The 69,131-nt window shown below is 38.6% G+C and overlaps 1 protein-coding gene and 1 long non-coding RNA gene across 4 annotated transcripts; one reads left to right on the forward strand and one right to left on the reverse strand.

Moving 5' to 3' along the window:
- The first annotated feature begins 11,336 nt into the window (after nt 1-11,336).
- On the forward strand, nt 11,337-25,885 carry MEPE (matrix extracellular phosphoglycoprotein). Of its 3 annotated transcripts, XM_012437785.3 has the most exons (5): nt 11,337-11,417; nt 13,150-13,215; nt 17,221-17,274; nt 18,271-18,363; nt 24,077-25,885. In XM_012437785.3, the coding sequence occupies exons 2-5, from the start codon at nt 13,162-13,164 to the stop codon at nt 25,544-25,546; spliced, it is 1,671 nt and encodes a 556-aa protein (XP_012293208.2). In that variant the 5' UTR covers nt 11,337-11,417; nt 13,150-13,161; the 3' UTR covers nt 25,547-25,885. The 3 variants fall into 3 exon arrangements, with proteins under 3 accessions (XP_012293208.2, XP_012293209.2, XP_012293210.2); XM_012437786.3 differs by lacking the exon at nt 18,271-18,363; XM_012437787.3 differs by lacking the exons at nt 17,221-17,274; nt 18,271-18,363.
- Nucleotides 22,557-57,587, reverse strand: LOC105707055 (uncharacterized). Its single transcript, XR_010339712.1, has 3 exons — nt 57,509-57,587; nt 26,483-26,632; nt 22,557-22,695 (listed from the first exon to the last, which is right to left on the reverse strand). It is a non-coding gene; the product is annotated as an uncharacterized LOC105707055 (long non-coding RNA).
- Nucleotides 57,588-69,131: the final 11,544 nt, after the last annotated feature.

Genomic DNA, 69,131 nt, shown 5'->3' on the forward strand with positions numbered 1-69,131 from the left:
TCCTGTTTTTCATCATTGTTGCTATTTTGTGGAAATGAAATGAAAATCCTGAATGATACTTGTTATTCATCCTAATGCGCCCACCTTGCCTTGTAATGACAGTACCATCTGGCTCCTAGTGAAAGGGACCCTGAGGCTCCGTAAGCCTGCAAGAGTGCATAAAAAGAGAAGCGGGGGCAACCAGATTTTATAGTCCTGTAAGGATGGCCCAAGAAGAGAAGTAAAAGATCCCTGAGCACCATAATGCTGCAGGGAGCCCTCACTCACAGAGAGATGGCAGCTGGGCACCATAGTCCCAGCATGCACACCTTGTATATGCAGAGCAACACTACTTACTAAAGCAACCACAAATGACCAACTCAGCCCTTACCTGATGCCTAACCAACTAGCCCATACAATGCCTGCCAAACCAACACCCAGCACTCTTTTTCCAATGTGGGACAAAGACTGTGAGTCTTGGATTTATGAAAAATGTCTCACTCCACTTTCCCACCAAGTCTCACCTCCTAAAGTCTATCTTCTGTTGGTTGAAATGTATTTCCTTCTTGGAAGTAGAACTTCCACTCATCACTCAGTGCTTAGTCTCAGAGTCTTTTGGTTGGTGTATTATTTCACATTTTTAAGCTAATGGGAAGCCCAATCACCTGATTCATCATGCTTGCCAGGATAACCCATCTAGTTTTGAGTAACTTGGATAACTGGGGTGGATTTCATGATCTCTGCTTCTACCCAAGTGCAGACTTCGAGAACTTTCCCACTCATAGCCTGTCAAGAAATTAAGTGGTCCCCAAGCAGCAGTGTGGTTGGTAACTGGGCTACGAAGCTCTGGACTGTAGCTTCTAGGTTCACACATCACAATTCCATAGATTCAGCCAGTAGGGAGACAATGAACTCAAATATAGTCAGACAGGTTATTACTTACACAAAAAGCATGAGCACCACCGGCATGGTGTCAGCTCCCTGCATCCATTACTCCATAGAATGACATTGAACAGAGAGTCCAGATGACAGATGGCACAGGTGGCAGGTCGTTCTGCTACTGAGGAGTCAGCTCTAACCCTTAGCCAAATAGATACACTCACGAAGAACTCTGCAGTTGAACCCTAAGGGAGCAAGGTCAAAAGTCCTGCGCTCAACTGGAACTAAAGAGACGAATGAGAAATGGCCTTGTGGTCATCTCCCACAAGACAGGGAGGTAGGCGGCAACTGCCCATGGCATCTCTTCACCAGCTGGCTCATCCTTTCTTGCTCCAGGAGGAATCACAGGGTACTTTGCCAAGACTCAAGTTGTATTGCAGTCAATTCCGGTCCCATATGTAATCTGTAAAGACATGGTCTGTACGGACTCATGCAAGGTTCTCAGGAAGTTGTAGCAGAGCAGCTCCCCTGAATACCTCTTCCAGATCTCAAAGTCTGGGAAGTGTTGAGTATCCTGGACGGTTCAGAGGGAGGCTGGCCTCACAGGAGTATAGATTGGCTAAAAAAAAAAAAAAAAAGGTTTAACGCATCCAAGAGGGTGACTCCTACAAGATGATACGTGACAGACATGCGGCCCTCCCCAGGCAGTGGTGTGCTCAATGGCTGCTCCCCCACTGTCTGGGTGGATGGTCTCTGGGTATCAGTGTGGCCACAGAGTAACTGCTTCTCTAAGATGACTCTGCTCCTTTCCCAGGATCACCCTACATCTTGTCGTCTCATTTCAAGTCCTTCTTGCCTCAATCAATATCCTCTGCAGCTGGTCACAGAGAGAATAGCAGAGGAGACCCATCTTGAACCTCTGGGGATCACTGAATATCCCCCTTTTCAGTTTATTATTGTGACGTAAATTCTATACCCTGCATCCTTCATAGTTGGCCGTGTTGATTTTCTACCATTCTTTCTTTAACCAAAAAGGTAAAACAAACAATACTTTTGCAAAACTAAAGCTTTAGCTTTCAAAATGATTGTTTCTGATGTGAGCTTCAAGTCTATTTCGGCAGTTAAAAAAAAAAGAAAGAAAGAAAAAATGTTGACTTTCTTTGCATTTGGATTCTTTCTGTCAAAAACTCCAATCCTTCTCCACGCAAAGTGAATCTCTTTGAATGATGAGGAGAACAAATAATGGGAGTGTGAGAAAGGCAGAAAAGCATATATATGCTCTTTTGAAAAGGAAAATCTAAAGTAAAGAAACATGAGTGTTGGGTTAAAAAAATAGAATCAACATCAATGGAAAGTAAACCATGAAGCAATCACTTGGACCTTTTGTTTATCCATGTACAGTGCAGCAAATATTTTCTGTCCTAGGTATTTAAAATACTTAGTGGGTTAGAAAGTCATTAACTTGATTCGTTGGTTAAAGAATGGAGATCCCCATGGAAATTACATTCTGTTATGTCCTGGTCTTTCTCAGGAGGCTTCTCCCTTGTATTTCATGGCTCCCAGGTTCCAGGAAGATAAGACCACCATTAATATGTACAGAACTTGTCTTATCTCTTTTTAAAGTACAAATTCCACCATCGATATTTTATTAAGAGGTCAGCAAACTTTCACTAAAAAGCAAAAGTCAGCAAACTTCCTTTAAAAAAGACCAGATAATAAGTATTTTTGGCTTTGCAGGCTATATGGTTTTTGTTACAATTACTCAACTCTGACACTGTAGTGAAAGCAGCCGTAGACAATTTATAAACAAATGAATATGATTGCTTTCCACTAAAACTTTATTTGCCAAAACAGGTGATAGGTCAAACTTGGCCCACAGGCCGTAGTTCACTGATGCCCTTTTAGATTATTGTAAAAACTCTGATCATTTTTAATATGCTGTTGTCATTAATCAATTAGGAGAGAAACTGTCAGTGATCTCACTGCCTTTTTCTCTTTTCTTTTTTCTTTTTTGATTTGAAGTTTTGTCCTTTGCTTCAAACTCTGTTTAAAAACTCAGGAAAATTTCAGCAACCTGTGGATTTTTGCCTTTCTGCAGCTACATATTTATTTATTATTTTTATTATTTGAGACAGGATCTTACTCTGTTGCCCAGACTGGAGTGCAGTAGTGCAATCACAGCTCACTGCAGCCTCTGCCTCCCAGGCTCAGGTGATCCGCCTGCTTCAGTGCCCCCAAGAGCTGGGACTACAGGCTTGCGCCACCACACCAGGCTGATTTTGTATTTTTTAGTAGATGAGGTTTTGTCATGCCATCCCAGCTAGTCTCCATCTCTGACTCAAGCAATCCACCCTCTGCAGCTATTTGATCAAATGTTTCTGATAGTTCCTGGACCTAGGCACTTAGCAAGAAGTATTATCTTTGATAAGTAATATTTAAATGTAACTTTTTCACTATGCTATCTTTCAAAATTTTGTAACAAGAATGATCAGGTATGTCTCACCACTTAGGCCAGCTGAGGGAAAGCTTGATCTTGGTTCTAGCTGTAGGTTAGTTCCTTAAAATTGACAGCACACCCATTACTCCTACTACATAAAATGGACTATGATCAAATCCAGCATATCAAACATTCTGAGAATAACATCAGTGAACGCCCAATACCTGTATTGTACCCAGGACATGTCTTGGGCTCACTGTATTCTCCAAAAATGACTGAAACATTATCTTCCAATCCTTAAGCTATTCTACAGCATGAGGTTGCCACTTCTCCACCAAGGTGTGAGGCCTATTTCTGCACCCGCTTCAATCTGACAGCTTTGACTAACAAGTGGAGAGTAACTGTGCAGCATCCCAGGCTTAGCCCATAAAACTAGCCTATCAATCTCTGCTTTCAGTTTGCATGAGAAGTTTTATTCTTAGACCAACAAATCCAGTTAATGAGTTTTTAACTGACTATTTTTTTTCTTCAGCTTTTAAGTTCAGTGGTACATGTGCAGGATGTGTGGGTTTGTTACATAAGTAAATGTGTGCCCGTGGTTTACTGCACAGATCATCACATCACCTAGGTATCAAGCCAAGAATCCATTAGCTATTCTTCCTGATACTCTCCCTCTTCCATCCCCCACCTCCAACTGTCCCTCATGTATGTTGTTCCCCTCCCTGTGTCCATGTGTTCTCATTATTCAACTCCCACTTATAAATGAGAACATGTGGTATTTAGTTTTCTGTTCCTGCATTGGTTTGCTGAGGATAACGGCTTCCAGCTCTATCTATCTGAAGCTTTGAAAAGTGTATATCAAAGCAATTAATCCCAGAGCACAAAAGACATGATCTTGTTCTTTTTTATGGCTGCATAGTATTCCATGGTGTATATGTGCCACATTTTCTTTATCTAGTCTATCATTGATGGGCATTTAGATTGATTTCATGCCTTTGCTGTTGTCAATAGTGCTGCAATGACCATATGTGTGCATGTTTCTTTATAGTAGAATGATTTATATTCTTTGGGTATATACCCAGTAATGGAATTGCTGGGTCAAGTTGTATTTCTTCCTCTAGGTCTTTAAGGAATTGCATTACTGTGTTCCACAATGGTTAAACTAATTTACACTCCCACCAACAGTGTAAAAGCATTCCTTTTTCTCTGCAGCCTTGCCAACATCTGTTGTTATTTTGACTTTTTAATAATAGCCATTGTGATGTGTGAGATGTATCTCGTTGCGGTTTTGATTTGCATTTCTGTAATGATTAGTGATGTTGAACTGTTTTTCATGTTTATTGGCCACATGTAAGTCTTCTTTTGAGAAGTGTCTAATCTTGTCCTTTGCTCACTTGTTAATGGGGCTGTTTTTTTTCTTTTAAATTTGTTTAAGTTCCTTGTAAGCTCTGAATATTAGACATTTGTCAGATGGATAGATTGCAAAAGTTTTCTCCCATTCTGTAGGTCATCTGTTCACTCTGTTGATAGATTCTTTTGCTGTGTAGAAGCTCTTTAGTTTAATTAGATCTCATTTTCCACTGAGTATTTTAAATCCTGAGCTGCCATCTAGGAAGTTCAGCCTATTCTGCACGAGCCAGAGGTCCTGTGGAGAAGCACTGTGGCACATTGGATGTGCAGCTTAGTCAAGCTTTTGGATGACTCCTGCACCCCATCTCTGACTGCGCCATCTGAGAAATCCCAAGTGAGAATCATGCAGCTGAGCCAAGTCAACACGCAGAACCTTGAGAGAAAACACTGAATTTGTATTTCAAACTACTAAAAGTTAAGGTAGTATGCTAATTGCAACAGATAACTGGAACAGGATTTGACAAACATAGAGAAAATCTAGGTTGGTGAGAATTAAAGAATTCATGAAAAAAGAGCTAAAATAAAATAACATAATGCAGATAAGCATGAAGTTAAAATAAACTGAGAAGACTATATACACCCTAATTTGGTAGGAAAATTAGGGTGTATATAGTCTGTATATACAGGGTATATATAGTATATAGGGTGTATATACATGTTCAATACAATGAATAGCTAGCTGGTAAAAGTCCTCATGTTCTGTCTCCTGAGGAGAAGATTCTTGGTCTTGAGAAACAAAACGGAAACCTCTGAAAAAGACTATTATGAGAGTAAGAGATATTTTCCCCCTGAGGTCACACAACAAAGTTCTGCAGCCACTTCCAGCAATGTCACCATGTCCTGAAGGAAAGAGCTGGCATCATTACAATTATATTTTAACTACATCCTCTGAGTTACATTTTAAGGTGGAATAAGACATCTTTCTAATATAAAAATAAAAGGAAATTATATTGACATGTCTTCTCTTTGCTTGTAATAGAGGAAGGGTAAACACAAAGCCCAGAGGAATGAACACAGCTAGCTCCATGCTCTGCTGTAACCCTCCACGATTCTGCATCTGGCTGAAGTTTTTATGGTTTCTGTTGAAGTTCCCAAATGCTGAGAGAAAAAAAATAATAGCTAAAAATAAAAATAATTTAAGGGTAAGTGAGAAAGTTGGTTGTAAGTGATGCTTTAGAAAAGGTGGCCTTTTTGAGCTTAGGATGATTATTGATACACATGAATGAACATGTTTAAAATGAAAACATTTCTTTTGCTAAAAACAGGGCAAGACTCTTAGCACACTCATTCTAGACTCTATTTTGGAGATCAGTGGGAAGTAAATACTTCTATGAAAGGCCTTTACCCAAAGCCTCCTCCAATCTAACATCTATATGGTAAAGAAGAGATTGCTCAACAGGGACCCCTTTGCTCTATTCACAACACTTTAATGACTTCCCCACTGATGCAGAAGGAGAAATACTGTTTATTTGCAATGTATATAAATTAGAATATAGAGAGTTATTTCAACTAGTTAGAACATATGGAAGAGTATATTGTGTATGTAAAACAGAGAGTTATTTTAGTTAGAACATATGGAAAAGTATGTTGTGTAGGTCTGTCTAAAAGGATGACAGAGAAATGTGTTACCTTAATAGAGTCAAGAATAAATTGGGGACCATGATAGCAGGGAAAAAAGGACTTCTTACAATACTAAGTTTAGGAAAAATGTATATCAAAGAAATTAATCCCACAGCACAAGTACAGAGAAGATGGGTCCTAGAAATAGGTGAGAAAACAAAACAAAACAAAAAGCCTCTTCTTGGATGACAGTCCAGTAGCTGGAATGGATAGTATAGGTTCCTAGTTAGCTAACATTTTATATCATTGTTCACACTCAAGTGAGCAGTAAAAAAAGAAAAATCCACCACAGGAGGAAACATGTTCCGTGGAGTACTTCCATCCAAATTCTCTTTGAGGAGCAACGCTCTGTGCCAGTCTGACCTAGCAAAGTCAGGCTAGGTGCATCACTGGTGGACATGTCAATTTTTGAACCAGGAACCAGAGAAAAGTTCAAGTGTCCATTTCTTTCCCTTCTCAGTTGCTTCCTGGTTTCTTTGCTTGGTTTTCCAGTTAAAAAGAGATGATGTGAAGATACATATACTTCTTTACAGACTCCTGGTTTTAACTTCAGTTACTGGTTCCTAAGAAATGTCATGGCAAAACTCTTTATTATACAATAACCTTTAGGAAACTTATATTGAGTTTTTTAGGTTCAATTTCAACACAAAGGGCAAGTTTTAAGAGGGTAGAAGTAAAATCTCTACTCCACCAAACTTAGACAAAGGATCATTCTTCTAATTTTTTTCCCCAGAATTTCTGCTCTGTAACCTTATAGCCAGAACAGGCTCTTATTTATTTATTTATTTATTTTTTTGCTTTTGTCAATTGTAGGTTCTAAATTTAAAACACAAGTTGACTTTTTTTATTTAGCTTTGAGAGCAGTATATTTAGCTACTGCCAGTTCACCCGTTGGTAGGACTAGTAGCTAAGCCAGTTTTTTTCTCTTAAAATTCTATGAATTTTCTTATTCCAGAACACAGGTTTTTCTAGATCAGAATTAATTTTGTATCACTCAAATGAAAGGGAAATCTTTTGTACACACTGAAATTCTTGTGAAACTAAGAAAAAAGCATTTGAGAAATATCTGAAATTATTTATAAAATTATAGCAATAAAAAAGGAACGTTTTCTAAGGTACATATCAAGCGCTTGCTCTTTTACTCATCATTCAAAATATAAAGTTAATGTTATGAAGCAGTGTAACAGCTTAAAACACTGCATTATGTACACACTGTTATAGAAATTCCTGAATTATTTATTGCTTTAATAGCATATCCAAAGTTGAAAATGAGCATTTTTGTGGATTTCACTTGTTTACCATTTAGAAAGCTCCATATTTCTGCTCAGTCTCCTAGTTGGCTGAACACTCTTTGTTGCCTTCTTTCCTCGACTTTGGAAGTCAATTTCCTTGTTAGCTCCTTTCTGTATCACCTAAATCCTTTGCACTTTGCTGAAATTCTGGTCATGGATATTCATGTCAAGAAAGATAGACCATTGCATAAAACTTCAATTCTATTATTTCTTTCAATGTTTCATTGCTTCTTTTTTTTTTTGAGAAGGAGTCTTGCTCTGTCACCCAGGCTGGAGTGCAGTGGCACGATCTTGGCTCACTGCAACCTCCACCTCCCAGGTTCAAGTGATTCTCCTGTGTCAGCCTCCCAAATAGCTGGGACTACAGGCATGTGCCACCATGCCCGGCTAATTTTTATATATATATTTTTAGTAGAGACAGGATTTCACCATGTTGGCCAGGATGGTCTCAATCTCTTGACCTCGTGATCCACCTACCTTGTCCTCCCAAAGTACGGGGATTACAGGTGTGAGCCACCGTGCCCAGCCCCATTTTAACTTCTTAATCACTTAACATTCAAGTCTAGATCCTGTGGAGTTGTAATTTTTTTAGTGAAAACAAGTATAATAATGCATGACTTTGTAAGAGAACAAGTTAAAGAAATTCTTAAGATGGTGTTGCTTGGGGAAACTAACATTACAGACTGATTCTGGGTAGCTGGCAGGTGAAGGTTCAAAGGTCAAAACCAAGCTTATCATTTCAAATGGCAAAGTTTAAAGGAGCATCCCTCCAACTACTAACAAGCATGCTCAAAGCATTCCAGTTCTGTAAAAGCAGAACTACCATTTGATCCAGCAATCCCATTACTGGGTAGATACCTAGAGGAATATAATACATTCCACCATAAAGGCACATGCACACAGATGTTCATTACAGCACTGTTCACAATGGGAAAGACATGGAATCAACACAAAGCCCATCAATGGCAGACTGGATAAAAAACGTGTGGTACATATACACCATGGAATATTAAGCCGCCATAAAAAAGAACGAGATCATGTCTTTTGTGCGAACGTGGCTGGAGCTGGAGGCTATTATTCTCAGCAAACTAACACAGGAACAGAAAACCAAATACCATGTGTTCTCACTTATAAGTGGGAGCTAAATGATAAGAACTTATGAACACAAAGAAGGAAATAGCAGACAGTGGGGTCTTCTTGAGGGTGAAGGGTGGAAGGAGGGTGGAAGGAAAATTAACTCAGACTTTAATTTTCCTCTATCCCTTCACTGTCAGGAAAATCTGATCATATTCATACTTTGAAACCTCATGTGTGTTGATATTGCTACTAATCAGCATTAAATTATTTCATAAATTACTTACGTTGTCCTGATCTACATAATGCTTAAAAGGATCAACTAGAGTTAGAATTTAGATCCTTCTAATTGCATTAATTTAGATGCAGAAAAGGTGACTATTGGGTACTGAGCTTAATACTGGGGGAATATAGTAATATGTACAACAAACCCCCGTGACATGTGTTTATCTATGCAACAAACCTTCACATGTCCCTCCAAATCTAAATAAAAATTTTTCAAAAAAGAAGACATGAAGTGAGGGACAGGGGAAAAAGCAGCTCTGGACACTCCGAAGAAGATCTGCAGAATTTAGATGTGATAAAAAGAGAGAGTTAGCCTGCCCTAGAAAAGGCACCATTTCCTCAGGTAGAACTGAGGAAAGATTACTTTGTTTGTGTTTTATGTTTTGGTTGTCGTCTATTTGGGGAGTTGGAGAAATTGAGTTTACACTTAAAACTTATTGTATATCATTTGTAGTCTGTTAAAAGTGTATTTCATTGTAGGTAATTCTTATCACAAAGTATAGGTTAAATAACTCTTACATCATTTTTATTGATGAGTTGTAATGTCAATAATCTTTACAGGCATTATGATATTTCTAGACTAAGTGAAATCTCTTAAACTATTACAACAATTATTTTGGCCGCCAGTTTGGGCAAAACAAGAGGGCAAGCAATCGCACTGGAAAGGCTTATTCTAATATAAGTGTGTTACTGGTTTCATTAACAAATTGAGGGTCCTAAATTGTCCATCTTATAAAATTCATGCCTAAATTCAAACTCACAATATTTTCCTCAAACCATTTTCTTCTGTAATTTTTCCTATATCAAGAAAAAATCAAGTTTATTCTTCCAGTTGTTCAGGACAAAAACCTTGGTGTCATCCTGTTTCCTGATTGTTTTCTCATGGCCACATCTGGCACCTCAGCAAATCCTATTGCCTTTTTCCCCCCCCGACATCTTCAGAATATGACCATGTCTCATCATCCCTTCTGCTGCACTCAGGTTCAAGCCTCCATCATCTCTGGCTGGGATTATTGCTTCCTAGCCATTCTCTCTGCTTTTTTCCTACTTCTGTCACTCCTCAATCATGCCTGTGCTCAAAACCTCCAAGGACTTTCCTTCTCACTCAGCAATGTTAAAAGCATTGCAATGACTGACAGGTCCTATACCATCTGCCATCTAGTATCCTTCTGACCTCACTTGCTGCTATTCCCCTTGCTCAGTCCCTCCAGTCAAAGTGGCCTCTTCTCTGTTCCCGGATCAAGTCATAAGGCTTTTATTTCTGGGGCACTACTTTTCCTATTTCTTCTTCCTGGAACAGTCTTCCCATAGACAGTCATGTGGCTGCAGGCTTGTCTTAGTCTATTCTTGCTGCTACTACAGATTACTACAGACTGGATAATTTATAAAAAACAGAAATTTATTTCACACAGTTCTGGAGACTGGGAAATCCAAGATCAAGAGGCCAGCATGTTCATTGCTTGGCGAGGGCTGGCTAACTCTTCTTCCAAGATGGCACCCTGCTCCTGCATCCTCCAGAGGGGACAAAAATACTGTGTCCTCACATTGCAGACAAGCAGAAGGGCAAAAATGGACTAGCTCGTTTCTTCTTGCCCTGTTATGAGGTCACTAATCCCATTCATAAGGGGTCTGCCCTCATCTAAAGAGCCCATCTCTCAATATCATCACCTTGTGATTTAAGTTCTAACATATGAATTTTGGAGGGGACACGTACAATCAAACCATAGCAAGGTCTTTACTCAAAAATTGCCTTCTCAGGGAGGCCTTCCCAGGACTTCCTATGTAAAATTTCAACCCAGTGTCCCCACCCCAATGGTTGTTCCTCTCCCACAATACTTTTTCTCCTTAGACTTAGTCTATGTCACTATCTAATCCATCTAACTCATTTATCTTGTTTATTATGTGTCTCCCTTATTGGACTTTAAGCTCCAGGAAGACAGGGACTTTTTCCTGTCTTGTTTTGTTCACTGCAGTTTTGCCAATACCTATCACATAGTAGGTACCTAAAACATTTTTGTTAAATGTTCCTGAATTTCATTTAGATAAAATTGAGATTATAAACTTTCTACATAAAAGGATAGCAAAAATGTTTTCCATTTCTAAAGCTGTTAGGTATTCAGTCAGTCCTAATTAGCAGTTCTGAAATCAATTTTGATTATCTGACAACATGATGTCCAAACTGAGGTATTTATACTTTCTGTTTATCCCACTTTCTGGAACATTTGATAGCAGCTTTCTACCACAAACACATTTTTAGATTAAAATTACTTTGCCCCCTGTGGTTATCTGTGGGCACTTGTAACAAATTGTTTGCTAGTGCTGAGTGAGTCAGTGCTGATTGGCCATTGAGAACTCTAACAAACTTTAAATTTCAGCAAAATGCCCAGAGACTGCTAATCCTGCAGAAAGAAGCCAGGTATTCGGAAGGTAAAAGATACCAGGTAATTTGGCTTTCATGTTCTTGATAGCAAATAGCTTTATATTCTAGTTGTTCATATTTTTAAGATGTGTGCCACCCAGGTAGGTTTTTATTACCTTTGAAAATCTTTTCTACTGAGCACAACCATGTAACATTTGGTGCTTTGTTTTATAAAATAGGAAATGTGCTACCATGCTTTAGAAATCATCAACTAAAATTGATGATTTGATAGCAACTTTCTCTTTTTTTAGATTATTAGCATTATTAAGATCCACAGTAACTCAGACTTTAATTTTCCTCTATCCCTTCACAATCAGGAAAATCTGATCATATTCATACTTTGAAGCCTCATGTGTGTTGATATTTCTACTAATCAGCATTAAATTATTTCATAAATCACTTACGTTGTCCTGATCTATACAATGCTTGGAAGGGTCAACTAGAGTTAGAATTTAGATCTTTCTAATTGCGTTAATTTAGAAAAGCATAACCTAGGATTTTAGAATATATTTAATAGTTATATTTATTTATCCAAATACCAGCTTTTACCTCGAGATATGTGAAGATCGCATGAATATTTAGATTATTTTTCCCATGAAAATATGTTCTTCACGAAATCTCAGAGTGATGATATAAATTTTAAATTTTCATCTTGGTTGCTGTAGTTTGTGTGGCAGTTAGTAAAATATTATATGATGTCCATCAAAACCAACAGTTTGACAATCCAAAGACATGCTGACTTTTTTCCAATCCGATGGCTACTTAAGGGAGCTCACTAGCTCCTGTTGGTATATTTACCAAAACATAAACAAATACCTTTATCTATAGTTAATGTTAGTGTTTTGAACATGATTTTGTTGAGCCCAATATAAAATATGATTTGCCTTTAAGTCAACTGCACATGGGTTTTTCTGTAATAAGATAAAAGGACAGAAAGTTATTTAAGGTGGCAGAGAGTCTTGATTAAGAATACTGGGTCTACAGCCACATTGCCTGGACACTAATCCTAGTTCTGCTCCTTAATATTTGTGAATTCTAAGGCAAGTTGTTTAATCTTTTTGTGTCTATTTCCTAATCTAAAACAGGCATAGTAATGCCACCTAACTTGTACGGTTGTTGTGAGGCTCAAATAATTGAATACATGCAAAATACTTAGACCCAGTGCTTGGCTCATTTTAGTATTCAATACATGTTAGCTATTAATGTAAGTGTTGCAAAAATTAGTTCAGTCTCCAGCCCATGGATGGCTACTAATTCAGACACATTGCTAATGAGCATGGGACACAGACTAGGGCACCAGCCGGAGGCAGATAAGCATTCCGCACAGTGCAATCTGCTACCCTGACAGACTTAGAGTGTGTTACGAGCTGCTATATCAACTTAATGTCATTTTGAATTACGCAAATAATTAAATGAAACAATCTCTTTCTAAAGATAAGAGGAAGAAGAGCTGATAATAGAACAAATAAATATGTCTATTAAATATATTTCTATCAACTGACTTTACTGTTTTAATGATATTGAGTAATTTTCATTTTCATATTGGAATAACTAGACATATGAAAGCTCTTAGATTAAAATGTCCACACTCGGGTATAAGTAAACTATGCATGGTCTGTACACACATATACACAAAAGGAAATGAACTGCCAAGGGGAAGGATGTTCATATATCCCTCTGTGTTTTATCTCTTCTTATGGCTGCAGTTTATAACTGGTAATGCTTTGCGGTAAGATATTGTTGTCTTTTCACAGAGATTCTCAAAGATGCGAGTTTTCTGTGTGGGACTGCTCCTTTTCAGCGTGACCTGGGCAGCACCAGTAAGCATTTACAAATTCATTTATGTTTCAGATAACCTCTTGCTCTCTTCATGTTTCTTTCAAGCAATGTCTATTTAAATTAATAGCATCTACCTAATTCAGTTATTTATAAAAATACCAAGCAAACAGAAGCATCCAGCACTCAACACACTTAACCAAGGAGCTTCTCAGTAAACGTGTGCTGAATTATGAGATGTCACCACGTTGCCTTTTAAGGAAGACCAAAAATAGATTTTTTGAAAAAACCAAGAGGCAGCCGTGGCATTTCAAATCAGCTGACACTAACGAGTGATACTCAAAGACTCAAATTATGACACGGCAAAATAACCTTTTAATATTTTCCTGAAAACTTAAAGAATTTGACATGGATGTTTTAAAGCTAACCAACTAGATTCAGTAAATAGATGAAAATACAAAGAGACAACAACTTTTCTGTATTTCTTGAAACACCCCAATATTGTGGGATCCTACTCGTGATTGTGTCTTTATCAGATGGGACATAGTACCCCCAAGCTTAAGCCAAATTAAGCCCCTATTTCCTTGGGTGTCATTTCTTCCCTCTGACTCACCCAGCTGAATATTCAGGATGTGACCAAATTATCTTGTGAAAATGCTGAGTGTTAGTTATTTTCTGCAATGCAGACACAGTGCTAATTAGATAATGTCTGAACAGCATCCTAACTTATCAGAATAACCTTTTTGGTTGGAGAACCATGGAAGCAAATAGTCATCCCTTTACCAATCATACTTAAATATAGGTCCCGAGTGAGTGGGTGACTAGTAGGGTAACTAGGTTAACAAGGATGACCCGGGCAGCAGAGGGCCTCATGGAGGGCAGTGGAAGTTGGGCAGTGTATTCCCTTCTCTGCATACACTCTGTGCAACAATAGCGTGTAATGCAATCACGTGGGGGCTGTACTGCTCACAACACACATGTGTGAGGCCACACGCACAGACCTCACTCAATCAAGGCCTAGAGGCTCAGATGCCTCTCTCAGCGCTCGCGGTGGAAGAATGAGTCTTGCTGACCCAGCTCAAGTCAGCCAGCTGAAGATTTTATTTTGAGCAACGTATTCCAAGAAACAGCCAGAATGGTGCTTTCTCATCATTTTCTAGTAAATGTGCTATGTCAACATCGATTCAGTGACCACTGATCAAAAGAGGATGCCAGCTTTTCTCCCCAGAGGCAGACAATGCCATCTCCATTACAGGGCCACATTCAAGCCCAGGACATCTGCCAGGGGGTGTAGCGGGAGAAGGGGGGAATGTGTATTTCAAATGTAAGCAGCTCAGCAAGGACATAGAGACAACATTTGTAATTGTGGATGGTTAAATGCGAAGTTTTCTCCCAGGTATATAGATGCCATTTTAGTAATTACCTAAGTTTCTTTAACTTGTTTTTAAATTATTCTTTAAGTTTGGGATATATGTGTAGAACATGCAGGTTTGTTACATAGGCATACACGTGCCATAGTGGTTTGCTGCACCCATCAACCCATCATCTACATTAGGTATTTCTCCTAAAGCGTCTCTCCCCTAGCCCCCCACTGGCTGATAGGCCCTGGTGTATGATAGTAAATGATAGATTGGTGGCTTAAGAAATTGGTATATACTGAGCCACTTATATATGTCTTGGAATTATAAGCCAAATTCCAAATGATTCTAAAAGGGAAGAAAATAAATGTTTATTAGGCTATGCAATTCAGTTACTATTCATCAAGATACAGTTATATTAGAAAGAATTTGTTATAAGTCACAATAAATTAAAACTGTACTGAGGTACTCTATATTGTCAAGTATGTTTCGAAGACATCTATGTGTGTGTGTTCTGTAAGAAGATGCCTGATCTCCCATACTATCATTTCTTTCTTTTGCTTCATATCTGCCCATCTCATTTTTATGCTGTCTTCTTCCTGTAGTCCAATTTCCAGAACTGTTTGCACTGTTTGTGGTCTAAGTTTATATTCACATGATCCTATAAGAATCAACATAAGAAATGCAATAAAGGATACAACTATAAAATATGCCTTGAAAGTAATTAATATGAACTTTAGGAACATTTCCTTTTATTACTAAATGTTTTTTCAAATTTAGTCATTTTAAAATTTATTATTTTAACCCTGGGACTTTGAGGCAGAAGATTTAAATTGAAATATCTTCTCTACTTCTACTACAGCTACCAGCTGTGTAAATGGAGGCAATTTTGTTTCTTCCACTGCTTATCTTATAAAGGTTACTTTGGGACTCAAATGAGATTATGTGTACAAAAGCAGTTTACGAACTGTAAAGTGTTCTATAAATAGAAAGTGTTATTGACAAGCTATTGTTATTTTCTAGAATGGAATAGAATATTAAGCAGCTATGCCTTGGAGTCCAGCTATGGAGGAGGTGCTTTCTAAACCTCTGAGTTTATATTTTGAAGATGATTTTATCTCTCAGACTCCAGTCTGGAAAACAAAATCCACAACAGGGAGCTCAGTAGAGGGACTTTCTAAGGGAAACTAGAGTAAAGTATAGGGAAGAACAGAAAGGCCAACCAGGGGTGGTGACACCACCCAGAGATCGAAGCTACTACCACCCTTAGGGCTGGAGGGAAAGAAAAAGGTGCTGCTCCTAGGCCCTTGGGTTGGGGAACTAGGACCACAAAGAAGATGCAGACGATTCTAGAGATGCAGCCCCGAACAGAGAGAACAGAGAAGGACATACCCTGGCTTCTCTCTCCTTCTACCCTCCAGTCTCATGCCAGGCTGCCTTCACTCAAACCCAGTCTGAACACAGAGGGCAAATGAACTCAGGAAATGTAGGAATCAGTTCAGACTGAGCTGGAGATATAAATGAGCTGAGAGCAACCAGGGGCATTCCCAGTATCTTAGTGCAAGGAACAACCTGTCTGTATGAAACAAAATATAAAAGCTTTAGGCTATATTCAGGAAGAATACTTTCTAGGTAAATAGGACAGCTGGCCTAGGTAGCCTTCTTTCTGCTTATCTGTTTATTTAATCTTTCCCTTAAGGAGTTCTCTCTTTCACATGATTGATCCACCGTGATGCCTGCTTCTGCTGTAGCACACCCATTCAAATACAGCCCAGTCCCACCCGTTGGTTCCCGGTGCCACATCTGAGATAGGCTAGCAGTTTCTAAAAGAAAGAGGTAAATGAAAAATACCAAGAACGAAAGAATTGTTACACCTGTTCCTTTCGTAAAACACTTGCTCCCAGATTTTAGGGTCCCTGTTCCACATGCTTTCCTGTGGTATATAAACTTCAGCCGAAAGGCCTGGGACAAACGAAGTGCCTGGGTCTGTTCTTCTTCATTTCTGGCCTTTCTGCACTTCAGTAGCTACCCCTCACCCTCAGCTACCCTCAGGAAATTTTGACATTCTATGTCAAACCAAGAGAAAGAACTTGTCCTAATCTGCTAGCCGCCTCTATTTTTCCTTCTCAGAATGAAATGTCTGGCAGCAATGAGGTTTTATCCTTAGGTGTGATCCTACCCCTCACATGAACGGCTATGGTTTGACTCTCTCTGGGCCTTCAGCTGCATCATATCTTAATTCAATATTACAATTACTCAACTTATATAATTAATGCACACATATAATTTAAATCATCGAACTCTGATTTTAGCTCACTTATATTTAACAACTCCCAGTTTGCCAGTGAAAACTTCTTTTTCAGTGGATTCTAATGGCAACCAAGCTCCTTCATCTGGGATGCCATCCCTCCCTCTCCCCCCGACACCCACTTAGTGGTTGTCTGAGCTTGAATCCAGTTCTGCCGTGGAGACGGCATTGTCTCCCTCTGGGGGAGGAAAGCTGGCGCTGTCTTTTGTAATACTGAAGCAAATATTAATGCAATGAGTGTGTCCATCTTCTTTTGGTTAGGATGATTTTCCACATTGAATAATAATACCCAGGGAGAGAAAAACAAATGAAATGTTTGTTTGAAGAAGTTAATGAAATAGAATGTTCTAGTGGGTGAAGTTTTGCTTCTTGTTTCCTTTCAGACATTTCGACCACAGACTGAGAAAACTGAGCAAAGCTGTGTGGAAGAGCAGAGGGTAAACAGAACTAGTCTTCTCAAATAACTATTTTGGCTCTGTAAAGAAAAACTCAGTAAGAGAAAAGTGTAACTGTCAAAACAGTCCTGGGCACTTCGAGTGGAAGTGCAGCATTATACGACATAAGGTTGGCACTTTCTAGTTAGTCAGGTATTGTAATTCACACACCCTGTGTGACAGAAAAGAGAAAAACATTGTGAATAGAGATTTATTTCTCTCCGATGTGATTTCTTCCTTCAAATGAAACAATGCTTTGCCAGGCAACCTTCACGGGGCTAAGTGAGTAAGAATTTGGGAACATTGCTACTAGCAAACAATGTTTTCCCACAATGCACCTGACAAACACTTTGCTCTTGGAATGATAAATAATGGAGCAAAGGGGAAGGTGGTTAACAGGTCTTCGTGGGGAATTCTATCTCCACGGAGTCAACTTTCTGTATGTATCCAGTTAAACGAATCCTCCCAGCTTTGCATGCCACCAAATTGCAGCTTATTTCTGCCTATCACAGAAAATTATGTTCTAAGAACTAACAATCTTCTGTACTTTATCTCAGCTGAAAATTACAAAGGCCAACATTGCCAACTTATGAGGCTGAATGTCCATGCTGTGACTTTTGCCAGTTAGACATCAGACATGAATATTGTAAAACCTGCCTTTCTCCTGGTCCCCTCACACCCTCCCACCTGAAAACACTTCCACATGCTCCATTTCCATAGAAATTTGGTAATAAAATCGATCCACCCTGACAGAAAGCAGTTGACAGGCCCTCCTTAGTGAAAACAGATTCAGAGATCTGTAGAAAAGAGAATGAACAAGTGGCTGTCTCCGGGAGCTGGCTGACACACACCCTCCTGTGGTGACAAGAAGTACTACCATTTGTCAGAGGCAGAATTCAGCTTCACCCAGATTTTAAAGTTTCTCATATGATCTAAAAGAGAGCCCAAAAACTTCGTAAGAGGAAAAACCCGTCTTAACATAATATTGTGTTTTTGTAGATAACATACAAGGGTCACCATGAGAAACATGGGTATTATGTTTTTAAATACGTTTACATGTCACCTGGGAAGAAAAATCAAACTGATGTAAAAGTAAGCTGAATCTCTGAATGACCATTCTTAGCATGAGCCAAACTCTGGACTAGCCCTAGCAGAAAATGTAGGGGAGGCCAAGTTTACTTCTGCCTGCTCTGGGGTTTCTGTCTTATGGCTGGCACGTTTGTCCTTCCGCTCAGTCCCCAGGCTCCTCAAGCCTCTCTACTACAGAACTCTGGTCCCAGAATCTTCCTGATCCCCATCCCATGCCTTGGCCCACATCTCGTTCTGCTTCAGGACCTGCAGCTGCAGGTGTGATACTAGAGGACCCCAGATGCCCATGGACTGCTGTGTTACTGCTTCTGAGTAATGTTTGGGGTTTTAGAAGGAAGTTTTCTCAACATATTCTACCATATGCTCTAATGGTGGGGATCCCAAAAGGGGACGGCTAAGGGGAGAAACCATTTTGGCCTAATGAGTGACACATTTTACTGTCTCTTAAATTCATTCCATGGATAACTCCATCTGTGTTGGGCTGCTCAGAAGAAAAAGAATGAGGCCCTTGTCACTACAGTGACAATAATTCTTTTCACTCAGTCCCTTCTTGCAGATTCATGGGCCAAAGGGCTGGAAAGAGCTTGAAATGCCATCAGCAAAAGGGCTATTTACTTTTTCCAAATCTGGTTTTATTTCCCATGGAAGTAATAGATTCCCTTCAGAATGCTACTTTCTTCTGCCATCAATATCCTTTAGATGACATCTCTAAGACTACATCTAACTGTAAATAAGTTAAAATGCACTCAACTGTATGTTGAGTTCTTACTAGTGTGTAAGACATTATGTGAGATGAAATGACTGAGAAAACAAATTCTTTCTCTCCAGGATCTTAGAGCTAGAAAAGAAATAAAAGGCACTTACAAAAATTACTGTGAAACAAGACAGAATGTGGGAAGTCCTATGTGAATAGTACCCAGAAGAAAACAAAAATATCATGAGTTAGGTGCTTAGAGTAGAAAGAAATTAGTTCCTGGCCTGGTGTGCAGGGAAAGATACATAATGGAAATAATTGCTCTGGACCATGCAGGATGAATAGGATTTGAGCAAACAGAAGTGAGTGGGTGAGGCCATTCTCCTGAAAAGGCTGGTAGGAACCAAGGCATGGAGACAGAAAAGCAGAGCACAGCAAAGCAGCCAGCCAGCTGGTACACAGACCATCAAACAGTCAGAAATTCTTTAACACAAGCAAATGTCAAAAAATTTTCTTCTAGTTTTTGATATTTCCTTCAATGTAAAAATAGCCATCATACACCACATGTTAAAAGTTGTTTCATGTTTTCATTTACAAAAGAATTCTACTTAGTCTTCTAACAAAATGCACACAATTCATTAATATACATTTTACTTTTTTAAAAGCAGAGAAGCACCAAAAATAAAACATAACTTCCCACTTCAGAGTAGGGAGAGAAAAAAAATTAGGAAGAGATTATTATAACCTACTGATTATAATAATCTAGGGTTAGTGTTTAACTCAAAAGGTTATATTAGCAATTAGTAAACAAGCAAGCAATGAACTTGATTGCAAAGAAAAATTTATGCCCAAGTAAACCTTTCCAAGACTCAATGACTTAAGTCAAATATTTAAAATACTTTTTATTTAGTTATACATGACAAAGTTTATTTCTATTTTTTCTCATGGCAAAATCTTGTTTCAGAATATACCCACCAATACTAAAAAGTTAATTAACGATAATGTCATAACTTTTACAAATAAATAATTTCAAATTATATTTTACAGACCGCATATTAGCCAGCTTCTTAAAAGTAGAGGGCACTTCTATAAGCCATTTTTATTTTGAGATTCAAATGTGAGCTGATTCAACAATTTCCCCACTACTTCCAACAGTTAATAAGATACATGTACAAAAGCAGACATTCCTCCAAGCAGAACAGTACCTCTGTTTGAGGGTGAAAAAAGAGAGAGAGTTCAATCAAAATCTATTTCAGATAACATCCCATCAAGGGCTACAAGCTTGCAGAACACACAGCCCTAGGGTAACATCTGGGCAATACAGGAGTGGAGGGGTCCAGAGTTAGTCCATCTTCATCTGCCTCTCCAACCAATGTTGAACAAATCCAGAGACTGGGAGAACAGCTGTGCACCCTGTAATCACACGACTATCATTAATATATCTAGGAAAGAAACTATCGTTCGTTATAAGGCTAGATATAGTTCCATATGCTTTACATGCATTATTTAATAAAAATCATTTAATTCTTTCCAAAATGCTGAAAGGTAGACATCATTTTTAGTTTACAGCTAAAAAAGCTAAGGCTCAGAGAAGTAAAATAATGCTCGCAAGATCACACAGCCCATAAATGGCAGTTAGACAACTGATTCTAATGCACATGCTCTTTCCATAGCACAACTACTTTCGTGAGCACTGGACTGAGGGATTTTAAGAAAGACTGGCAATTCCTGCTTGCTATCTCACTCAACATATTCCCTATGATCCTGGCTTCCCTGGTTTTTCTTCTTTGCTATTTTCCCTATACACTTGACCAAATACTATGAGCTTCTGGCTGAAAGTTCTTTTTCTCTCCATCAGGGAGCTTCATGTATTCTGACATCCTTAATGAACACATCTAAGATGTCCCCATGCTTGACAAGAGGCAACAAATTGAAGTGGTGGTCAAAAAGACTGCAGAAAATTAAGCTGTACTGGTAAAACCAGGGCTGTGGTTAAGGCAAGGAAGCTGATGGATGCCCCGTGCTTGGGGCTGATCAAGCCACATAAGAGTCAAGGTCTGATCTGGAACCCCACAAACAAAAGCGAATTCATAATCAGGTGATGGGTCTGAATGTAGTGACCTAACACAAGAGAACTGTAGTGTCAGCCTGCAGAAGAGAAAGCAACCAGTGAGTCTGGAGGAAAACTAAACTTTTTCAAATGTTGAGAGGATTTCATAGGAAAGAGGATATAACCTTAATAGTAGTTGCATCAAGAAAAATGGATACTAGTTTCAGGTTAAAAATTCTTGAAAAAATTACAGCTATCTGTAAGTGAAACAATAGGATCTGAAAAGTAACAAACAATTAGCCTGTAAGATGTTCAAGGAAAGAAGAATTGACCACAGGCTATGAAAACTGGGAAGGACTTGTACTGGGACACCCCAAGAGCCTGTGGTACCCAGTTCTCTATCTCTAACTGTGTATTGCTTTTTGAGCTCAGGTTTTATATTCCCTTAACATCAATATGTCTAATATTAAAGTCCTTGTCTTTTTCACCCTGTCTTCACCTTTACATGTTAACGTTTCAGTCCATTTTAGTTTTTAAGGCTTTTCTGTTTGGGCACCAGTAAAAAGATATATATATATTTACACACACACAGGAGTGAGGAGGTCCAGAGTTAGTTCATCTTCATCTGCCTCTCCAACCAATGTTAGAGAAGTCCAGAGACTGGGAGAATAACTGTGCATCCTGTAATCACATGACTATCATTAATATATCTAGGAAAGAAACTATACATTTATATATATATATATATATATATGTTTTCATATATTTATATGTGTGTGTGTGTGTGTGTGTGTGTGTGTGTGTATATATATATGATGTTTTTCTTTGGCATAATCATAGTCCAAGTGATTACATCTCATTACTAGATACTGCAAAAGCCTCCTACGTGTTCTTTCTTACCACTATTCCTCCTAAGCCCTTGATTTTTATTTTGTCAATCTCCTACGAACTTTCACTAGCTCTTCATACTCTACAAGATAAAACCAAATTCTTCACCCTGGCATTCCAGGTTCTACAAGTCTCCAGCACTCTGTTTGTCTATGCAGACTCAATTAGATATAAGGTCTCTGCCTCACAGACCTGCTCCCACCCTCCATACCCCTACAGGACCACTGCCTTTGCCAATGAATATCACCAGATATTGCTTAGAACATGTAGCACCCAATCTAATTTCTGACATGTTCCAATCCCTCAATAAATATCTCTTTTATTGATTTCATATTACTCCTCAATTCAAAGGCCTATGTAGAGATGTTGTATATTCCAGCTCATCCTACAATTTGGGGGTGAAAGGAAAGAATGACATTTAGTCGGCAGGGCGCGGTGGCTCACACCTATAATCCCAGCACTTTGGGAGGCCGAGGCGGATGGATCACGAGGTCAAGAGATTGAGACCATCCTGGTCAACATGGTGAAACCCTGTCTCTACTAAAAGTACAAAAAACTAACCGGGCGTGGTGATACGTGCCTGTAATCCCAGCTATTCGGGAGGCTGAGGCAGGAGAATTGCTTGAACCCAGGAGGTGGAGGTTGCGTTGAGCCGAGATCGCGCCATTGCACTTCAGCCTTGGTAACAACAGCGAAACTCCGTCTCAAAAAAAAAAAAAAAAAAAAAGAATGACATTTAGTCGTCTATAATTGTTCTGTTGCTCAAGAGCTCCTCATGGAGGGGCAAGGGAAGGTGCAGAGACTAAATTCAATTCAATCTGTTTAAACTTAAGGTTATCTAATAATTAAAGCAGTTATTAATAAATTGGTCTCTTAGATAAAAATGCTCAGATTCTCACTCCTCCTCCTCCTCCCTCTCAGATGGCATCCAGGTGTGGCTTACACCATCCACTACATACCATGCACCATATGGACAAACATAGCTTACACCATAGTGAAGAGGAAGACTTGGAATCTTCAGACATGCACGGGATAATACTGCCTAACCACTTGCATGCTGCTTGCCCTGCTTCACTCTAAAATGAAAGTTGTCGGCTACCATAGCTTAGGATTCAATCAGTATAGTCTTGACTGAGGCCCAGTGGTGATTCAGCCTCTCTTAGCTCCCAAGGGCAATTTAGACCCCTCTCTGTTTAAATATGACTCACATTTGTCTCTAGTATATATATTCCATCTACACTGCCCCTTTTAGAGCCACTTCACACCCTCTGGAAACCTCCAGACCAGATGCTCAGACACTTCTCTATTTAGCCCTTGCTACAGAGAAATAGTGAGTGGCATAGAGCACAGTCAGTCTCAGCTCTTTCTTCCTGATCACACTGTTCTGCCAAACTCACTGAAAGCTGGCTGCACCCAAGGGCGGCAAAACCTAGGCTATGAAGCAGCATCTTCGCAGATCCTGCCCCTTCCACCCCCTACCCCACAAACAAAAAGAACAAATTGAAATATGGGCAAAAATACTTTATTCTCCTCCTCCACTTTCTCTTTTTCACTCATTATTCTCCTAAGGACTTTTCTTTGAAACGTCAGAAGATTCTTCTATTTGTAGATTTTCTATTTAAAAAGTAGCAAGAAAGAAAGGAAAGAAAAAGACATATTCCTTTAGGCAGATGAATACCTCTAAGATCAGAATGAAGGAAAGAAAAAGAGAGAGAACTAATTTTAATATATGAAATCCATTTTACTTGCAATGACTCACTATTCCCAAGATGTAGGTTTATTCATATTATGTCTCAATTGTGTCCTGTTTCCAAACAATTGAATATGCCACTTATTCTTAAAATATTCTGACAACTTCCCTTCTGCATATTTGAATCTTACCCATTTTCAAGCCTAGCTCATTATTCTTTCTCCGTGAAACCTGATTTGACTATTCTAGAATGACCTCTACCAGTAAACCTCTACTGAATTAATAGATCCTTTTTATTAAATATCTGGTGGTTTGTTTTTATATTGCCTAAGAATTATTGTATTTTTTAAATTTTACATGAAATAATCACTTTGCATTGAAAATTGTACTTTAGCAGGAAGAAAAAAACAAAGACAATATTGGTTTTCACCATTTGGGCAAGAGAAGAAATCAAGAGCTCTCATCGAAAGAAAATATTGTCCAGAAAAGAGAAAAAGATTTGTCCCTTTCTGAAGCCAGGGAGAATAACCAAAGTAGTAAATCCCAAAATCATTTCACAAATAGACAGAGACTGAATGAAGATTATAGTATCCGTAACAAAGACAATATCTACAATGGCCTGAAGATGTCAGTTTATTCTGAGTCAACTGGGAATAAAGGGTTTGAAGATGGAGTTGACGCTATCAGCAAACTACATGACCAAGAAGAATATGGCGCAGCTCTCATCAGAAATAACATGCAACATATAATGAGGCCAGTGACTGTGATTAAACTTCTGAGGGAAGAAAACAAAGAGAACAAACCTAGGAATGTCCTAAACAAAATTCCAGCAAGAATGAACTATGCTAAAGGACCCTTGAAGGATAAAAAGAAGCCTCAAAGAGATTCCCAAGCCCAGAAAGGCCCAGTAAAAAGCAAAAGCACCCACCACATTCAACACAACATTGACTACTTAAAACATCTCTCAAAAGTCAAAAAAATCCCCAGTGATTTTGAAGGCAGTGGTTATACAGATCTTCAAGAGAGAGGGGACAATGATATATCTCCTTTCAGTGGGGACGGCCAACCTTTTAAGGACATTCCTGGTAAAGGAGAAGCTACTGGTCCTGACCTAGAAGGCACAGATATTCAGACAGGGTTTGCAGGCCCAAGTGAAGCTGAGAGTACTAATCTTGACACAAGAGAACCAGGTTATAATGAAATCCCAGAGAGAGAAAAAAATGGCAGAAATACCATTGGAAGCAGGGATGAAACTGTGAAAGAGGCAGATGGTGTTGATGTCAGCCTTGTAGAGGGAAAAAACGATATCATGGGTAGTACCAATTTTAAGAAACTCCCTGGAAGAGAAGGAAACAGAGTGGATGCTGGAAGCCAAAATGCTCACCAAGGGAAAGTGGAATTTCACTACCCTCCTGCGCCCTCAAAAGAGAAGAGAAAAGAAGGCAGTAGTGATGCAACTGAAAGTACCAATTATAATGAAATTCCTAAAAATGGCAAAGGTGGTGCCAGAAAGGGTGTAGATCATTCTAATAGGAACCAAGCAGCCTTAAATGAAAAACAAAGGTTTCCTAGTAAGGGCAAAAGTCAGGACCTGCCCATTCCTTCTCGTGGTCTTGATAATGAAATTAAAACCGAAATGAATTCCCTTAATGGCCCCAGTAATGAGAATATAATAACACACAGCAGAAAATATCATTACGTACCCCATAGGCAAAATAATTCTATGGGGAATAAGGGTACACCACAAGGGAAAGGCTCCTGGGGTAGACAACCCCATTCCAACAGGAGGTTTAGTTCCCCTAGAAGAGACGATAGTAGTGATTCATCTGACAGCGGCAGTTCAAGTGATAGTGATGGTGACTAGTCCACCAGGAGTTCCCAGCAGGGTGACGCTCTGAAGACCTCGCCACCTGTAAGTTGACGTAGAGGAGAGCTACCGGACAGCTGGCCAGATGAAGAGAGGACAGAGTGAAGAACCGAGTGAGCCAAGAATCCTTGTTTCTTTGGGGGAATTTATTTTAATAGTCATGACATAAAATTCTATTAAAGTTATAACGTTTTTAAGAAAAAAATTACAGATTTATGAAATAGGTAACATTTGAGTAGATGTCATTTAAAAATAATTTGTGAATGTCACAAATGCCTTGATGTTGTTTGCTCTGTAGACATGAAAATAAACAATATCTCTCTATGATAATCTGTATTAAGCGATCTACAAGAAACTCTGTTGTCTGTGGTGCTTCATTTCAGAGGCAACCAGCTTAATTCTGCCTCCAGCAAGGGAAGTGCCTATGAAATTGATTTGCTGGAGAAATCTCAGATGTCTTCCTCCACCCTCTCTGCTTGAGCCAGCCATTCCTTTTCCCTCTGACCTCCCTCTATGCTGATAAAGAGATCTCCGTATCTTCTTACACTCTTTCCTCTGTTGCACACATTGCACATATCCTAAGGCAAATATCAGCTCCTGAAACAAATATCCATATTATCATTTTTCTTGGTTCTACCTCCTTCCAGACAAAGAGGACAGTAGGGTAGAGGGAGGGCAAGGGGGAAAATTTGAGGAGAAACACAAATGCAAAGCCAAGACAAAAACTTTGTTGGGAAAATATCATTCATTGTGGAAAATCATTTCCACACTGTTTCTTTCTCTTGTCTTTCAATGTAGATGTTTTTCCAGCTAATAATGGCTTTGTGACACTGTTCTGGAAACTAGACCCAAGTCTCCTCGGTTAGGCAGGAGGGAAGAGCTCTGGAAGGCTTTTGCCCCTTCTGATAAGAAGAACTTATGTAGCTGGTATACCTTTCTCCTTCTTGACCTTTTCTTGGCTTGACATGAACCTGATGACTGGAGGAGCAGCCATGCCATGGCCATGAAGGAAAAGACAAAATAGTCATAGAGGAACCACTGAACCAGCTCCACCATCAGCCTCCTGCCTCCAGAATCTTTGTCCTGTGAGAGAAAAAAAAAAAACGCTCTTTTTAAGCCATTGTTTGGAATTTTTGTTGCTGTTATTACTGGGAGCTGAATTGAATTCTTAATTGATGTACCTTTCCATTCTTAACAGTCCTCCAAAGTAGGAAGGCCAAGAGAAGAAAAGAGAGAGGTAGAGAATAGAGAAAGGAAAGTGCACACAATTCCTCTGTAACATGTAAGTTCCCAAACAACAGATACCATAACTGAGACAGTCTGTACAGCACCTAGATTATTAAGTTGAATAATGTATGTAGCAAAAGTCAAGTCAATATCAATATATTACGGCACCTTCAAAAAATCTAAACTCCCACATTGGGTAGATAGAGGGTGCTTCATTTATTAAATGAAAGTGGTAATATAAGCTATTGAATAAATTAGACTCTCAATATGCACAAATAATAATGGCTAACACAGTTACCATGAGCCATGCTCTGTTAAGTCCTTTAATCTGCACAGCTACTCTATAATATGGGTACCATTATTACCCCCATTTTACAGATGAAGAAACAGACACAGATCTGTAAGTATCTGCTAGTAAGCTAGGATTTATACCCGAGGAGTCTGGTTCCAGAGTCTTTGCCCTTAAACAATCACTAAATTGCCATATATTTCAAAGATAAATATACATAATATACACATACATATATGACTGTGTGTATACATAAACATATATACATACATGTTTACATAGAGTATGTGTATATTCATCCACATATATGAATATGTGTGAGTATATGTGTGTTCATGAGTGCATCCACACACAGAGGGAGAGAAACTTGAAAGAATGCACAATAGAACCTAAAAACAAGGAATATCTTTTTTCCCTCATTTGTTCGCCATCTTCTGGAAATAACAGATCATAATCAGGGGAAGGACTTAACATATCACCTAATGTTACCATCAGAATTCCAGAGTAAACTATTCCTAGTACTTTGCTTTTAAAAAAATAAAAGACAATTTGGGCAAAACAAAACAAAAAAAAAAACTGGAAGCAATTAATGAAGTAAAAAAACAATCTATCAGAATTTGAATTGCAGATTAATAAATTAAAATCAACCTGCTACTTATATTTGAGAATTATATCAGACTTTTACATGTGAAAGTCTGATCACAGCAAAACACTTGGCTTGGTAAAAGAAAAATATGAACTGATGGAGAAAAACAAATGCTTTCTTTGGGTAAATACAGGTGGACCCTTCCAAAAGTCACTTGTCCTAGTCTGCTATCTAGTGGAGAAACTGCATATTTCAATTCTCTGGGCTGATTTTGTTTCCTCTCTCCAAGCTTTAGGGTTCATGGATATTTCTTCAAAACAATGAAAATGTTCATATTTTTTTCATCCAGTTAAGATAAACTAGAAGTGTGTCAGTATCCATGATGCATTGCTATTTGATGCAGACGTGGAGGAATTAGTCCAAACACAAAGGATCAGAGATCCACAAAGACAGCCAGCAGTCAGGAGTGAGACCATGCCTTTTCCAACGCCATGTGTTAGCCTTCAAAGCTGCACTAACCCCAGTTAAAACACGCACGCGCGCGCGCGCACGCACACACACACACACACACACACACAGATTTCTGTTTCCGAAATTGGGCAAAGAATTTCAGCCTCACGTAGCTGCCTTATAAGGGACGATAGACATTGACCTAGCCTGCCACCTTGTGCTCAAATAGTAAAGGTCGCTGTACCAGTCCTGGGAGCAGGCTCCAGTTCCGTCATTTATTTGCCGCCCTGGTACTCCCTCCAACTTCACCTTCCTGGACCTCTCTGCTTGTAAATATTTACCTTGATTTTAGAATACTAATTAATCTGTTCTTGGCAAGTCCAGCAGTCAGGATAATGTGTCTGACTTTGTCTGAAATAACATTTAGCTCAGTAGAAAAATATTTATTGAACGACCATCTTTTACAAAATTCTTCGGAGATCAAAAGAAGAGACGATCTTGGTCCTTATCAAGACTATAAGGAAGTAAAGAGAAAGTCATACAAAAGATACAAGGAAGAATGTGTTAAACAATAGAAATATAAGTAAAGCGTGACAGGAGTTCTGAGGAGATGAACTCTAACTGAAGGGAAGAACCAGAGATGGTAAAATCTATTTTTCTTAACATATTACACATGTAGAGAGGCTGCAGACAGTAAGTCTCACAGGTAAATAAGAGCTTAGCAGTGGGCAACCTTAAGTGATCCCATGTGTAGTTCAGAGCTTAAGATAGATCTCCCCAACCAGAGGATGGGGAAGGAGTTGTGAGCGAGGTCAGGGGAGCTGGAAGGAAGAAGACCAGCCAGGAGGAAGTCACTCAGCAGGCTTCCTCTGTCTGTGGTCTAGAACAAACATCGTGTTGTCTCCTCACTCTGTCTTTAGGGCCTGCCTTGAACTAAGTAGGAGTTCAAGACAGCATAAGTTTCAAAGACAATGACGATTTTACAGAAGTCTACCTTTCAAAAACAACTTCTCTATGAGAAGGTAAACTCTGCTAGTCAAGAGAATGATACTTACAGTCATAGGCATTAAAATATAATATTAGATGACCCAAAGGAAAAGGAGAAGAAATAGATGAGTCTGGGTGAAAAATCAGGAAGAAGGGAATTGGGGTTGAAAGAAAAAGGGGCAGATAAATGGTTAGAAAAAACTTAATGAGGAAATCTGGAAAGAAAGGAGAACAAAACTCCAATACAATCCTACGTCCAGAAATCCAAATGAGCATAATGTCAAAAACGATGAGTGGACGCACACAAAATCTACAAGGAAATCTACCTGAAACTATGGTTTAGACTTTCGAGAATAAGAACCAGAAGAGCTGTTTCATTAAAGGAACAATATTTTATCAATTTATTGGCATGCATTAGTGTAACAGAGACACTCCCTGTTTTAGAGTAACTCTTGCTGGATTTGAATTTTAAGTAGATTTTTACAATTGTAAAAATTGTAGGTGAACGCATTAATAATAGAAGTCAAACAATTTTAAATAATTTTTACTTAAAACAAGAGCCTGAGGAAGATAGAAGTATTAGGTTGGTGCAAAAGTAATTGCCATTACTTTTAATGACAAAAACAGTAATTACTTTTGCACCAACATAATATTATGTGAAGAAAGCAAGTCATCTATTTAGCAAAGAGGTAGTTCTGAGCAGGCCAGCTGGGGCAGATCTTAGAAACACTGCATTAATAAGTAAGTGGACTAATATTTGTGATATAAGCCATGAATGGGGTCCAGGGATTTCCATTTTTAACAGGTCCCTCAAATGATTTTAATGCAAGCCAAAGTTTGAAATCACTAATATGGATGTCTTTCCCAGTGACCTTCAAATCCATCACCTGGGTTTCTCACAAATTTATGGCTAGGCCAGACCTTCCCCTGTATTAACTTGGCATTGCAGGAATGTTTCCGTCTATGATGAAAAATAGCTTGTCCTTGTGGATTATCACATATCAACAAGTAATAAAAATATCATTTAAAGTGAACGTACAAGGCCGGGCGTGGTGGCACACACCTGTAATCCCAGCACTTTAGGAGGCTGAGGTGGTTCAGAAACTCGAGACCAGCCTGGGCAACATGGTAAAACCCCATACCTACTAAAAATACAAAAATTAGCCAGGCCTGGTGGCACAGACTTATAATGCCAGCTACTCAGGGGGCTGAGGCAGGAGAATCACTTGAACCTGGGAGACGAAGGCTGCAGTGAGCCGAGATTGTGCCATTGCACTCCAGACTGGATGACAGAGCAAGACTCTGTTTCAAAAAGATACATAAAATTTAAATTAATTAATTAATTAATTCAATGAATGTACAAGATGGACCTTTACACAGTCTCTTGCAAAACAGAAACTATTCACAGCGTGTATCTGTGACTTCCCCAACTCACTACTCTGTGGAAAATAATCTGGTGATTGTAGAGCCATAATGTGCCATCTGTCATGTACAAATCGGTCATCCTAACAGGATATGATCGCAGCTGTTCAAGGTTTACGTGTCTCTGCAAAAGACAGAACAGAAAGTGTGACAAGGAAACAAAGAAGGAACAGAAGAGGCAAAAGTTGAAAGTGCAAGGGTGCAAAAGTCACAATATGCTGACTTGAGACCAAGCTTGCTGCCTCATGTTGTGCAAAAGTGTGAGTTCTAGAAGAGCGTTCCCGATTAATAGAATCTTGAATTAGTAGAATTTTAAAGCAGTGATCCATGAATTTGTAGTGTTCTTCTACAAAACCCGCCTCTGTCCTGGTTCAGTGTTGGTGCTCTGTCTTCCACATAGATCCGGCTTATGAAAGACCCTTCCAGGGAAGATTCTCTCAGTTGCACCATCATGTTATTCATCATGGCTGGATGAATAAAGAAGGGAGGTACAAGTAGGAAAGCCCCCCAACATCTGAGCCTACCTATAGCCAACAGAAACGAGTTTCCAACTCGGTCTTTTGGCTTCCTTATTTCAGCTTACTCTGGCCTGTTCATCTAACACTTACTAAAAGCATGTGACAGTAAGTTTTGAATCAATTCACATGTATTCTGCTCTCAAAATAATGTTTATAGTTTTCTGATTATGATAGAAATGAAAAACCCAATGTATAAAATGACAAAAAAGGAAAATATTGAGAAAAAATTACACTTTCATCACATTTTTCTTTCCAGTTCTTTTTCAAACTATATACTGACATATATTCTAAGAAAACATTATATTCTTTTAGTGTCCTTTTCTGTTATCTTAATGTGCTCTTTTATCACATTACCGAATATTTTCCAATTTTATTATATACATTTCCCACAATTTGTTCAGTCCATTATTGAAGGATATATAGCATTTCAGTTTTTCTCTATTATAAATTCATATTTTTTCAACTTTACCAACGTATGATTGAAAAATAAAAATTGAATATGATTCTTTTTAAATGGCTGTATAAAATTACTGCTTGGATTTGCTGTCATTTTTTAGCCATATCCCTATTGTTAGGCATTTCAATCATTTTTAACTAATCACTATTCGAACAGTGTTACAATAAACATCACTGGTCATATATCTTTGTGTACAAGGGTAGGGTAAATTTCTAGCATTATCAAGTCTATTTTAAATATGAGATACAAAAAAGCAACATCAAATTGCATATACCTGAAACCAGGCTCTTAGGGCAAGTAGGTGAATATTGTGCATTACATAAATTTGTCTCTGTGACACTTCTGCCTGCACACAATATGTCCCAGGGCAGTTAATTCCAAACACTGGTCACAGACTAGGTCCAGTGGAGTCATCTGAAGATCGATCTTTATAATAAAGCACAACCTCTGGAGCTCCTTCTCCAAAGATTCTGGTTCTTTAGTGGGTCCTAGGAATCTGCATTTTAGGAAACTTCCGGGTGACACTAATGCACAGCCAGGTTTGAGCATCACTGCCTTAAGAACCCCATTGAACTTTTAAAATGGAAAACCAGAAAACAGTCACTAGATGGCAACCTCGCTCACTTTGTGAAAAGCATTTTGAAACAAAGATAGTTTTTAACTTTCATTCACAATTAGATTTGGAAATGTCTCCCTAAAGAAATTTTTTTTTAAACATACAATCAGATGCCTCTCTTTTATAAGGACCATATCCTATTATTTTTTAATTCCATAATCAAAAACAAGGGCTCTTTTGTTTGAATAGTAACAGCCCCCTCTGGAAACTTTTAATCTAGTTTTTGTTTGCACACATCTCCCCTATAAAACTCTGAATTTCCTGTTTCCATAGACAATAAACTGGAATTTGTCTTAACTAAAAAGTCTCTTTCCTTTCTTACTATGTCTGAATCTCATTAAAGCCAGGACCAGCTGTGCTTAGTTTCGTAGGCTAACCCCCCTGACATTAACACTTTGCCATTTGTTTTCGAACTTGCTCTATACGGATGCAGAGATCCTTGGAAGAACCCTTAGAGATCATCTGGTCCAGTGCTCACCTAAAGCATGTTCACTGTGTTTTATCCCTAATAGCTGGTTGTTTTGCCACTGTTTACATACTTACACTAACAGGGAGTTCATTACCTTACCCTGCACTTTTGGTGCTAGGCAGAATGATTCATTCATTTTCCACATGACATCTTTCCTGTTTTCTATGCTTCTCCCCATCAAACTAAACATTTTTCAATGACCTTTCATGTGATCTTTCACCACACTTACCTCCAGTTGGTTGGACACAATATTCCACATATTGTTTGAACATCTCAGCAGACTATGTAATAGTCCACACTTTATTCTGGCCACTCCATCCTGTTAATATAGTCTAGGATTGTGTTAGATTCCTTAACATCTACAAAATGCCTGTGCCAGCACTTGGTCCAAAATACAGTCTGAATTCATATCAGTTTTCCTTTCCTCTTATTTAATTTCTAATTATATAAGTACTAACTTCTATTTTCTGTTTGCTCATGTGCTTGCTCCATAAAAAAACAATATTAGACCAGCTCTGTTCTTTGTATTATGTTATATAATTTGTTTTCTGATCCAGCATGCATAATGCTCTATTTCATAATGCTATTTTATTGAGGTTTCTCCAATTTCGACTTTGTGATCCTAAATATTAACTATCACTCCCAGTTTTTGAGATGAAGATACTTCCTGAGTGTTCATTTAGCAGATTGTAGGAATGCTGAATAGGGCAGATAGCAGGCCAAGGCAGTGCCTGTAGCATATTGATATTGGCCTTCTTGTAGCCTAATGTATTGATCTATCAATCAACACTTTTTGGGTGCAGCTGTTCAGCTAATAATGACTATGGCTCTATTGTTAACTAGCTTAGATACGTTCACAAAAGAATTTTGTCAAATGCTTTGCTAATATCAATATGCTTAGCTCTACACCATTTTCTAAATCTACGAGACCAGCAATATAATCAAAAATTCAATCAGGCCGGGTGCGGTAGCTCATGCCAGTAATTTCAGCACTTTGAGAGGCCGAGGTAGGCAGTTTGCTTGAGTCCAAAAGTTTGAGACCAGCCTAAACAACATGGTGAAACCTGTTCTCTACAAAATATACAAAAATTCGCCTGGCATGATGGTGTGCTCCTGTGGTCCCAGCTACTCAGGAGGCTGAGGCAGGAGAATCGCTTGAAACTGGAGGCAGAGGTTGCAGTGAGCTGATGTTGCACTACTGCACTCCAGCCTGGACAATAGAGCAAGACTTTGTCTCAGAAAAAAAAAAAAAAAGAAAAAGAAGAAATCAGAATGGTGACAATACAGAAACCTGTGACAATGTAGACTTAAAAATAACTAAAGGTAACTTATACTCTTGGGAAAGTGAAATAGATTACAACCAAATTACAACTAAAATTACAACTACAATCCCTGGACACATGTAAAACAGACCCAAGAAATTGTGAAAGGTGGAGAGAATTAAAAAGACGGGTCAGGGACCTTAAGACTCAAGGAATGACAAGGCGTTAAGTTTTCCGGGCTTTTTTTGGTCTCATATGTCCCAGACTTGGAGCTCAAGATGCTGGCAACCCAGAAACACCAAGTATAGACAAAAAAAGCCTGCACACTCTAGCCAAAAGAACAGGAAGGGGCAGCCCAGCCACGCTGAACACTTTTAGACAACAACCACTCTACTCCAGCCAAACACCACAGAGAAAACTGTGGCCCCAACCCCACCCACACAAGCCAAGGCTGAGTGGGGAACTCAGACTTCCAACCTCGAGAGGCCGCCATGAGGTGCCTCAGCCCCGTCACTACCACCACCTCTGGGGTGGTATCACAGAAGGCTAAGAAGAGAGCTCGTACTCTCATTCCAGCAAGCCTGTTACAAGCTGTCCCTGTGGTATCAATGCAGACCATGAGGACAGTCTGGACTCCATTCCCACCCAGCATCTTCCTGCTGAGGTGGGGGCAGGGGACGTCTAGTGGAAAGTCAAGGTTTTTACCGCTGTTCAGCAGTAACAATGCCACCTGCTCACAGCGCCAGTGGAGACCATGTGGGGAGCCAGAACTCCCACTCTTTCCTGTAGTAATGAGGAACCCCCAGCATACATGGACACACACACAGAGATGTCAAGGGAGGCCAAGTGGGAAACCTGGGATTCTACCTCCACTCTTCTAGAGTGCTGTCACAGAAGCAAACACAGAAGTTAAATAATACCCAGAGTCTTATAATATGAAAGTATCCAGGACCCAATTGATAATCACTCATCATTCAAAGAAACAGGAAGATCTTAAACTGAATGAACAAAGACAATCAATAGATGCCAACACTGAGTCAGCAGAGATGTTAGAATTTCCTAACAAATTACTGTAAAGCAGCCATCACAGAAATGCTTCAATGAGAAATTTGCAAATGCACTTCAAACACATGAAAAAAATAGAAAGTTTCAGCAAACAAGGAGAGGATCTAACGAAGAACCAGATGGAAATGTTAGACATGAAAAAGACAATAATGGAAATTTTGAAAAATTCAGTGGATGGGCTCATTAAAAGAATGGAGGGAACAGAGGGAAAAATCAGTAAACTGGAAGATAGAACAATTATTCAATCTAAACAGAGAAAATATAGCCTGTAAAAAACAAAGAAAAACACAAGAGCAGAGCCTCAGGGACCTACGGACTATAACGGAAGATCTAACACTTGCGTCATTGGAATTCTAGAAGGAGAGGGGAAAAAAGAGCAGGGCTGAAAAAGCACTTGAAAAAATAATGGCTGAAAACTTTCCAAATTGGCAAAAGACAAAAACCTACAGATTTAAATAGGTGGATGAATGGCAGACAAGATAAACCTACAGAAACCAACAGCAAGCTAGAAAGATCATACAGATTTCTCCTTTCTGAATGAACAGAGTGAGAAAATCTGATGCATCCATTAGCTGAATTACTCTAGAGTAAGGTCATCTGATCTCTCAAATAATAAAGGATTCTATTTCCTGACCCAATGAGAAGGTTAGGCAAACCTGTCATCAGAATGTTATTACATTTGCCTAAGAGTGAACCTTTCATGCAGAGCGCTTGCTAGAGAGCCTAACAGGACAGAGTGGAGCCTTCGTTGTGCCTGAAGGAACAGGCTTTTGGCTGTTTTTGTCTATTTGCTAATACATGCTTGAACATGGGGTAGCATCCTGTCTGAGACTTGTTTTCACTGTTAGATACCACCATGGGAGCAAAGCCGTGGGAAAAGACTCCCATAGTTCCTAGCCACTTGTAATGATTGCACATGCCAGTGCTTATCAGAACAACCTGATAATTGTGGAGAGCTTAATTGACTTAGGTCATTCACAACAATGTAGTACCAAGCATCTCTATTAAAACAAGCAGGCTAAATAATTACACTAAACCAGACTTATTTGTGATAATTTATTACTTTTAGGAAAGGTCAAATCATGTGATTTAGATGGGGAGAAATAAGATATATACATCAAATACTAACAGTAGGACTTAATATCAACAGTGGGTTGAAATTAGGGTAGTGAGCATTTCCATAGAGGCCCCTCTATGAACTTATAATAAATACAACAAACGAGAGAACCTTAAAAGAAAAAAATAGAAAACGTGAAAACTAAGTGTGAACTATCTGGGAAATATATTCATAAATATTATTAAACCACCCTAAAACTTAGGGACTTAAAACAAAAGCACTTTATTTAGCTCATAGGCCTTTGGCTTGGCTAGGAGGTTCTTCCAGCCTGGACTGCTCAGCTAATCTCACCTGGGCTCTCTCATGTATCTGTGCTCAGCTGGCAGGTCACGTATAGCCTCACTCCCTCACTCACATGCCTGGTGTTTGCGAGGCTGTTGCCTCAGTTCTCTTGCTCATGGCCTTCATCCTCCAGCAGCCTAGCTCAGGCGCAATCTCATGACAGTCTCATATAGCACTTTCCAATGCTCTGCTTGCCTCGTGGTGGCTAATGATCCACTGGCAAAAACAAATCACAAAGATAAGCCCTGAGACATACAACTACTTTAGCAACAACGACCTAACCAACGAAGGGTGTGGCTAGAGGAGGGGAAACACTGCAGCCATTTTTTTCCTCACCCTTAAAAATGTGTGCCAGTCATGCAAATTATACCAATTTATGTCGATCCTACACTCCTACTGAATAATTTTCTTGCCATGGAGAAATGGGCCTTCTGTTAAACCTTAGTACGATCCTGCATATAAATTAATTTGCTTTATCATTCGGATTTGAATGAGTTCAAGAAAGGTGTAACAGTATTAATTTAAGTCATTTATTCAACAAATATCTACTGAGAGACAACAAGGTACTAGGCATTGAGCACACTGCAGTGCACGAAATAAACTAAAATTCCTGCCTTTAAGACTTTACATTTATGGAGAATACAGGCAATAAACATGTTATATTAAATAAAATAGGTAAGTATACAATATAGCCACAAATGCTAAGGAAAATACTAAGTTGGAGAAAAAGGCTAAGAGCTTGTGGTGAGCGCTAATATTTTGTGTAGAGTGGCAAGAAAAACTCAAAATGAATCAGTGACTTTTGAATGAAACCTCAAAGAAAGTAGGGAAGGCAGCCAAGATCATATCAGATGAAACAATGTTCCAAGCAGAGGGAACAGCATATGCAAAGGCCCTGAGGCAGGCATGTACCAAGCATGTTAAGGAACACCAAATATGACTTGTGTGGCTGGTACAAAGAGAGTAGTCAGGGTACTAAGAGATGGGGTTAGAGAAATAACAGGAGTTAGGGTCGGGGAGAGTGTGAAAATATAACGTTTAATACATCATAGAAAACAGTTTGCCTTTTACTATGAGTGGAACAGAAAGCCATCAGATTGCTTCAAGCACAGCAGTGCCATCATCTGACCACCATTTTCTCAGAATCGCCCTGCTGCTGGGTGAAGACTGGGGCAGAGGCAGAAGCCACAAGGCAGGTTAGGAGGCTCTGGTGACAATCTAGGCCAGAGGAGAGGATGGCTGGGAGGAACAACATGTTTGGAGGGAAGTATTTGGATTCAGGATGTGTTTTAAAGGTAAAGTGGATGGAATTTGCTGGTGGATTGGCTCTGGGGTGTCAGAACTAGGAAAGATTCAACAATGACTCTCAAGTTTTCATCCTGAACAGCTTTTGAGGTCAGGAAACCTGTGAGAGGAGCAGATTTGCAATTAATGGATAATAGAATACTAAATTAAACCTGAAGTTCTTGACGCAAGAGTGGTTGATGCCCTCATCTGTCCTGCAAAGCACACCCACCCAACTCCCAATGCCATCTTTGCCAGGAGGACTCTTTTGCCAATGGAGCCTACTTTACCACCAGCATCTCTGGAAGTGCTAGAGAATTAATGCCATCCGGGAGCAGCCATCAGCCAGTAACTGGCAGGATTTGGTGTATAAATACCTCAGTTCCCTCACTTTTTGGCTAGGAAAACTAGGAGGTTGTGTTTTATACTACTCCTCACGGTGGTAGCTGGCTTGATAATAAGTTCTTTATTGGATTTCTTCATTTCTTTGTCTCACTTCCCCATTTCCTTACCTTCATATCCCCCTCAGTCAAAGTAAAACAAACAACAACAATAACAAGAGCTAGTTCTTGAATCCTTTCTTAGAGTCTGTTTCTTGAACAGCTGAAACAAAGATAATACCTATTAGACGTCCAAAAGTCAATGTTATGGAAGAAGATGGGCACTTAATCTTTGTGATTTAGGGAACAATCAGGTTAAATTTTGGAGTCAGCATCATATGGATAGTTTGAGAGTCATAGGAATAGCTGAAATCACCAAGGGAGTGAGTGAAGACAGAAACGCATGAACACTTGATCACACTAAAGCTTAGAGGTCAGAGAACTGAGGAGGAACCAGAAAATAAAATCAAAAAGAAGCAGCGAGAGAGGTCAGAGGAAACTCAAGGAAATGAAAACACTATTTCCAGTAATTAAATATATTAGTACCTGGGTCTCACTGAAGACTGAAAGAACCAAGATCTCTGTTCTTCCAGATTCACACTAGATGTCTACATATTTTAAAAAGCTTCTCAAATATTCCTTAAGTATAAGAAGGTTTTAAAAACATTGACTCTTAGAAACTCCTGTCTTCCCCTTTTTGGGGGAAGATTGGTGGTGTAGGTAGCTTGGCATAAATGAGCTTTTATTCTGCCCTAGTAAGTTCAGGACAGAAAATTTTGCCCAATCACAATTGACTTCCAGTAGCTCATCCTGCAACCTAAGCAAATTGTGCCCTCATAATTAGAGGTCATTTTATACATACATGTGTGTGTGTCTGTGTGTGTGTGTGTGTGTGTGTGTTTAATTAGCTGGATACAGACCTTTTTTTTCTGGAGCTACAGTTAACCTGAATTGATAGTGTTAGTTGCTAGAGGTTTCATACTCTTGAACTACATCATTAATCCAAAGCAGGTCTGTAGGAACTTCCATTCTTTTTAAGATGTAAAATCTGATCAAATCTCAAGGCTTCAGCTTTACTTCAATTCTACACATACTTTTTTTTTTTTCAGTAATGACTATATACTACCAAGACTTATTTATTTATTTATTTACTGAGATGGAGTCTCGCTCTGTCACCCAGGCTGGAGTTCAGTGGAGCAATCTTGGCTCACTGAAACCTCCGCCTCCCGGTTCAAGCAATTCTCCTGCTTCAGCCTCCCAAGTAGTTGGGACTACAAGCACACACCACCACGCCTGGCTAATTCTTGTATTTTTAGTAGAGATGGGTTTCACCATGTTGGCCCAGCTGGTCTTGAACTCCTGACCTCAAGTGATCCACCCACCTCTGCCTCCCAAAGTGCTGGGATTACAGGTGTGAGCCACCACACCTGGCCTGATTTTTTAATTACCAATACTTATATATACAAATGAAATCTCTTTGAAATAGTCATCTTCGGGAGATATATGCTACATTTCTGAAAATCTTTTAGCAACGCCTTCAGAATCCACAGCAACTGTATTTGATTGTCACATCTTTGTTCTCTTAGGTGGTCTTGATTTTAGAATTCCCAGTGCTATCAGTACTAAGAGTTATCACTATTTCATAAGTCTCATAAACTGATGCCTACAAAGTAGTCCCAAGAATATTTACAGAAAAACATTATAATAAAAGTTTAACAGATTAACATGACCACTTCATAGGCAAAAACAATAAAAAGGTGTTATGATAATTAATTTTTATGTGTCGACTTAACAGGGCTAAGGGATGCCCAGAGTTTGTAAGCATTATTTTGAGAATGTCTTTGAGGGTGTTTCTGAAAGAGATCAGCACTGAATCAATCAGTAGACTGAGAACAGAATATCTCCCTTATCAGTGCAGGTGGGCACCATCCAATCCATCAATAGAACAAAAAGGTGGGGAAAGGGTGAATTTTCTCTATCTGCCTGATCTGGTCCATCCACCTTCCTCTGCCCTGGGACATGGGTGGTCCTGGTTTTTGGACTTTCGGTCTCGAGAACTTATACCAGTAGCCCCCCAGGTTCTCTCATGCCTTGAGTATTGGACTGAATCACACCACCAGCTTTCCTGGTTCTCCAGCTGACTTCAGCATATAGTGGGGCTTCTTGACCTCCATCATCACACGAGCCAATTCCCATAACAAATCTCCTCTTGCAAATCTGTTTTAGTCTATTGGTTCTGTTCTCTGGAGAACCCTGACTAATACAGGTACGCTGTTATTAGTTGAATAAAAAGCGGCAGAGATCCACAGAGAGACCGGACTAGTTACATAATCTATGAAGCCCAGTACCGATGAAAATGCAGCATCTCTTGTTCAGAAAGCAGGGGGAAGTGCTATAAAGTACTAAACCACAAAGCTCCTTCCTTTCTTCCACATATTTCATCTGCTCAAGCCATGCTCCCATGTCCCATCAGACTTCAGTTATAAACCATAAGTTTAAAGATAATCAGTAGGAATCTCAAGATGATAAGAGGAGAGCAAGAAACCCAGCGTGGGTCCCTTCTGGGTGTGGGGTTCTGTGGGACAGCCAGCCCTACAGGGATGACTTCTCTTCAGAAAACACCAGCTTCCCCGATGTATGCAAATGTTACAGACTCTGTCTTTACCCCTCCTTTTGCAATAACATGTCTTACATTTTCAGTATTTGTTTCCATTTAGGTAAAAGAGAAAATCCAGGAGGCCAGGAAGAGTATATTCATTTATTAGGGCAGCACAAGCAGTACCTCTGCAGTGGAGTCAGAGGCAGAGAAGTGCCTGGAGATAACCCCTTCCTGGCTGGCTCACTGAGGCAGGCCAGGAAGTCCAGGAGCTGGCAGCCTATTTTACCTCAAGTTCAAACAAACATTTCCCCTGCAGATGGGTTTCAGCAAACACCGTAAAAACCACTTTATACAAAACTTCATGGAAACACAGTGGGGCAAAACCAGCCTCATCCCCGCCCACTCTCTACCCCACCTCACTTCCTTTGCTTCCTGTGGCTACCATGTCTAATTCAAGGGACAGTCACAAAACTGGCTATTAAACATCTTGAGGTTAATATTCTCAGCGTGTTCTAGGTTTCTGCTAAAATACATTGATTTAGAGGAGTCTACCAGTTCTAAAACCAAGTTTCTTAGACTCCCTGAGGCAGTTCCATGGGAGTGCTGCCTTACCTTTTCCGAGGTAATTTTCTCCCTGGTGGGAAACCACTTAGTTCTCAGTAAGTTTGGGACTATTATAATTATGCTGCGGAACATTTCCTTAGTTCAGCTAAAGACAGGGTCCTTGTCACATGGCCACTGAAGTAGGGTCACAGATAGTTTGAAGGGTGAGAATAACGAGATTTATTGGGCAAAAAGGAGAAAAAAAAAACAGAGTGAGAGTCCTAGTACAGGCATCCCGCCTCATGGACTGAATCCCAGGTTCCACTCAAGAAGAGGAGGGGCCAGGCTCCTCCCCACTGCAAATGACACAAACTTCTGGGGCTCCACCCCAGTGCACACTCCTCCCAGCGGGCAGGCTGGTTGGAGATTCTCTGGGGACCCTCTTCCCACCTGGCTGTCTCAATTATATGCAGAATAAATCTTGACTGTGTCATAATATGAGAAAACAATGTGTAGAGACTATCTGTAAATTTTACCTATTCCTCCCACCCCAGGAAAAAATTGCAGTCAATTTTAACTGTAACTTTTAACATTGACACACTTTCCTAACTACCTCCAGTATATATGCCAATAATGAGAGGTTTTGAGTGAAGTTACTTTATTTCTAATCATTGATTGCTAGTTACAGCACATCACAGATTTTCTTAAATCACCATGAGGTACTTCTGGAAGTTCTTGAAAGAGCTTCAAAATAAAACACACCTTTTTTTAATTGATATTAACTACTCAACAGCATTAGGAGAAAGTGGAGATATTATGAAATCAAGTTTTTTAAGATATCGAGTATTCTTTTTAATTCCTTAAGATTCTTCTGTCACTACTCCAGTCAGTCGTGTTGATACCATCTGAATTCAGTTTGTACCAGCTAGATTTCTCTTTAGTCATTGCTGTTTTCTTCCCAATAAATATCATTCTCTATTGATTCTCTATTGATTAAACTTAAGTTTAATCAATAAACTAAAACGAAATTGATATAATACAATGAAGTTTCAGAATGATCCTGAGGAAGAAACCCTTAGACAAATGAGTTGAATTTTCCAAGAAGTTCCTCAGACGGAGGAGAAAAAAAGACGGCAAACTGGTTAAGGAAGAAATTAGAGCCATAAGGACTAAATTTTCCCCAAAATGAGCATGAGATAAAAGGTTTTCCAGTCACAATGAAAACAGAATTTGCTAACAAGGTCATGATCACATCAGACAAATTACAACAAGTGGGAAAAAGAAATTTACAAGAAAGTCTTGTTTATTTTTAACCACAAAATCTGGAATCTTTCCAAACTACCTCTGGGAAGTGCCTGTCTGCCCTTGACCGTGGTGATGTTGCTCCTCTTTCTCTCTTCTCTCCCTCAAACCTTCCCAGCACTCGCATGTCAACTTAAGTGGCGTAGGGAAGCACTCAACTGCATTTGAATGTTCTAACCATGTTTTCCTCCTTTAACTTGCATAATTGATTCAGGTGATTTGGGCATTAATCATTGGTAAGGCATTGCTTATTAAATGAATGGGGACACTTGTGCTTCTAATTTAATGCAAAAGCTCCATGCCTTTCTGACCTATGCGGTCTGCATTATTTTGAAAAGTATAACTTAGTTATTTGTATTGTAATCCATTTAACAAACAACCTCACTGTAGTTGGTACAGTGTAATAAACATTCTCTGGCAACCAAAAGATTTTATGCACAATACAGTTAGTGATTTTTGAGTACATCTTTGACTCATAATGCCTAGCCTATCACTCATACCCAATATCTCTCCCCACTAACATTACCTGTTGACAGTGGGAAATAGACCATATTGTTGTTCATTTCCTGTGAAAGAAAAATAAAAATCTCAGGACCCCAAACTCACTATGCCGAAAGGAAAAGTCACGCTTGGGAACTGAACCACACAGAACTGCCTCCCATTTTATTCCTAATTAAATAGCTACAAAGATAGAAGGCCATCTACCTCCCCGGGGGCCTCCCTCACTATTTGCTCACGAGGAAATTCTCTGTGGGCCTCAAGATCTTTACCCTAAAACAGTTCTGTTGAGTTTCACCCTGACAATGTAAACAAACAGTACAGATCAAAGGACAGGACTACAAGTCATCCCTCCTCTCACCTGAGACAAATAATATTCTACTTCTTCTTCTGTGTTTACTTTATCTTATGTAAAAATGCAGATTCACTGAGCATGAAATAAATGCATAATTGACAATTTCTCTACGCCCTCCTTTCATGTGTACCTCCTTTCATGTGTAAAATGTAGATTCAGGAATGATGATCAAAGCCTCAAAAGAATGCAAAAGCTTGCCCCTTTTATCTGTCCCGCCCCCCCCCACCCCCCCCCCCCCCCCCGCCGTGACACTCTACCTGCCGGCCATCTTTTTCTTTTCTCTTTTCCCTACTGCCCATTCTTTCCCATTTAGATACTGAAGTCCCAAACCTCCTTGGAAAAAGCATGGATCACAGATGGTCCTGTGATTTTGTGTTCCTTTTTCTTGTCCTCAACCTTGGCAAAAGAAACCTCTAAAATGATTGAGATGCACCTCAGCCATTTTCTTTGATTTATAATCCTGCTATTTTAAGCTGGTGAATGGAACAAGGTAGACCTTACCTATTTCCCAAGAATGACATCAATTTGCAACACGATCTCCAAAAAATAATTTCTCTTTTTAGAAGACATAGAAGACATAGCTCTTTCTCCATCATTAGAAGACATAGCTCTTTCAGAAGGCCAAGGAAATACAGAGGATGCCTGGTTCCTTTGTAGCTATTCTGACACAAGTCTTTGGACTTCTCTGGACTGGTGGCATTCACGTCGATGAGTGTTCAAAGATGCATAAAGGACAATGCTAACATCTTTTGAGGCAGCTTTTAAGAACTGAAACACACTCCCTATAGACCAGTCAGCTTAAATGTTTTCTAGGGTAATTAAATAAACTGCACAACCCAAATAAGGTCCAAGGCTCACAAAGCCCATGTCTAGGTGCTGCTTTTGAAGGAACACAATCATCAGTAGTGGCTTCTAAATAATATGGGCTTAGGGAGTTATGTTATTTGATGGCTACTAAAGAACCTATAATAGCTGCACTTTGTGTCGAAGTTTACATAAGACGGAGAAAACACTGATTATCCTTCGCAAACAATTGACTTTTTTGATGCTATCACTGAAGTTTAGAAGTCAAAACTAGTCATGTGTAGTTCTAATCCTTACTTGCTTCATTTGACCAGTGTCAGTGGGAATTCTATAAACAATTCACAGTAATATATGTTTTGAAATTTCCTTCTCCCTTCTTCCTGCACTCAATTTCTCTCCCCATGACTCCCTGAGATCTTCCTTATAACCAACCTTAAATGTTTTCCCTGAAGCCTACTGATTTACTACCCCCTTTCTGCCTCTCCTAATTTTTTTTTCCATACGTAGTAAATCTGGCCTTTTTATTTACAACTTCTCCCCAACAATATTTTCTTCTCAGGTTTTTAAAGCCTTCCCAATTAACCTGGTCTACATCAATGTTTCTCAACCTTCTTTTCATTATTGACTTTCCTAAGAACACTTTGTAGACACAACTCCCTTCCACATACACCATGTATTTGCTTATGTGCTATATGTATATCATCTGTGTTTTGTACATGAAAAGAGTATAATTTTTTCACCCTTCAAGAACCAATCCTCCTTCTTGGGAGCAATATCATCTCAGGTGAGAATGCATGGTCTCCAACACAGGCAGGATAAGCAGAGAGGAGCAGAAACCGGCAGGTGAGCAATGCCAGCAAACTGCAAGTTTTTTAAAATGAGAATTCTCATTCTATTCTCTTTCTACACATATATTTGGGCATTTGGGTGCACCACTGTAGCCACTGTTAGTCTGAAGCAAAATGGCATAATATAGCTCTCCTTCTTACCTTCTGTCTTGTCCTCTTGTCACCCCTGGATAATTAGTACCCCTCAACACTTTATTTAAAACTCATTCGTATTCTGCACTTGGTAAACTCCTAAGCACTCAGCATCTCACTCCCATCTGTGAAATAAAACCAGCTAATCTGGCAAAATTCTTATATGTGAAGGAATCATCCTGCAAAATTGATGTATTACTCCTCTGGGAATCATTTGTGTTTTAAAAGAACATCTCCTTAAAAAAAAAAAGAAAAATATCTCCTTCATAAGAATTAAGTTTTACTAGTAGTTCAGCATCATATAAAGTGGCAACAAGATGACCCAGAATAAAGGCATTCTCTAAAGATCCCAAAAATCATAAGAAGAGGTCATTCAAGCACCCCTACTTCGTAACGCCTAGCCTACCACTTGTACCCAACATCTCTCCCCACTAACATTACCTGTTCTTGGAGACTGGAAGCTCAGAGGACAAAAAGAATCTTTAATATCTTTGAATTCACTGTATAGCATCTAGTACAATACCTCGTATGTCACTGCCACTCAGTAAAGCCAAACTGAACTCCAGGTTCCATCTTTTCCTCATTTTAATATGTAGTCCTACCTTATTCTTCATCCATTAATTAGAAATCCTCAGTCTTCATCCATTAATTAGAAAAATCAACCCCTATTTCTGTCTTCTCTATGGGCTTAATTAAGGTTTCTATTTGCGGCAGCATAGTAAGACTGTAGTCTTTAAACTTTTTGCCTCCAACCCAGAGTAAATATTACATTTCACCTCATGGCTAAGTCCACCTACACACACATACTCACTCACTCACAAGACAATATTATGTGGATACTCTGCTAATTTTTTCTTATCTAACTATGGGAGTTCCTTTACAAGGACACAATCATCAGTCAGGGGAGGTTAGCTCACAGGAAGAGAGGCTAAAGGTTTAACACGCTGCTCAGAGAGACTTTTACCACGAGCTACAATCTGTTCTTCAGAGGGCTGCTATCTGAAAGACTTCATCTACATAATAAGACAACCTTTGGTTTCAGTGCCTTTCTTCCCCTCACTCTCTCATGGCTTGTCACCCTCACCCTCCAGGAACCCCAACCCCTATTCTTTTCTGTATGGTATAAAAACTTCAGTCATTTTATTCTTCTTAGAGTCACATTTTATGAGGCTCCCATGCATCTGCACATAATAAATCTGTATGCCTTTCCCCCTAATAATCTGTCTACTGTCAGTTTATTCCAGAGACTCAACTTATTGAAATTCATAGAGTAGCAGAAAATTCTTAACTAATAATTTTTTTAAGGTTTTTTTTTTTTTTTAAGAGGGAGGGGGAATAGTGGGGGGGGTGGGGAGTTGGGGAGGGATAGCATGGGGAGAAATGCCAGATATAGGTGAAGGGGAGGGAGGCAGCAAATCACACTGCCAGGTGTGCACCTGTGCAACAACCTTGCATGTTATTCACATGTACCCCAAAACCTAAAATGCAATAAAAAAAAAAAAAAAAAAAAGATGGAGTCTTGCTCTTGTTGCCCAGGCTGGAGTGCAGTGGCATGATCTCGGGTTACTGCAACCTCCACCTCACAGGTTCAAACGATTCTCCTGCCTCCACCTCCCAAGTAGCTGGGATTACAGGTATGTGCCACCACACCCTGCTAATTTTTGTATTTTTAATAGAGACAGGATTTCGCCATATTGCCCATGCTGGTCTCGAACTCCTGACCTTAAGTGATCTGCCCACCTCGGCCTCCCAAAATGCTGGGATTACAAGCATGAGCCACCACACCCAGCCTGCAAATTATTTTTTATAACAGGTAAAGGGAAAGGATAATGTAAAATAGGTTGAGGAGTAGAAAAAGGGGAAATTATTTGTGAATAAATTAATATCTCCAATACTAGTCAAAATTTATCTTAGAAGAGGACTTGGTTTTATGACTACAATATGGATTTTTCCCAAACACTAACTTAAAATAAATATGAGAACCCCAAATCATAGGATCACGATGTTTTTGGAAGTGCCACTTAGAGTGAAAATGTCTTATGAAAACAAGCACTCTTGATTTGCTCTGCCCTTATAAATCAGGAAGCGGTTTTCCATACTGATGTAGGAAAAGAGTGAAAAAGTTTCTTTAGATCACAAACCTTATATTGTTCTACTTAGAGGCATAACAAGATTATTCCTGAAATAAAGAATATAATGATGTATTATATGAAAAATGCATTTTATGAAAGCACTTTAAACAAATGATAATCATAAAGCTGATGGCAAAATAAATCAGGTCTAAATAATACCAGAAACAGTAAAATCAATGATCATTGAATACCTAAAAACTGTGGGAGACTAAAAGAGTGAAGTTGCTCAAAAAGTTAACATCTTGGGGAACCAGAACAAATGCATGTGCACTTCTTCAGCAGGGTGAGTCAGGTGATACCTTTAGACAACATGAGAGGTAACAGAGAGTTGTGTATGGCTGACCGGCCAATGCAGGGCTAGCCGTTCAAGGAAAGCAGACATTGCCGAGAGTGAAGATGACCAGGGAGAGCTTTCTAAAATGAGCTCTGAGACTCGATAGCACTTACTCTTCACAGTCACCTGTGTGAAAAAACACTAGCACAACCCAGTCTAAGCCAGGATTAGACGCTGCTGGGAGGAGTGAGGTAGGGTGACCTGAGTATGTTGAGTTTATCATGAATGCAACTCTTGACTAGACCAGGGACATGAAAGGGCAACGAAGCACTTGAAAATTCTGATGACTTCTGTTGTTTACACATTGGAGAAGAATTATATACTGTAGAGTCTGTGGATGCCACTCTGGCATTCCCTTAGGATCCACAAAATTCCCTCCCTTTTTAAATATAGTAGTTGTGAATTTAGGATTTGGGCTTAGACACATGTGAAAATATGACACAAATCCTTCCTGAAGGATAGTTCAAAACACCCAGTTATAATTATGCAAACACTGAAAAAATGTCACAAAGGAAGTAAGAGGTTTACATATTAAATGAACACTAGCATTACCAATGGTGCGCAAATATAATTTAAGTCTATTATAAGAAGGTTCAAGATTTATTCCAATTGTTCCTGCCAAATTTTGTTGTCATTTCATGCTGGGGTGTTTAAAGAAAAGAAATGTGTTGAAAAAAGATTTGTGTTTTATATTATCTAGGAAGATACTTTTCTCTTAATAATTGTCCCCTGGTGACATCCGGAGGCTTGACAAGAGTAATAGGGAGAATGGGGCTAGTGATTAAGAATTATTTGATTTTTCAATGTATCCACCTTTGATCAAGCTTTTGGGGAACTTCCTGAAGTTGACAACTACAGCAGCCCACCAAAGAGAAAATGATTTAGAAAAATAAGAGATCCAGTGCTAGGGAGGATGACTTGCAGTTAAATATAGTATATGTGTGCTTCTAAAATTATTCTGAAAGATTCTTAAAAGTATTAATACCTAGACAAACTAGGTGTGGGGCTGGAAAGCCAAAAGTGTTGGCTAGTCAACTCACAAATTAATAATTTATTTATTTAAGAAACTCAGAGCAAAATCACAAATACAAAAGAAAGGTAACTTCTCTGAAGGTTTAAGCAAACGTTTTTTGTGTGTGCCTAATGTGAAAGAAGAGTCGACGAGTCAACAGGTCTCATATTCACAAAGCAGATTCCCTAGAAAGACATCAGAACCATGTTCTCCTAATTAAACAGGAAGATATACTACAACAGTGCCCTTTAATTTCAAGTCTAGGAAGTTGAGTTGACCATAAACTCAACATGAACCAAAGGTGAGAAATGACAATACAAGGCTAGAAATTATCATAGGCCATTAAAGATGTACTCTGGTTAGATGGTACCTGCACCTCAATGGTCTGGAAAGCCAATAGCGGGGAAGAATGAAGGCAGTGAGGCTGCTTTCCTCCTAAGAGAGAAGACCAGAGGATCAGTGGCAATGACTTCAAAAATCTGAAGAGCTGATAACGTATTAGGAATGGACATTGTCTACGTATCTAGAGGGCAGCCCTTGAAAGTGGAAATTTTACATGCCTCATTAAGTGTTGTGGACCATGGTTGAAAAATGTTAACTTGGGTGGAGTTTCTGGAACTCACAAACATGGAGATAATTTAATACAGGATTAGGGGAAAGTTGAAGTCTTGTAAGAAGTTGACTGATAATAGTTATCATGCCAGTTTTTAGCTCTGCAATGTTTTTAATCAGAAAGAGCACTGAATAAGGGTATGATACGTTTACCACCGGTCTATTTCAAAAGGTATATTATTCAGTTATTCCTTTGAAATCTAAAAATACTCTGCTTCTTGAATGAATAAAATATTTTATTTAGACATAATAGTGAAGGAAACTGTAGGCTTTACTTTGGTTTAAAAAACAACACACTGCTTTTGCCAGTTACAAAATCTGGAAAATTATAAGCAATACTAAGCAATATTGTTGGTTGCACTAATCATAAGACTTGGTGCTTCTATTTTTCCCCTTCTCTGCACACTGCCTCGACTTGTTGCTCTTTCCTTTGCTAAATATAACTGGCTTCCTGCTATTTTCACAGCTGACTGAAGAATTTCATTAGGATGGTGGAAAGCTAACACCATCACGCTGATGAATAAAATGGTCAGCTGATATCTCTCCTTGCTCCAGTGGAAAAAATTACGACTAGAGGTGCTGGGTGACAAAATTGAGTTCATTAAAATAACCAATTAGTGTAATAAGCAAAAGGCAATGCCTTCTCGCTGTTTTCCCCTAGGCAGACAGTTATTAAAATCTCCAGGTAAAAGTACAAGAAGGGATGTCTTCTCTCCTTGATTTCAAGCCCATAGTCTTTTAAAATATTACAGATTAGTCTTCCCTGACTCTATGAAGTACAGTGTGTCTCTCTTTTACTGATCAAGCCTGCACATTTCAGTGACTTCTCATTGCCTGCATAATGAAATTCATAGCCCCAGACCAGGTTTCAAGATCCAGATGTAGCTTTCTATCCTTACCTGCCTTTCTCCCCTACATAAACCCTTCACCCCAACCAAAACAGTCTTTACACCTTTGCCCAAGCACACCTTTACACCCCTGTCATCTTTATCTGAACTGCCAGTCTCGCCTCTCCCACCTAGCGCAATGTGCCAAAGTCTAGCTCACATCTTTCAAACTCTGCCACTGCCGGGTAGTCTCAAACCATTCCCTAGCTGGAACTAATTAGTTCCTATATCACTTACATAGTAACATACCAGTGTTTTCAGCTCCTTTCCATTGACATGGATCATTGATCCAAGGAGCTAAAGTTCCTAATTGCTGCCCATTGTCACTGGTTAATTGCCTTCCGCAGTAAGAGTGAGACTATCCCTCATGATGTAACAATTGCCAGTGATAAGATCCTGCATGTGACCTAAATGTCCTTACGGAAATATTGAACTCACATAAAAGTTTTCCCCATCTTACCTAAAGCTATAGATTATTTTTATTATATTTTACTTTTTGTCTAAAAAGTAATATACTTACTTTTTATAAAAATTATAGAATTATATACAATTCATAGTAATAGAATACCATTTCCTACCTGGAATTGGACCACAAAAGGTAAGTTCATAGACTGTGACCTCCCTATATGAGTACATAAACATTTACTTAATACTTTGTAAAAATTGTATAGTAGGTCATCGTACAAATATAAAATCATTTATTTAGTAGGTTTTCTGCTAAAGGAAATTGAGGAGTTACTTTTTCATATTTTTAAAATTATAAATAGTACTATAATAAACATTTTGCTTATATTTTCTTGGACATTTATTAAAGTGTATCTATGGAGTAAATTTCTTAGAAGTGGAATTTCTAACTCAGAGATTTCTGCATTTTTGATACTGAGAGATTGCCAAATCATTCTTTTTAAGAAATTCCAACTCTCTCTCCAATTAATAACCTTTACATTGTTTTTCTGTTTACAATAACAGTTGAATTAAAAATATTAATATACCACATTATTAAAAAGTAATACATTACTTTGGTTCTTATATTCCATAACATTAATTCTAAACTCAGGTAGAAATATCAAGAAACTTCTTGGTAAAAATCTATGAACTTGAATTCAAAGTTATATTTAAAGATTTGTGAAAATTTGAGAATGCCTTAGTGACTAGGTAAATATGAATAAGGCCCTAATTCTTGTTAGAACAAGGAAGAACAGAATGTAAGCCATTCTATTGCCAAAGGGAGATGAAAAGTCAATGAGCTAAATACAATATGACCATTCTGCAACCCTAATGAATTAATAGATCCTGACAACTATCATCAATACCTGTTAAACTCACAAAAGAGAGACAGCCAGACATCATGTACCTCTTGATGAATCTACACAAAATCAGCTAGGAAATAGTCATGCACAAAACGTCATGTCTAAATTTGATGTTTTGACAATATCATTAGATGCAATCAGCAAAATCAGACAAATGGCCCATTTCTTCAACAAATTGCAAAAACAGAGAGAAGAGAGAGAAAACCTATAGATTAAAAGACATTTAAAGAAGAATTATCTTGGCCCAGTTGATCCTTGAACAACATGGGGATTAAGCATGCCAAGTCCCAGTGCAGCCAAATACTCATGTGTAACTTTTAATTGCCCCATAATGTAACTACTAATAGCCTACTATTCACTGGAAACCTTATCAATTGATTAACACATATTTTGCATGTTATATGTATTATATACCATGCTCTTACAATAAATTAAGCTAGAAAAAAATAAAATGTTATTAAGAAAATCATAAGGAAGATAAAATTTATTTACTATTCATTAAGTTGAAGTGGATCATCATAAAAAGTGGATCATCATCTTCATGTTGAGTAGGTTGAGGAGGAGGAAAAGGAAGGCTTGGCCTTGCTGTCGCGAGTGGTAGAGGAGGAAGGAAATTCATGCATAAATGGACCCACACAGTTCAAACTGTGTTCAACGGCCAACTGTCTTTGGATCTTGATTCAAACAAACAGTAAAAATAAAATATAAGATAATTGAGGAAATTTAACATTGATTGGTTAATTCAGAAAATTATTACTTTCAGGTGTGATAATGATATTGTATTTACTTAAAAAGTCCTTACCTTTAGAAATACACAGTAAACTATTTATAAATGGAATGTTACAATGCTTAGGAGAGGCTTCAAAATAACCCGGATGGGAGTTCAGGTAGGTCTGGGAATGAAAGCAACAAGATTGTATTAAAGCTGATCATTGTTGAAGCTGCTTGCAAGGTATATGGAAGTTCATTTTACTATGCTCTGTATTTTCTATATGTTTGAAATTTTCCATAATCAAACATTTAAAAACAGAAAAATTTTGCATTAAGATGTCATAGAATATTTCTTACTAACTGCTAAGATCCACTTAAAGAAGATGGTTTTAGAAAATTTGAATGCTCCTACACAATGGCCACAAGTTCACTAAATTACTGGAGGCTCACTTCCAAGCCCTCTGCCTGTGATTTTAGGCAAGAGTAAGAGCAAGAGCCAGATGGTATGGAAAACATACTTACAAGTGGGTTCATAAGCCAAACGAAAGCTGTAATTTAGTGGAAGGAACTGACAGTCCTCTTTAGCTTTCAAAATGTTTTTGAACTCAGAAAGGGACATGTATAGTGCTCCAACACAAACGTGTAATCTTTGGCCCAGACAAATGGATGCTCTTGTGGACAATGTAGTATTTGTCATCTTCACATGGAATTTCTTTGGTTGCGCCATCTTACCACATCCTTCCTTAAAGGGTCCTCTTTTCCTCTTCCACTTCGTGCATCTTCCACCCCGTTCCATCTTGTACCAAAGGAAAGAAAACATTTTATTTTCCTTGCCCAGCTATTCAAACATATCACTGAAAGAAACTATGCTTTAAATACACAATACATTGGGTTACTTCTGGCCAGTCTTATTTATTAATTAACTTTTTACTGCAGCCAAAGCCAAAACTGACTCGTTTATCAGAAGACTTAAAGTCGTGTCTCTCTACAGAGTTAGCAGAGCATTCACTTTTTCTTCTTGTTTGTTTTTTAATTGAAACCACTACATGAGTGACCTTCAAATGCACCTTTAATTTCCATTCAATTATCATATTACTCCCTCAACTTCTCTATTTCATTAAATATGTATAAAGTTCATTTAGAAGTCTTAGGGTTAGAGACGAGAATGTGTGTTATAAATATTTATATTCCAAAGGACAAGACCATGGAATGTAACCAGAAATGGTAAATTCTGGTATAACAACAGAACATCTATTTAGTTTTTACTTTTTAATGCATTAGGTGGGGCAAAAACATTATTTCAGTCTTGATGCCAAACATTTGAAAGTTATAATGAACCTAACTATCTCTTTATTCTGTGAACTACTATCCACCTGCCCCTCTAAATCCATTGTTGTATTTTCCTGATCTAAAATCTATTACCTGAAAATGTTAGAACACATACTAACATATCAAAAACACTCCAAAAATCTGCAGTAAACTATTTAGTATAACATTTCCCAAATTTACCTGTCCTTTTACTTGCAGTATTTATTAACATCCTAAGAGCACATTTTGGACTTGGGAACCTCCTCTCAATCATATTAGAAAGATTTTGGGTCAAGGGAAAACTAAGTAAAAAGGATAGGATGGATGAGTAAGCTATATTTTTGAACACTTTCATGGGTCTTTTATTTTGAAGATGAATGCATGGGCTATTCATTTCTGAGAAGATGGAATCAGTGTACTTTTTCCTACTTCTCTCAGTACCAACAACTAGGAACCTTGCACATTATCTATAAAATAGACATAAGGAGACTGACAGGTGGAGAGAATCAGGAAGACAGGCTGGGGAACTTGGGATCTGAGACACAACATGGTGATGAGTTCCCTCAGTTTTCTTTTTGTCTTACGTATACCGACTTGAGGCTGAAAAAGCCAGAAACCCAGAAATGCAGACAGGAACAGATTTGTAACTCTCAACAAAAGTCTGCTCTCTCAACCAAGGATGAGGAAAGGTGCTATCTAGCAAGACAGAAAACATTCTTGTGTTTTTGAGACAGGGTCTTGCTCTGTCACCCAGACTGGAACGCAGTGATGTGATTATGGCTCACTGCAGCCTTGACCTTTCAGGCTTAAGTGACCCTCCCACCTCAGCCTCCTCAGTAGCTGGTACAACAGGTGCTCAGCATGATGCCCGGCTAAGTTTCAATTTTTTTTTTAGAGACGAGGACTCACTATGTTGCCCAGGCTGGTCTCAAACTCCTAGGCTCAAGTGATACTCTGCACTTGGCCTCCCAAAGTGCTGGGATTACAGGTGTGAGCCACCACACCCAGCCAAGGCAGAAAATGTTTGCACAATAACTGTTTACTCCAATTAAATATGACAGAAATACGGTCACCCTCCTCCTATAAACACCAGCAGAGGCCCTGTGGAGAGCCAAGTCTTGCACCCTGGAGAGAGGTCTCACCAGACACCACACTCCCTCCACCAGGTGTGGTCAGAAAAGACTATGTAGGGATCCAGGACTTTTATCCATCAGCCAGTAAAGATCCCAGCACACGCTTTCTCATGGTGTCACTGGAGGTTGTGTAGGGTGCCTGGACTTGGACTCTCCTCACCCAGCAGTAATGAGGCACTTTAGAGGAGGCCTGGTAGAGAGTTAAGACCTTCACCACTGCCTAGTAGTAATGATGCCACTAACCCATCATGTCAATGGAGAACACATGGGGAGCCGGAACTCCAGCACTAAGGAGGAGCCCCAACACCTGTCAGAGTCTTCTTATGTTGACTTTATATATAATGTCCAATGGAAGCCACTTGGGGAATCTGGGCATCTGGGCTTCCAGCTCCACCAGACAGTAAGAAGCAGAAGTTTCCTCTGCTAAAAAATAAAACAAAACACACACACACACAAACTATCAAAAATGCCAGTTAAAACAGAAAGTTTGAAAAAGACTCAGAGTCTCATACAATAATATGAAAGTATCCAGTTTTCGGTATAAAATCATTCATCATACCAAGAAACAAGCTCTCAAGCTGAAAGTAAAAACACAATCAATAAATGCCAACATGGAGATGATCGAGATGTTACAAAGTATCTAACATGATACAAATGTATCTAACAAAGATTTTAAAGCAGCTATGATAAAAATGTTTCAATGAGCAATTACCAACACATTTGAAACACATTTTAAGAAGATAGAAAACTGCAACAAAGAAATAAAGATATAAAGAAGGTGGGCAGATCACAAGGTCAAGAGATCATCCCATCCTGGCCAACATGGTGAAACTCCATCTCTACCAAAAAATACAAAAATTAGCTGGGTGTGGTGGCACTTGCCTGTAGTCCCAGCTACTTGGGAGGCTGAGGCAGGAGCATTGCTTGAATCCGGGAGGCGGAGGTTGCAGTGGGCTGAGATTGCACCACTGCACTCCAGCCTGGTGCCTGGCAACAGAGCAAGACTCTGTCTCAAAAGAAAAAAAAAAAAAAAGATATAAAGAAGACCCAAATGAAATTTTAGAACTGAAAAATACAGTAGCCACTGGTTATTCAAGATAAATAAGATTTTCAATAAAAACCTTGGTGAATGAGCCCAACAATAGGATAAAGGAGACAGAAAATAATTAGTGAACTAGAAAATATAACAGTATAAATTACTCATTCTGAATCACAGAAAGAAAATAGAATAAAAGTGGGGGGGGCCTTTGGGGAAAAGGGAGACTATTACAAAAGATCTAAATCTGTGTCATTGAAGTCCCAGAAGGAGAGGAGACATAAATAATGGTTTAAAAAAAAAACAAATTTGGCGTTTGTTGAAAATATATTGGCTTCTATCATTGTCATTCATTTTCTAAGAAGTCATAGAATGTGGGGAATATATAAATTGTCACAGCCCAGAGCTGTGCTAATCCTTACAGGTAATACTGAAGAATTGTTTCTTTGTAAATACTGGAAGATCTCCAACCTTGGCTACCATCTTCAGTAGTACTATTATTTTTTACTACGTATTATTTAAAAACTAATGTCAATAGTCATACAAATTTTTCAACTAAAATCAAGCAACACAATAACATTGAGTACTCTGTTGAGTCTTTCACAAAAATAATAAGTTTTTTAAAATGAGCACTTAGTATGTGCCTATTGTATGTAGGGTTCATCTCATTCTAGAAATTTAGAATTGAATCCAGATTTCCTGGCATTAACACGAGTTGTCTGTAATTGTCACACTAAATTTTTCTACTACGTACTCTGAAGTATAGACTTGTTCTCTTGAAGTTGGCTGTTTTCATATCTGCCCAGTTTCTAACACGAGAAGAGGCCCTGAGGATGTGTGTATTCTGTGTCACAAGAACTCTTGAATATCTTTCTAGTCTTGAGGTTGGCTGGATGCCTCTGCTTCCATGCAGATATTGTAAATGCCCTGCAGACAGGGCCCATGTCGATCTTGTTCAGCTCTATTTCTTTAATATATGGTAGGTCCTAAGTAAATGTTTGTAGGATGAGTGGAAAGCTAGAAGGATCAATGAGAGAAAGGAAAGAAGGCTAGAAAGATGAATGGAAGGTAGGTGGGTGAAAGGAAGGGAAAAAGAGAATTTTTATTTTTGTATTTCTTCCTTGCATTAGCTACTAATAATGATTACCAGTTACATTTTTACCATTTTTAAGTGGATATATTTCTGAAGATCTGGGTATTTGGGCATCCCAAGATTTGGGGAGATTTATAAAACAAAATCACACAAATATAGACCAGTTGGAAGGGGGTGGAAAGAGATATTATAAATGATAGTAAAATCAGAATTATACAAAATATAATTTTTTAATATTTCCAATAATCATACTTATCATCACAAATTAATAGCTAACAATATGCTTCTAGGAAGATCTCTCTTCCTGAAACTAGTGTTAATAAACAGATTTTAAGGTATTTTATTTTTTAAAAAAACCCACATTTGGCAAAGACATAAAACTATAGAATCAAGAGGCTGATTAACCCTATATAGGATAAACCCAAAGAAATACATATATGTTGTACTGTGAGATCTATATGTTATGTCTGTATATTTCATACACATATACAAATACACACATCACACACATATACATCTAAATAATTATATTTATATATTAATAAGTATATATACATAAATTACAAATCTCAAGATGCATACAGCAGTTTTATAAATATATTTTATATATATGGTATGTGTATATATATGTATATATATATATGTTTATGTGTATATACACACACATGCATATAGTTCTGGAAAAAGAATAAGGTATATTCCATGTCACACCTACACATACTTTAATAAACCAAATGATAAGGAGAAAAAAGTACCAAAAAACATAAATGTTTTTATTAAAGAAACCAGCATGTTATAGAAGTTTCATTTAATACTTACAAACACCTTATGAGATAATCATTATCACATTTATTTCACCAATGAGGAAATTGAGACTTAGAAAAAGTAAGGGAATTTACCTAAGGTCATGAAGTCAGCAGATATCAGAGATGAAATTAGATCTCAGGTCTTCTTCCCATCTGCAAGCCTCTGCTATTTTTATCACCCTAAACCATGTTATTCAGGCAAATAATAAAAATTTAAATGTGGAAAGGTATTTGGAATTTTCCAAAGGCTTCTGCGCATGTTCAGTCTTCAAAGTGATCTCACACATTTGGAAGGGTAGACATTATTCATTCTACTTTACACTTAATGGAACTAAAACAGCAAAACATTAATGACTTGCCCAAGGTCAACTGATACATCAGCGCTAAAGTCAGGGCCGAAAGCCAAATCCCCAGTTTCCTGAGCTGGAGTTATTTTTCACACCGCATTCCTCCCAGTGAAGCTATAAAATAACAATGTCATTGCATTCCTGGGAGTTGTCAGAGGAAAATCCCACCAGCCTTGGGAAGTGGCATTGGGCAGGGAAGAGGGGATGACACGGCTGTGACACAGAACCAACTGGAGTCCTCGAGGGGAGGGAAATCCTTCCTGCAGGTGAGGCAATAAGCCACATTCTTGACTATTTGTGTGAACATTTAGAAGAGTTCCCTAGTACCTTCCACAAGAATTTTTCTTTGGCCTAAACTTGTCATTTTTGGTTACAGAAAAGTATTTTTCTGAGAATTTTAATTAAATACTCTCCTTGACTTCTTGACCTGCCAGTGTTCCTCAACCCTGCACACTTTTAGATGCTTCCCTATAACCTGGAAGAGGCAATCTTTTCAGGATATTGTCACTACTCACAGTAGTAAAAGTTAAACGATGATAATAACAACAGAAGGATAAGATGAAGGCAATGAACAGAGGGCTTACTCTATATCTTGCATTACATCAAGTTCCTTACATGGATTACCTCATTGAATCATCAAAACACACTGTGAGGTAGGTGTTATTATCCCAATTTTGCAAAATTAAGAAACTGATGCATAGACAAGCTGAGTAGTTTGCCTAAAGCCAAACAATTTGCAAGTAGCAGAACCAACAATTGACTCCAAGACTCAAACCTTAACTCTGCTGTATGTGACATCATTGATTACCCAACAGTTACATTCTTATTGACCCTTATTAGGTAAAACAACTACTAGTATTAATGATACTAATAATCACAGTTAACATTGATTGAACACGCATTGTGTAGAAAGCACTGGGCTAAGACCTTACATTTACTATATCATTTAATCTTTGTCAACATTTCCATGAGAAAGATATTGTCAATATTACAGTCAATTAGCACAGAAATATTAGATAACTTATTCAAGGTTACACAGTAAAAGATTGGTTTGAATTCAGGAAGTTTAACTAGAGTACTATCACAATTTTTTAAATTTAAATTTTAAAAGAATCTGTGGCCTATTCATAGAACCAATCTTAATCATTCAAAGGCCATTTGAACATTTAAGAGTGTAGTGCTCTCTGAAGGGAATACATGGACACATGTTGTGGAACAACATACACTGTCATGGGGAGGGAGAGCATCAGGAAGAATAGCTAATGAATGCTGGACTTAATACCTGAGTGGTGGGATGATCTGTGCAGCAAGCCACTATGGTACAGGTTTCCCTCTGTGATTTGTGAGCCTTCTATAAAGTTTTTCTAAAAAGAACTTAGGGGCTTGTGTCCACATTTGAGGAAATTTGCAAGGGGGGAAGGAAAGACTGAAAAGTCGGTGATGAGATTAAGAGAATGAGTATGCATATGGGAAGTGGCCAAGGAAACCAACTACAGTCAGAGCAGAAACACCAAGAATAAAAGAATCTGATAAAACGACTGGATTCCCATAGTCATGTTTGATGGGAGCCTGGACTATTTGAGTATTAAATAGGAGACTCCTGGAGGCATCTTAGATAGATTTACTTATTTTTTTCTTATCTTAAAAGGTTTCAAATTATTTTTATGATGAGCAAATAGTCACCAAGAGCCCCACTATCTACACATAGTTGACTTGGGAAGAACAGGATATAAAGAAACTAGGAAGTACATATGGTTCAGAGTTTAAAAGCCTTGGAATTCTATCCAAGTTTTGTCCTTCATGTAGCCACTCTGAACCTCAGTATCATCAGCAGCATGAGACCAATCATACTGTAGCAGGAGCTGCCATGGGAAACAGATCTCTCAAACACCGAATAAAGAAGGGAAGAGTTTATTCGGCCAGGAGACGAGGCTGTAATTTGTCAAAAGCCCAGCTCATTTAACAAAGGAAGGTTTTGCCTTTAAATAGGCTTATACTTTAGATGTTACACATGGAAAAATCTCAAGTTTATAGCTTTAGGAATCACATGTGAAAGGGTTCCGGTTTGCAGTTTTAGGACTCACATGTGAAAAGGTCTCTGTTTACAGTTTCAGGAATCACATACAAAGGGGTTCCAGTTTGCAGTTTTAGGACTCACATGTGAAAAGGTCTCTGTTTACAGTTTCAGGAATCACATACGAAGGGGTTCCGGTTTGCAGTTTTACGACTCACATGTGAAAAGGTCTCTGTTTACAGTTTCAGGAATCACATATGAAAGGGTTCCGGTTTACAGTTTTAGGACTCACATGTGAAAAGGTCTCTGTTTACAGTTTCAGGAATTACATACGAAGGGGTTCTGGTTTGCAGTTTTAGGACTCACATGTGAAAAGGTCTCTGTTTACAGTTTCAGGAATCACATACGAAGGGGTTCCGGTTTACAGTTTTAGGACTCACATGTGAAAAGGTCTCTGATTTGATCTTGTTTTAAGTAAAAATAGTGTCTTCCAGAGAGTTTCCCCAAGACCAAGCATGTTATTTTCAGGAAGGAGATTCAGGAGGCACCAGCTGGCCTGCTTTCTCTTCTATTGAGCTGGACAGTGGATGACAGAGGGGGAGGGAATCCCAGATGCCTGGGTCTCATTCCTCACCACCAAGCTTTGTATGGCTGCCAGGATAAAATCAAGTAATGTATATCAAGTGATGGAAGATTGTATTAGTCTGCTCTCACACTGCTGTAAATAAATACCTGAGACTGGGTAATTTATAAGAAAAAGAGGTTTAATGGGCTCATGGTTCTGCAGGCTGGACAGGAAGCATGGCTGTGGAGACCTCAGGAAACAAACAATCATGGCAGGAAGCAAAGCAGGAGCAGGCCTCTTACATGAAAGGAGCAGAACCAAGAGGTTGTGGGGAGGGTGCAACACTCTTTTAAAAGGCCAGATCTCACGAGAACTCACTCACTATCGCAACAACAGTACCAAGAAGGAAATGCATCCCCATGATCCAATTACCTCCCACCAGGCCCCACCTCTAACATTGGGGATTACGCTTCAACATGATATTTAAGCGACGATGCAAATCCAAATTATATCAAGGATTTTAAAGGTAGAAATAAAAAGCAAATCTAAATAACAAAGAAAAAAATTCCTTACAAATATTTATTCAATTTTATGACAAGTCCATTAACATGGTTCTATATATCACCAGAGGCAATAATGAGAAATATGTGCAAGCCCACTTCTTTCCAAAATATATATTCTGTATTACCTGAATATTTCCTAGCAGACACTAGAAAAAATAAATGCTCCTCCCCAAAGTAAAGAGTGGTCAAGTGTCCATTTCTTCTTGGTTCTACCAATGCAAGGGGAAGAACTGTTCTCTTTTAGAAAAAAAAAAAAATAGCTTTCTTCAAAGGCATTAAAGAAAAAGGGAAAGTAGGTGGTCATGAATTTCATTCTGGTCAAGTGCACTTGCTTAGATATGTAAGTCTTGGTTTTTACACTCTTTCTTTACCTGAATTCCCCAATACCTACACACACACAAAGAAACATTATCTCTCTTCCATTCACACACACACACACACACACACAAACACACACACACACAAACTTTACTCACAAAAGAAGCAGAATCATGCCTTTTTTTTTTTTTTAAGTAAATTGATCTCTGCAAGCTATCACTTCATTGTGCCAGGAACTGGGTTTTAAACCCTATCTTCTCATCTCAGAATTGATTTGTGTTTAAAGGAAAAATAAAGCAGGAACAGGGACATTTCCTTTTTCATGCTCATTTGAAAAACAAAAACAAAAAATGAATGGGGAGGTCCTGCCTGGTCTAAACGCTTTCCGAAGGAGACAGCAAGCTCCCACACAAAAAACTAACAACTTAAAATTTCCCCCTCTCTTGTCCTCATTCGGGCTTAAAATATTACCAAGTATTAATTTTAGTGTTCTGCCTGGTTATTAAATCACAAACCACACTGGCTGGTGAGAAACGAAGAAAGAAAAGAGCTATTATTCACGGTCTAACCAGACAGTCCTACAAATAGCTCTATAAAAGTCAACTAAGTTATAACTTTTCTCTCCCTCATGAGTCAGAAGAGAAAGGTTCTAACTATCCAACTATGCAAGTGTGGGGTGGGAATTATTAACTGGACAAGCAAACAATTTACTTAGAGATAAGAGATTAGCAGAAAAAGTATGCTTGGGTTGGCAAAGATTTGCCTACATTTTCTCTTCTGATAAGAGGGCAATGCAGAGACCAGAGAGCCTGAGACCTGATCAGGCTCAGGCTGCCACACGTGACTCCACACCACTGACAGTTACACTGCGTCATTCTACCATGTCACCGTACGTTTCTTTCTGCCCTGTCCAACCCCCTACCCTCATCTGCTGTCTATGTCTTCTCCTTCCTTCCCTCAAAAATTCTCCACTCTCACCCTCCATTAGGCATCTCCCTCTCCAAAGCTCTCAAAATATTGTCCATTTCTATTGTATGGTCTACCCTCATTTGTCTTTTTTAGTGTTCGCTGGGCACATCTTCCAACTAGACTTTAGTAAGGTCTGTGAGAATGATGAACCTAGCTTTTCTTATCCTTTAGTTCTCTCATGTGCTTTGAACATGAAATAAGTATACTACCTTTGTTAAGTGTTTTCTAATGTATGTTCTTTTGTTAGTTCATTCTTTCATTTCCACCCTTGTCCCCATACACCATAGAATAAAGCCAAGAATAAAGCTGGAGTAAGCGCGATGAAATGTGAAGTTGCATGCGGCAAGTGGAGGAAGGAGGGTAGGAGGAAAGCTTGGGGGAGAGGAACAAGGATAAATGAAGTCAGAAGTGTACGGTCAGATTTCCCTGAACTTGAGCCCAGGAGGCAAAGAGATCGAAAACCCAGATAAATTTCATGACACAGTGGGTATTTCCTAGAGCAGAAGGGAAAATCGCCTGGCTTTCTAGGGAACAGTCAAGAAGAGATCAAGCTTCACAAGGAAATATAACATCCAAAAAGATGCTCCTAGGATATAACAGAGACACAGTAGTGTGCTGTGATTAGGCAGACAGACAGTCAGATTAGCAGAAGTTCTTCTCTCCAAGCTCTCAAGTGTGGGAGAGAAACCCAGAAACTCCAGTGTACGCCAGAGTAGAAACAGAAGAGAGTTGACCAGAGGGCTGGAAATCCTGCGGAGGGACGGCCATGGTAAATGAGGTTATAAAGCAGGCTGGCTGGATTATAGACTGCATGGATGACATGGCAGAGATGCAAGGAACCTATAATGCCAGCAACCCCAGGTAGGGTTAAGGCAGCAGAGGAGGACCACTGGGCCTGACCCAACCAAGAGAATAGGTTACACACACATTCACCAGCTGCAGATTTTGTCAGAAGTCAACAGGGCACTCACCATCCATCAGAGGCCCCAGCAGAGAGTATAAGAGCAAAGGAATTTTCTTGCTTTAACTAAGTAAGTTAGTGTTGTAGTCAAGTTAAATGGATGTCTGCAGGAGGAATCTCCAAAAAGGAGTAAAATTTGTTCCCAGGACAGAGATTCTCAATTAAAAGAGATATGGGCAGTACCACACACTTTCATTCCGTGTACCAAATGAAGACAGAATTCATTCCAAGAGGCCACATATACCAGATCCAATCAGGGTTGAATTAAATTCATCATAGTGCCACGTTTTGTTGTCACTTATTTTCTGACCCAACACTTTGCCTAACTTGTGCTAACCTGCTCAGGGAAATTATATCATATTCTCAGAGGTGGAAAGGTCTTGTATACACAGAAATAATCATTTATGGAAAAGAGTTATAAACTGAGAGTACTACAGGTTCAAGGCTATGGATTTTGCAGGCTGGAAAAAATAGTCATATGCAGGTGAGTATGTTCTCTCCCACCTTAAAAGTAGGGCCCTCTTTCTCCTTCCACCAAACCAAACAAAAACACACAGACAACAGTTACTATTTCAAGCGTTAGCTCCCAAAATGCAAATTTGGCTGACAATTTCATGGGTGACAGAAACAAAAGTTTCTATCATATGCCAAACAGAAAAAACAATGATAATAACCGCCATTAGACATTTCTATTTTCTTCCAAATTCCTTGTCAGATGCCAAGTTCGGATTTCTTCCCCTGACTCAATCTTTCCCCAAGACAGTTTTCAAAATCTCTTCTAGCACAGTTCACATCTTTCCCTAAATTTGCAAACCACGTTAGGAAAATAAAATCCTACATTCTAAAATGAACCCAGTGGTAATTGAGCAAACATCTCTTGCTCTTTCATCATCAAGGTTCTCTTCCTCATGCCTCCACTCTAAGCAGAAGTCTCCATCCAAAAATAGTGGATTTATTCACAGGAGTACCTAATAAAAGTACATTAGATGCTGCCTGTATGTTTATAATTGTGTCACATGCACACAGTTGCAGAAATCTGGTCATAACTTAGGTGTGGGATTTAAAATTTGTAAACTGATTGTATGTTCTCATCTGCCTCACTTTGTCTCCCATCTAATGAGACATGAGACACAATGTTGCATGGATCCTTGATGCTAAGGCATATGTACTCAAGGCTCTATGTTAATGCCATACTGAAAGGCTAGGCACAGTCACAGACACTCAAGTACCACTGATATCACAGTCCTTCTTCCAGCTACAACCTTGATTGTTTTCATACACACATTCTTTCCATCCGTATCACATTTTCATTTCACTCAATTTTTTAAACACGTCACAGTTTTTATAATGTGATCCTATACCTAGCTAGTGACTTATTCTCTTATTGGTCTCCAAATCAGAAACAAGGAGACAAAACAACTTATGAGTATTCCTATCATTTTCTAACATTAGATATTCTTTGAAGTTTCTGGCTTTTGCCCTTAAATAAAGCTAAATTGGAATAGAGTTTTGCCACTTGTTAGTTTATTGGTCTTGGATGAGTAAGAATCTGTCTGAGTCACAGTAAAATAATTAATAAAGGTTGTTATTACTTGGAAGAACAACAGTAACAATTGAGTGCCTACCATAAAGTTTGTGTGAAGATTTAATGAGACAGTAAATTTAAGTTTCTCAGCCAGTGCCTGGCACATAGCAAGTCAGTACGTATCAACTGTTATAAGGCAGGCACTGGGCTAAAAGTTTAATATGTGCTATTGAACTTAATCCAGACAACACCCCTAGGACCTGCATACTTTACTGTCTCCCTTTTAAGCAATGAGGAAACTGAGGTTTAAAAAGGTTAACTCACTTGCCTAGGATCACACAGTTGAAAATAATGAAGGGGAAATTAAATGCCAAGTCTGTTTAACTCCTTATCTGTGAGATGGGGATAATTCCTATCCTGCAGTACTGTTCTCGGGATTAAATGAGCTAATACTGTAATATGTAGCATGTAATAGTCACCTAATATGTTTTCGTTTTCCTTCCTGTTCTGCCTATGTGTAACTACTGCCTTAAAATTCATCCCATCAAATTAAAAATTATTAATAACTAAGATCAGAGCAGAATTGAAGAAGACAGAGACACAAAAACCCTTCAAAAAAATCAATGAATCCAGGAGATAGCTTTTTGAAAAAATTAACAAAATAGACTGCTAGCCAGACTAATAAAGAAGAGAGAGAAGAATCAAATAGAAACAATAAAAAAGTATAAAGGAGATAGCACCACTGACTCCACAGATATACAAACTACCATCAGAGAATACTATAAACACTTCTACCCAAATAAACTAGAAAATCTAGAAGAAACGGATAAATTCCTGGACACATCCACATTCCCAAGACTAAAGCAGGAAGAAGTTAAGTCCCTGAATAGACCAATAGCAAGTTCTGAAATTGAGGCAGTAATTAATAGCCTACCAATCAAAAAAAGCCCGGGAGTAGATGGATTCACAGCTGAATTCTACCAATGGTACAAAGAGCTGGTACTATTCCTTCTGAAACGATTCTAAACAATTGAAAAGGAGGGACTCCTTCTGAACTCATTTTATGAGGCCAGTATCATCCTGATAACAAAACCTGGCAGAGACACAACAAATAAAGAAAACTTCAGGCCAATATCCCTGATGAACATCAATGTGAAAATCCTCAATAAAATACTGGCAAACAGAATCCAGCAGCACATTAAAAAGCTTATCCACCACAATCAAGTCGGCTTCATCCCTGGGATGCAAGGCTGGTTCAATGTACACAAATCAGTAAACGTAATCTATCACATAAACAGAACCAAAGACAAAAACCACATGATTTACTCAATAGATGCAGAAAAGGCCTTTGATAAATTCAACATCCCTTCATGTTAAAAAACTTTCAATAAACTAGGTATTAATGGAGCCTATCTCAAAATAATAAGAGCTATTTATGGCAAACCCACAGCCAATATCATATTGAATGGGTAAAAGCTGGAAGCATTCCCTTAGAAAACCGGTACAAGACAAAGATGCCCTCTCTCACCACTCCTATTCAACACAGTATTGGAAGTTCTGGCCAGGGCAATCAGGCAAGAGAAAGAAATAAAGGGTAGTCAAATAGGAAAAGAAGAAGTCAAATTGTCTGCAGATGACATGATTCTGTATTTACAAAACCCCACCATCTGAGCCCAAAAACTCCTTAAGCTGATAAACAACTTCAGCAAAGTCTCAGGATACAAAATCAATGTGCAAAAATCACAAGTGTTCCTCACACCAACGATAAACAAAGAGCCAAATCATGAACAAACTCCTATTTACAATTGCTACCAAGAGAATAAAATACCTAGGAATACAGCTAACAAGGGATGTGAAGGACCTCTTCAAGGAGAACTACAAGCCACTGCTCAAGGAAATAAGACAGGACACAAACAAATGGAAAAACATTCCATCCTCATGGATAAAAGAATCAATATCATGAAAATGGTCATACTAACCAAAGTAATTTATAGATTTTATGCTATTCCCATCAAGCTACCATTGACATTCATCACAGAATTAGAAAAAAACTCTTTAAATTTCATTTGGAATCAAAGAAGATCATATATAGCCAAGACAATCCTAAGCAAAAAGAACAAAGCTGGAGGTATCACACTACCTGACTTCTAACTATACTACAAGGATACAGTAACCAAAACAGCGTGGTGCTGGCACCAAAACAGACATATAGACCAATGGAACAGAACAGAGACCTCAGAAATAACACCACAGATCTACAACCATATGATCTTCAACAAGCCTGATAAAAACAAGCAATGGGGAAAAGGCCTCCTATTCAATAAATAGGAGGGAAAAGCTAAATAGCCATATGCAGAAAATTGAAACTGGACCCCTTCCTTACATCTTATACAAAAAATCAATTCAATGTGGATTAAAGACTTAAATGTAAAACCCAAAACCATAAAAACCCTAGACGAAAACCTAGGCAATACCACTCAGGACATAGGCATAGGCGAAGACTTCATAACTGAAACACCAAAAGCAATTACAACAAAAGACAAAATTGACAAATGGGATCGAATTAATCTAAAGAGCTCCTGCACAGCAAAAGAAACTATCGTCAGAATTTCTTTTGGGAGAAAATTTTTGCAATCTACACATCCAACAAAGGTCTAATATCCAAAATTTACAAGGAAGTTAAACAAATTTACAGTCAAAAAAAGAACCCCATCAAAAAGTGGGCAAAGGATATGAATAGACACTTCTCAAAAGAAGCCATTTACACAGCCAACAAACATATGAAAAAAAAGCTCAACATCACTGATCATTAGAGAAATGCAAATCAAAACCACAGTGATATACCATCTCACACCAGTTAGAATGGCAGTTATTAAAAAGTCAAGAAACAATAGATCCTGGTGAGGCTGTGGAGACATAGGAAAGCTTTTAAACTGTTAGTGGGAATATATTAGTTCAACCATTGTGGAAGACAGTATGGAGATTCCTCAGGTATCTAGAACCAGAAATACTATTTGACCCAGCAATCTCATTACTGTGTATATACCCAAAGGAATATAAGTTATTCTATTATTAAGACACATGTACATGCATGTTTATTGCAGCACTATTTACAATAGCAAAAACATGGAACCAACCCAAATGCCCATCAATGATAGACTCAATAAAGAAAATGTGGTGCATATGCACCATGGAATACTATGCAGCCATAAAGAGGAATGAGATCATATCCTTTGCAGGGACATGGATGAAGCTGGAAGCCATCATCCTCAGCAAATTAACACAGGGACAGAAAACCAAACACTACACATTCTCACTCATAAATGGGAGTTGAACAATGAGAACACATGGACACAGGGAGGGGAACAACACATGCCAGGGCCTGCTGAGGGGTAGGGGGTGAGGTGAGAGAACTTAGATGATGGATGGGTCAATAGGTGCAGCAAACCATCTGGGCACACGAATACCTATGTAACAAACCTGCACATTCTGCACATGTATCCCAGAACTTAGAGTAAAATAAATAATAATAACAAATAAAAATAAATATTAATGTTATATATAATAGTATTGTTACCTCCAAAAGGCTTCGATTTTGTGAAGGAATTTTTAAAGTAGAACTATTTATAATTTCATATACAGCATGTCAATATATACCCACTGCATTGCCATATTCCCAATACACACCAAGATAAACGCAAACCCCAAAGTTTGCCATTTAGTCATCATCGTATTAGACATTCAGATGGTAATCCAAGTAGCAGTTTACTCAGATTAAACACACTAAGCAAGTCAAGATAAGAATGTCAAGATTAAATTATTATTTAGAATTGTTTTTAAAGGGCTTCTTTCTTTCCTTTTAAACCATTCTAATATCAACACATTTTCACTTTCCCCCAGCATCCAGAGAATTCTCAGGCTACTAAGTTCTTTTTTCCTGAAATATCTTTCTGTCCTGAGCTCAGTCCTATGTCCTATTCTCAAGTCTGTAATTGTTTCCAGTTACCTATTAAACGACTTAAAAATCTTTCATCTGACATTCAAAGTCAACCATGATCTTACTCAAAACGAATTTTTCTGCCTTAATCTCTTTCCCTGGTATGTGTTCTACCCTACACCAACTATTCTCTAAAAATGCTCACTGGCTGTCTATTCTCATAGGATTCTCTTTATTTACAGTATCTTCCTTCCTTAACCCAGTGGAAAGATATTCCTACTGATATTTTTGGTATTTTCAAATGTTCTACATAGACATGCTATACATTTTTATTGGATTTATTCCTTAATACGCCAGAGATTTTGTTGCTATTTTGAATTGTATTTTTGTTCTAATACATTTTTAGATAGATCATCACTGGATAAAGAACTATTATTGCGGTGGCTCACGCCTATAATTCCAGCACTTTGGGAGGCCAAGACGGGTGGATCACGAGGTCAAGAAATCGAGACCATCC

The sequence above is a fragment of the Aotus nancymaae genome, unplaced genomic scaffold, assembly GCF_030222135.1.
Source record: "Aotus nancymaae isolate 86718 unplaced genomic scaffold, 86718_ANA_hifiasm-v0.15.2.pri h1tg000006l, whole genome shotgun sequence".
NCBI lineage: Eukaryota > Metazoa > Chordata > Mammalia > Primates > Aotidae > Aotus > Aotus nancymaae.

Coding starts and splice junctions, on each gene's coding strand:
- MEPE (XM_012437785.3), top strand. CDS start 13,162: ATGCGAGTTTTCTGTGTGGGACTGCTCCTTTTCAGCGTGACCTGGGCA. Junction 13,216..17,220: donor GCGTGACCTGGGCAGCACCA/GTAAGCATTTAC, acceptor GTTTCCTTTCAG/ACATTTCGACCACAGACTGA. Junction 17,275..18,270: donor GCTGTGTGGAAGAGCAGAGG/GTAAACAGAACT, acceptor GTGTTTTTGTAG/ATAACATACAAGGGTCACCA.